At 34.7% G+C, this 62107-nt stretch overlaps 6 protein-coding genes across 10 annotated transcripts; 4 read left to right on the forward strand and 2 right to left on the reverse strand.

Annotated features, from left to right (window-relative positions):
- The first annotated feature begins 808 nt into the window (after nucleotides 1–808).
- On the forward strand, nucleotides 809–33189 carry LOC129902614 (ubiquitin C-terminal hydrolase 13-like). Of its 3 annotated transcripts, none has more exons than XM_055977946.1 (32): nucleotides 809–957; nucleotides 1279–1345; nucleotides 2709–2853; nucleotides 2944–3101; nucleotides 7306–7571; nucleotides 14306–14524; nucleotides 14600–14708; nucleotides 14800–14915; nucleotides 15132–15230; nucleotides 17843–17952; nucleotides 18933–19007; nucleotides 24026–24104; nucleotides 24203–24352; nucleotides 24801–24881; nucleotides 24980–25099; nucleotides 25566–25688; nucleotides 26216–26293; nucleotides 26388–26476; nucleotides 26559–26667; nucleotides 27652–27720; nucleotides 27793–27903; nucleotides 28977–29032; nucleotides 29203–29380; nucleotides 29457–29558; nucleotides 29681–29752; nucleotides 29857–29922; nucleotides 30153–30218; nucleotides 31224–31310; nucleotides 31418–31534; nucleotides 31752–31826; nucleotides 31962–32048; nucleotides 32673–33189. In XM_055977946.1, the coding sequence occupies exons 1-32, from the start codon at nucleotides 928–930 to the stop codon at nucleotides 32712–32714; spliced, it is 3351 nt and encodes a 1116-aa protein (XP_055833921.1). In that variant the 5' UTR covers nucleotides 809–927; the 3' UTR covers nucleotides 32715–33189. The 3 variants fall into 3 exon arrangements, with proteins under 3 accessions (XP_055833921.1, XP_055833922.1, XP_055833923.1); XM_055977947.1 differs by having other exon boundaries at nucleotides 24206–24352; XM_055977948.1 differs by having other exon boundaries at nucleotides 2718–2853.
- Nucleotides 33190–34512: 1323 nt separating this feature from the next.
- LOC129904364 (protein BUNDLE SHEATH DEFECTIVE 2, chloroplastic) lies at nucleotides 34513–37242 on the forward strand. Of its 2 annotated transcripts, none has more exons than XM_055979928.1 (4): nucleotides 34513–34872; nucleotides 35092–35170; nucleotides 36566–36649; nucleotides 37023–37242. In XM_055979928.1, exons 1-4 carry the CDS (start codon nucleotides 34570–34572, stop codon nucleotides 37073–37075), a joined length of 519 nt encoding a protein of 172 aa, XP_055835903.1. In that variant the 5' UTR covers nucleotides 34513–34569; the 3' UTR covers nucleotides 37076–37242. The 2 variants fall into 2 exon arrangements, with proteins under 2 accessions (XP_055835903.1, XP_055835904.1); XM_055979929.1 differs by having other exon boundaries at nucleotides 34515–34872; nucleotides 35092–35128.
- Nucleotides 37243–38414: 1172 nt separating this feature from the next.
- LOC129904511 (probable carboxylesterase 15) lies at nucleotides 38415–39840 on the forward strand. Its single transcript, XM_055980077.1, has 2 exons — nucleotides 38415–39076; nucleotides 39534–39840. The coding sequence occupies exons 1-2, from the start codon at nucleotides 38415–38417 to the stop codon at nucleotides 39838–39840; spliced, it is 969 nt and encodes a 322-aa protein (XP_055836052.1).
- A 1486-nt stretch (nucleotides 39841–41326) lies between these two features.
- Nucleotides 41327–51648, forward strand: LOC129902596 (kinesin-like protein KIN-12E). Its single transcript, XM_055977922.1, has 22 exons — nucleotides 41327–41848; nucleotides 42560–42715; nucleotides 42794–42877; nucleotides 43017–43136; nucleotides 43634–43747; nucleotides 44233–44325; nucleotides 44719–44808; nucleotides 44906–44976; nucleotides 45056–45130; nucleotides 45227–45314; nucleotides 45582–45640; nucleotides 45726–45789; nucleotides 46171–46236; nucleotides 46984–47142; nucleotides 47224–47328; nucleotides 47797–48032; nucleotides 48222–48291; nucleotides 48699–48755; nucleotides 48865–48927; nucleotides 49205–49261; nucleotides 49382–49461; nucleotides 49742–51648. Exons 1-22 carry the CDS (start codon nucleotides 41597–41599, stop codon nucleotides 51537–51539), a joined length of 3957 nt encoding a protein of 1318 aa, XP_055833897.1. The 5' UTR covers nucleotides 41327–41596; the 3' UTR covers nucleotides 51540–51648.
- On the reverse strand, nucleotides 50080–52632 carry LOC129902597 (putative calcium-binding protein CML19). Of its 2 annotated transcripts, XR_008770115.1 has the most exons (3): nucleotides 52017–52632; nucleotides 50692–50828; nucleotides 50080–50493 (listed from the first exon to the last, which is right to left on the reverse strand). XR_008770115.1 is itself a non-coding variant. In XM_055977923.1 (1 exon), exon 1 carries the CDS (start codon nucleotides 52519–52521, stop codon nucleotides 51910–51912), a length of 612 nt encoding a protein of 203 aa, XP_055833898.1. In that variant the 5' UTR covers nucleotides 52522–52632; the 3' UTR covers nucleotides 51792–51909. The 2 variants fall into 2 exon arrangements, 1 of the variants encoding a protein (XP_055833898.1); XM_055977923.1 differs by lacking the exons at nucleotides 50080–50493; nucleotides 50692–50828 and having other exon boundaries at nucleotides 51792–52632.
- Nucleotides 52633–57713: 5081 nt separating this feature from the next.
- On the reverse strand, nucleotides 57714–58617 carry LOC129903251 (putative calcium-binding protein CML19). Its single transcript, XM_055978760.1, has one exon. The coding sequence runs from the start codon at nucleotides 58481–58483 to the stop codon at nucleotides 57956–57958; it is 528 nt and encodes a 175-aa protein (XP_055834735.1). The 5' UTR covers nucleotides 58484–58617; the 3' UTR covers nucleotides 57714–57955.
- Between the last annotated feature and the right edge of the window lie 3490 nt (nucleotides 58618–62107).

The following is a 62107-nucleotide window of genomic DNA, read 5'->3' on the forward strand; positions in this document are numbered from 1 at the left end:
TATAATCTAAATAACTTATCGCACCTTCTATATACAATGAGTTATTTAGATTATAGTGTTAATTTCAATATCAATTTTAGGTAATATTTTTAATCGAACATGTGAGTAAATAAACATACATATTATCTGGCAAATAAAAATCATAAATACATTTCTTTTTTTTTGTTGATATTTTGGGAGATTTAAATGTGGCTTATGAGAGAATTTACGAATCATATTTCAAATATCGTATTATTATATGCTATTTTTTTTACTTCGATTGTCGTTTTATTTATTTGTATTACTAATTTTTCTATGTTATTTGTAATATGGTTCTTCACACTAACATATTTACTTATTAAATTTGTTTTGAAATGCTTTACTTGAGTCAAGGTTCGATATCATCCTGTTCAGACTACACTTATGAAATTACATTGAGTATGCGTTGTAATTTGGGAGATTTAAATGTATCTTACGAGAGAATTTACGAATCATATTTCAAATATCGTATTATTATATCCTGTTTCTTTTATTTCGGTTGTCATATTATTCATTTGTGTTACTATTTTTTCCATGTTATTTGTAATATGGTTCTTCACTAACGTATTTACTTATCAAATTTGCTTTGAAATGCTTTACTTGAGTCGATATTTAATATTATCCTGTTCAGACTACACTTATGAAATTACATTGAGTTGCATATATAATAAAAAAAATCAAATGTTCCCAAAAAATTAAAATAAAAAAGTATTTTAAAACAGAAAAAAATGGAAATAAAAAAGTAGAAAATGTCAACTACCAAAAATACCCTTCTCTTTTCCAAACAATATTTTCTTTAGCCAGCTTCTGGCGATTCCAATTTCCAATTGATCTCTCGATTTCACTTCCACTTTTCTTCTCAAAATTACACCAAAATTAACTCAAAATTCTCTTCAATTTCTTCATCAAATGACCATAATGACTCCTGCACCTACCGATGTAAGTCCCAATATTTCTTGCTTTCTGTATGATTTTCTAGTCAGTAAACACAGACATGTTCATTTGGTTGTTTTCAATTTTTATTTTTTTTTGGGAGTTTTAGTTTGTTTTATCTTTGTAAATCAGTTTAGTGCTTATTTCTGCTTGTGGGTTTTCGTTGATCTCCTTTTTTAGATTACGTATATTGTTTTAGACAGTATTCATACACATACACATGTTCTATTGGCGGATTCATTTTTTATTTTTCTGTTTTAAAATCAATTTGGTGGTGTTTCTGCTTCTGGGCTTTCGTTGATTTCGTTTTGACTTATGTTGGTGTAGCAAGAAGATGAGGAGATGCTTGTTCCGCGTTCAGATTTGGTATTTGAAGGACCTCAGCCCATGGAAGGTAAAATTTTGAAGTTTTAATTTCTGGGTTTGTTTTAGTTTTTTTTCGACTATGACATTGATAGGATTTTGGAGACATTGAAGTTGTGCATGTACTGGGATTTAATGGTTCTCTTAGGTAAAATGTTGGCGAATTGAGAAATGCAAGGGAAAAGGGAACAAGAATGAAGTAATTTGTCTATAATGTTTCTAAGCCATTGAGGTAATAAATTTTTTTGGTAACCCTTGCACACACAAATTCTAGGGGATACCTGCCACCTAGCACTAGCAATAGGTGCCATGTAACTCTCTACCACAAGGCTATGATAGATGGAAAGAAATCACATACTGTTGTTGTCTCCTATTGGGATTGGAATATGAGACATCATAGTTCTCAATTCACTTCATTGGCCACTAGGCCACACCGTGGATCAATTGAGGGAATAGTTTTAGTAGGAAATTTTGTTTCCACCTTGTATTCTTTTATGGTTATTGAAGCACCCTAGGTGAATCCCACATCGACAAAATACGAGAGAGATGTTGGTTATATAAGGAAGCAAGTCTTAAACTCTACACACGCGTTTTAAACCTGTGTGGGCCTAGGTTAAGCGGACAATATCACTAGTGAGATGGGCTATGACAAATATGGTATCAGAGCCACGTATGCAACCTTGAACGATGGTGAGGCAAACCTCAACAAGGAAGCTGAGTCCCTAAAGGGAGCTGCATGAAACACCATATGAGAATCCCACATTGACAAAACATGTGAGAGATGCTGGGTATATAAGTAAGCAAGTCTTAGACCCTAATGATGCGTTTTAAACCCGTGCGGGCCTAGGCCCAAAGTGGACAATATCATTATTCGGCTGAGATGTGAGTTATATATTGTTGGTAATGGTGAAATCTTGTCTTCAAATAGTTTTTTCCTCGTATCTGTTTTGTTTGCCGGTTGTTGTATCTAAATATGTTGGAATATATGATTTCAGTTCTTATTCTACGACCACTGTGTTTTCTGATGACGTGTTTGATGAATGACATATGGGAAAATTAAAGATTCTTTACCCTTTGCAGTATTTGTTTGAAGTTAAACCAGAGTCATTTTGTTGTTTCCAGGGTATAACTTTTCTGTTACATCTCTAGTCTCCTTGATTATCTATCTTCTGAAGTGGTGAGGAAAATGCTCTTGTAGCATATGGACTGTTGTTCCATGGATATGTTATTGTAGATATAGGGACCGGGAAAGGATTACAGACTGCAGCTTAACCACAGCCTGCTAAATTTTATGACATTCAGCCATCAGTTGATTGTTCACTATATCTTATGCTAATTTCTTGAGAATGGGCTTTCATGTTTTTTCTAATAGTTCCTCCTTAATTGCTTGTTAGCACAAGCAGAAACCGGCAATGATGTGGAAAAGCAGCCACCAGAGGATCCTCAAACTTCAAGGTTTACTTGGAAGATAGATAACTTCTCTAGGTTGAATGTAAAGAAACTATACTCTGACCCTTTTGTTGTCGGTGGCTATAAATGGTATTGTTAATCTCTCCATGCTACTTGCAAGTTTAAAGCTACTTCCATAATCCCATGATGACCTCTTTTCTGCTGTTTTTGATTTGCCAGGCGGATTTTAATTTTTCCCAAGGGGAACAATGTTGATTACCTGTCCATGTATCTGGATGTTGCTGATTCGCCTAGTTTACCTTACGGGTGGAGTAGATATGCCCAGTTCAGCTTGTCAATTGTTAACCAAATTCATAACAAGTACTCCATCAGAAAAGGTACTTCAGTAAGAATCCAAAATTCTGATGATCTCTAGCTGATAATAGAAAACCAGTTTCAGTTGTTTACTTTATGGTGTGCTTGCGCCAATGATCTTGTATTCTTTACTATGACCTTGGCTGTTGGTTACCCTTGTATGCCATAAAAGAGGTGATATTTATGCTCTTCAAAACAGTGTCAGCTAAAATAATGTGGTTTTCGGCGTTTTGGCTATACTTTGTTGAGGTGGCAAACATCAAATTGTCTTTCTACTACCGATTCATTTTAATGACAAGTGTGAATACATTTCGCCATGTATTTGGTGCAACCTGATCAGCTTAATGCAATTTCCCCCTAAAAACGGAATTGCAATAAAAAACTTGTTTTCCTAGTTGTGGTCAGTAGCTGCAAGAGTGGGGCCTGTTGGTTGAGGATCACTTGACTAATATTTGCAATGATTTACCTCTCAGTTAATGTCCCAATACCTTCATCTTGTGTTTTTTACTTCTAAATTGCTTGTTCTGGTAAGAAAGTAAAAAATGCACAAATAGAGGAGTTTGAAACCCCCTTCTTTTTACTTCTCCTTGATGGTTTTTCAGATCTAAGCTTTTGCGGAACAATAAGGAGCTGAGTTCTAGTTGCAGTCGAGTATTGTCAATTCTTACATAGTTACTTGGTTGGTTTCTACCAGTTCACCAAAGTAGATAGAATATTTGATTTTACCCTAAAGCTGTACTTGAAGAAACCCCTAGTTCCTTCTCAAAAAAACTTAAAGAAACCCCTAGTTAAGCTGATGGCTGAATGTCCATCTTGTCCCGAGTTAGGTTGGATGTTAGTCTTTGTAGAATTATAAGGTACTTCTATTCCATCCATCCTCTCTAATTACTTGTCACATCCTGGAATTCTTCTTGTAAATAGGAAGTTATAAGTCCTATTCCTTAAAAATTTAAATGTCAAGTTTTATTAATTTTATGTACTCTTGCCTGCCAGTTACTTTTTTCACTTTCTGCTGCTTTGTGGATTGCTGCCATTTTTGCCTGCTGTGTGTAATTCTGTTGTGTAGAGCAGTGTACCCGATTTGATTCCTCCTCCTTCAGAGGTTAAAAGAAGCTCTCTGTTATTAGGAAGAGAAGAAGACAACAAGTGGTGGTGTAACTAATTCTTAAACAGGAATGATGTCTATTGGCTCTTCGTAAAGAACCTAAGAAATGAGAAGTTAAGAAAACATAATGAAGCAAAAAACCAAATACATAGCCAAGCTCGTTCTGTTACTCTCTTAGCATTCTGTCTCCGTAGTCAAAAGCATGTCAGTGCAACCATAAGTTTTTCCTTTGCATTTGTGTGCAAGTTAATACCAAAATAAATAAACCGGCCCTTGTTTCAATAGGACATATTTGGTCGAATTTCTTGAAGTGATGCTGTTTGAGATAATACAACAGCTACACCTCAGTCCCAATCAAGTTAGGGTCGGCTATATGAGTCCTCACTAACCATGTTTCTCCATTTAAGCTAACTCATATCATCATCGTACTAAATAAAATTAAAAGTGAAACATAAGTTAAATATATATAAAGAAAATAATAATAATAATAGTAAAATTTCATTATATTTTTACTAGCATATAAATCTATGATAGGTCAAAATTCTCCAGGAAAAATAAAAGGTTTAAAATCAATGTACTAACAAGACTAAAACCTATTCCCAACTAGTAGATAACACGTATATGGATTTTTTTCTTCCATTGCGCCCTATCTTTAACCAAGTCCACATTGATTAAAAGAAATTGTAGGTCTTTTGAGACAATTTCTTGCCATGTAACTTTTGGTCTACCTAATATCTCTTTAATACTTTCACTGACCATAGTTTCATACTTATGAACTGGTGCATTTGTAGGTCGATGCAGGAGTCAGGACATGACCAAACCATCTCAAACGACCTTTTCTCATTTTATCCTCAATGTGTGCTACTTGTACCTTCTGGTGAATGTGGTAATTTTTAGTCTTATCTAATCTCATATGACCACACATCAATCTTAGCATTCACATCTCTGCGGCTTTCATCTTGTGAATATGTTGGACTTTAGCAGCCCAACATTCACTATGATATAACATTACAACATACCAGTGTAATCCCATAACTGGAGTCTGGGGCAAGAATATCAACTAAGTCTGGCCCATGTAGGTCTCAAATTTGCGACCTTCACGTTATTAGCACGACGCTCTAACCAACAAAGCTAATGGGCCTTACCAAAATTTATTTTACTGAGCTAATTCTAGCCACTATGATTCAACATTTCCGGTGAAAAGTTATTTTATGAAACTTAACTTTTACTTTGGTAGAAATCCTTCTATAGTATAACACTTTGATAACACTTCTTCATTTCAATCATCTACTTTAATTCTGTGAATATCATTTTCATCTATCATTCCATTCTCTTGCAACTACGTGCCTAGATATCTAAATTATTCACATTTTGGACTACAATTCGGTCTAGTCTCACCTCAACTTTGCTTTTCTCATGTTGACTAAACTCGCTGTGCATGTTTTCAGTTTTACTTCTACGTCTCCTATAACCCTCTCTAAAGTGCTTCTCCATAGTTTCAGATTTTGTTGACACCCTTGCGGGTTTAGTCAATTAACACATTAACATCAACATATATCATGTAGCATGGGACCTCATCTTGTATTGTATTGCTATTTCAAGATAGGTATTATTAAAACTATGGGACTAAGGTCCTTTGACAGTCATGTAACTCACATATTTGATTATTTCTAAAGGGAAAAATTAGCAGATAGAGTACGGAGGGAGTGACACCCATATGCAATTAAATGCACAGAGACGCCCAAGGAAACATACTAAGCCAACTTTGGACTTGTAATCTCCTCTTACAAGAACTAAACCATGCATCAGGTTTTTAAATATTTTAATTTGATATGAAACAACTGTGATTTTCTTTTCTGATAAGAAAATGATATTATTTATGAGGAATGTCTAGGCTGTGAGTCCTAAACTTTTTTTTGGAGGGATGGAGGCTATTATGGAAGGTCCAATCGAATAGCTTGAGGTCTGTTGTGTTAGCAAATAGCAACTTGTTTGTGGCTGAGGAGTAGTTGTTGTGGACTATCCTATCCCCCCCCCCCCACAAAAAAAAAGAACAACAAAACACCACCACCACCAAACTTGATAAGTAAATTTGTTTCCTGTTATTTTCCTTACCTTTTATTTCTGCTTCTAAAAGAGAGACTAAGTGAGAACTGCGTTGCAACCAAAGATCTTTTTGGTGGCAAAAATGTATGTTTTGGTGAAAAGGTTATGAGTTAGACAAGATTTATGTGGTTACCGAACTTCTTGTGCTTGGAATTGGTTGTAGCTTTAAAGACTCTCCCATGAATGAATAAGAAATCTTTCTTACCCCTCGTTTTTAGCATGGTAGATATATATGCCATTCTCCCCATTTAAGTTAAAAAGAAACTGTGCTGTCACAGAATGACATGTTGAATCAATTGGATACCGAATTTAGCATCTGTTTTAATGTCTTTGTTGTCGATGTTTAAGTTCTGTATTGTAGAATTTAGAGCGGAAAAGGGTCACATCTCTCATGCAAAGTCTATATGTCTTTAAGTTTATATTACTGGTGTAGAAGCAGCACTGAAAAATGCTGAGAATATATCTTGGAGCTGTTACACTCCTTTCAGGCATAGAAGCCTACCAGGAATGTTTGCCTGTACAAGTACCTCATCACTGGGGATGGTATTCTTTGTTTATGTCTTGATTCCATTTTCTACCTATTGAAGCTAGTCGATTGATTCCTCAATCAAGTCCTAACTTGAAGTATATACAGAGATGAACAAAAATTGTTTGGGTACGAGGCAAGATCATTCTTCCCTGTTACAGAGTTTTTCTGCTCTAATATCAGAAATAAGGTCAACTTGTAGAATTGACTCATGCAAAGCTTCTTCTCTAAAGTTGGAGTCCAATCACTCTTGGTGAGAAAAAATAAGTTTCAAAGGCACGATGCCTGTCTTTGCAGGCAGTATAAGATGGTTTATAATGTAAGTATAGGCAGATGATCAAATATTGACATAATTCTTTTTTGGCTAGTTCCAGTTTGTGTGATGTATTAATGTCAGGCTGTTTGAGCTAAGCCCACAACTATTTGAAACAGTCATAGTTTCATTTATGGTCTAGTAGGTTTATATAAATGTTACTCTCATGCTTTACAGAGACGCAACACCAATTCAATGCCAGAGAAAGTGATTGGGGTTTCACATCCTTTATGCCACTTGGTGAACTATATGATCCAAACAAAGGTTATCTTGTTGATGATACGTGTGTTGTTGATGCTGAGGTAGCTGTCCGAAAAATTGTTGACTATTGGTCATATGACTCAAAAAAAGAAACTGGCTTTGTTGGGCTGAAGAACCAAGGAGCTACCTGTTATATGAACTCGCTTCTCCAAACTCTCTACCATATTCCTTACTTCAGGAAGGTTAGCTACCTTTTTCCATTCTAGTAGTTTTGGAACACGTGTGTTGCACGTGTATGTCATGTTAATTTGTATAAACATTTAAAATGGTATTTCATTGTACATATATGTACCTTTTGTTTGGTTCTAAATTATGAGTGTATATATAACTTCTTGGTGCTTTAGGTGCATGATTTAAACTATTGGCCAAATATTTCAATTCAAATATCAGAATTAAGAGAATGAAAAGATCTCATCCGCTCAATTAGAAATATTAGAATAATAAGTGAGGCTTGTTCAAGTGGTTGAGCATTTCCACCATCAGTCGATAGGTATTGAGAGTTCAAATCACGCTGGAAGGTAAGTGGGACACTATTGATCTTCCTAGGAGAAAAAAAAATTAAAATAATGACTACACGTATGAAATTGTAATCCTTGCCAATTGTAGTTTGGCAATGGAACAACACGTCATATGTGTCCCTCAAAACATTTTTTTTGTCTATAATATTAATTACTAAGAGTTTTATTTTAACTATATTTAATGTAGCAATATTTAGTTTTGCAATTAAGAAAATAAATGAAAGAAAAACTTATGTTGAATTTTTTTAAGAACGCTCAGTATTCGATGATAATGATTCATGACAATACGTTTTAAAACAAAATTAGAAAAGAAAGGGAGATAGTTGTACGTAATAGATAAAATAAATATGATAATATATTAACAAATATGAGCAAAAATTTTATATTCTTGTTCATATTACATATTACATAGAATTAGATAAAAATGCTATTTTTGACCCTTACAAAGTGATATTAAAATATAATAAACATACTTAATTTTTTGTTTTATTTACAATAGATAAAATAAGAATATAAAATTCTAAAATGAATTTAATACCTTTTTTTTTTTTTTTTGGTCTCCAACCAACTTTATCCCTCAAAGAGTTTGGGAAGGACAAATGATATCAAATGACTTTGAAGTGGACTCTATATATGTGTGAAAATTTTACATTACATATTCATTTAAAAAATATATAGGAAAATGAAAAGCCAAAGACCAAAAAACGTAAAATAAATTAGAGCAATAGACTTTAATGAATTAAAAGTTTGTTGGTCATGGACACTTAAGCTTAGAAGGGAAAAAGACTTGAATTGTGATTAATCGACATGTTCACCAAAGGCTTCAACCATAATTTACCATTTAATATAGGATCTTAATTTAAATTAAGAACACATTAAATTTAGTTCTTATTTAATGAATAGAAATAATTTACTTTACTAACTTCTCATATTCTTAATATAATAATTAAGAGCTGCTATTATCAATTCTAAAGTATGTTCCCTTATGTATGAGTTTTTTATGTTCATTATTTCACATTAGTACATTGTATTTAATTTATGTGGTCATAAATTTTATATGAGTAGTGGAAAAGACTTAATTTAATATATAACATTATATGATCAACACTGTCTTAAAACCTTTCACCTTTAGTATTTAGTATAATAGGATATGATTATTTTTTAATATTTTATTAATTAGATGTTTTATGATATTTGTATTTAGTATAGACGTAAAATGGTAATCCAACTTTACAATTTTTTTAGGTAACTAACGTGTTTTACCTGTGAAAACATTATAAAATAGCTGCCCAACTCAGACAGCTTAGTCTATCAAGAAACCACAGTCCACCTCTAACTCAAAGCCTAACAACAACACCTAATATCAATCATTTACGTAACCATGCTTGTATAAGGGGCCTAACTCTCGGGATAGCTCTAACATTGTAAATATAAGCTACTCTTTTTACAATCTGAGCAGGCTTCATAGCTTTCTGTTCAAACACCCTCTGATTTCTTTCATTCCAAAGTGCATAGACTGTCTCGACATGAACCATTTTGAAGACCTGTGCCTGAGTAGATTTCCCTTTCGAATTGTCAATCTCCCACTGAAGGTGATCATCCCAATTAGTATTCTGAGGACTCTGTCTCTGCATCCAATGTAACACCTTTACCCAAACCTGCCTAGTAAAATCACACATCACAACCATATGATCCCTAGTCTCTTCTTCCTGATGGCATAGCACACGTGGGATTGATTTCCATTCCCCATTTCCGAAGCCTGTCTTTTGTAGCAACTTAGCATGTAGTTGAATCCACATTATAAACACAGCTTTAGGCCTTGCAGCATTACTAAACATAGTAGACTTCCAAGTATTTCTGTCTAAGTATTCTTTTGACAGGGATAGTTGACCCATTATCCAGTGCCCATAATTTCCTAGCCTCCATAATCTTCCTTAGCATCCAACATGCTTGTTGTGGTATCAGCATAGTGGAAGGATTCTGAGTCTTGAAATAATAAGCATGAATCCATCTTATCCAAAGGCTATCTTGCTTGTGGGTAAGATTCCAATAATGTTTAATGTTAGAATAGGAATGGATATATACAATCCTACTTAGAATAGGAATAAGAATAGAAATAGTATCCTAGTTGGTAAAGGATTGTATTGTAGTGTCTATAAATAGGGTCTCCGTGTAATAATGTAGATACACTATTCAATAATATTTTTCTCCTATATTTCTCACATTTAGCAATAGCTGCTTTGTTCCACAAAAGCAAATTAGTAATGTTAAACCCACCCACAGACCTGGGAGAGCATACTGTATCCCAAGCAATCAAAGCCTTCTTGTTGTCAGTATTAGTACCCGCCCAGACATAGCTTCTGCAATAAGCTTCAATTGTTTGGACTACCTTACTAGGCAAAGGGAACATATACGACCAATAAGACTGTATCCCAAATAGCACTGTTTGAACCAATTGGACTCTACCAGCATATGATAGCTTCTTTGCTGTCCAAGAAGTGATCCATTTGACTATCGTTTCAATAAGAGGTTGCCGCTGCAGAAGTTTGAGTTTTTTTGTAGATAAGGGGATTCCTAGATATTTGAAAGGTAAATCCCCTCCTACAAACCCAAGATGCTGAAGAATCAGGTCTTGATCATGCTGTGATACACCACCAAAATAGACACAACTTTTATTTAAATTTGCTTTCAACCCGGAAGCCGAAGAAAACTGCTCAAAAATTCTATGTAAGGCACCAATAGATTGCAGATCCCCTTTTGCAAACAAGAGCTAGTCATCTGCATAGCAAAGATGAGTCAACTGCACCTTAGCACACTTGGGATGATATCTATAGCCCTTATCAAGCTGTAATTCTTTTAAGCCCCTACTAAGACATTCCATTGCAATCGCAAAGATATAAGGGGACCTAGGGTCCCCTTGTCTCAACCCTCTAGCTGCAGCAAAAGGAGATGTGTACTCCCCATTTATGCCAATACTATAGCTCACTGTTTGAACGCATTCCATGATCCAGCCAATTACTTTCTTAGGAAATTTCAGCTACTCCAGCACCTGCCTCAAATCTACCCATTCCACACTATCATAGGCCTTTTGGAGATCAATTTTCAGCATGCATTTGGGAGAGACATGTTTTATAGTATATGCTTGTACCAGCTCATGTGCTAGAATGACATTATCAGAGATCTTTCTCCCAGATATAAACCCAGCCTGTGCTTCACAAATAATGCTGGCTATAACCTTTTGTATCCTCCTGGTCAACACCTTAGAAATTACTTTGTAAAGCACTGTACAACAGGCAATAGGCCTGAAGTCCTTTTCTGTAGTTGGACTTGCAGTCTTAGGCAGTAAAGTTACAGCAGTACAATTAATAGGATTGAACAGTTTACCAGTATGAAAGAATTCCTAAACAGCAGTAATCAGGTATGATTTGATCACTGGTTATGCAGCCTTATAAAAGGTTGCATTATATCCATCAACCCCAGGGGATTTATCAGAGCCAATCTGATTGAGGCCTTCTAGAATTTCAGAATCTGTAATATCGAAAGAACAGGACCATGTTGCATAATCATGCCATTTACAGTAGGAAGACACTCCGCAGCTGCATCCATTAGACCCTTATAAAATTGAACAATTTCTAGCTTAATAGCCTCAGGCTCCTTCAAATTTGTTCCATCAAGAGAAGTGAGATTTTGTATTTGCTTTCTTTGTTGTTTCTCCTTCATAACAGCAGAGAAGTACTTTGTATTAGCATCACCCAGAGAAATCCAAGTCACCCTAGCCTTCTGTTTCATCACTCTCTCTTCTATCATAGACCACTTTTCTAGATTGAGCAATACCTCTTTCTCCTTCATAATTAGGTAATCAGAGTGGACTGTTCTCATCTCAGTCTGAATCAGCTCCAGCTCAGTTCTACAAGTTATGACTTTCTGCCCAATATGCTTGAATTCATCATTATTCAGCTGTGCTTGAAATCAGACTTGAGTTTCTTCAGATTATACCACAAATGTTTCATACTATCTCCTTTTGTTCTACTGGTCCAATATCTGGTTACTACAGGGAGAAACTCAACATGATCTTTCCATACATTAAAAAATCTGAAGGGTGATTTAGGAGGTTTAGGACCTTGTGACACTTGTAAAATCATGGTAGAGTAATCAGACACACTTGGTAAACCATATTCAGTGGATATGTGTTTCCAATTCCGCATCCATGCATTATTCCCAAGTATTCCATCAATCCGACTATAGATTCTACTCCCAACATCTAGTTTGTTTGTCCAAGTGTAGAAATCACCTCTCCATGGTAATTCAGTAAGCCCAGCTGTGGCAATGCACTCTGAAAAATCTTGAATTTCTGCACTAGAAATAGGATTCCCACAGTCTGTCCTGAGGAGTAAGTACAGCATTAAAGTCACCTCCAATTACCCAAGGCATAGAAGTACCTTGTGATAAACATTTAATCTCCTCCCATAGACTTCTTCTCTGCTCAATAGCATTAAATCCATAGACCACTGTTAAAGCATATTCCATAGTATCTATTCTACTTCTGACCTGACGTTGAATAAACTGAGTTCCTGCCTTGATAAGTTGGATCTCCACATCTCTATCATTCCAAATCACCCACACCCTTCCATTATTTGCATAGGCATAGTTATGAAAACTCAACCAACCAGGGGAATGTTGCAGAACCTTGCCCACATTATGTTCTTTAACCTTAGTTTCCACCAATCCTGCAATCTGAATATGTTTTGAAGATACTAGCTTCTTCATCTCCTTCTGCTTGTATCATTTATTGATGCCCCTGACATTCCATATTAACACCTTCATTAAGAGATGGCCCACCTCTATCAGTGGGTAGCATGGTATGATCTTCCATTTGCACTGAACCCAAAATACCAAAACCATTTCTAGTAGGAGTAGGATTTAACAGAGGAAACTCTTGCAAACTAAACCCGACATCTTCATGTTGTTCCTTTGCTTTCCCTTTTCTGCTAGACGAATCGTGTTGTAGAATACCATCATGTTGAACCAGCTGCTGCTCCTTATTGGTAGGCGAGACTTCAATATGCTTAGCCTCATCTACTATCAAAGGGCATTTGGACATCCACCTTTGAAACACCTTGCGAGGCTTTCTTCTCCTCTTAGGTTTCTCAAATTCAGCTGGGACAGGATCCTGAGTAGGGTGTGGATTGGGGGCTTTGGGAGGGGGGCAAGTATGCCCAATTTTAAAACATGGATCACAATATTGAGGTTTCTAGTCAAATTGAACCTCCTGCATACATGTTCTTCCCTTTGGATCCAAAATAGTAATTTCTTCGGGTAGAGCTTTAGTGACATTAAGTTCTATTAGAACCCTGGCAAATGAGATTCTGGTTTGTTTAGCAGTGCATTCATCCGCAAAGATAGGTTTCCCAATTGCACTGGCTATTCGACTCAGAGAATCCTTCCATCAACAATCCATGGGAAGGTTAGGAAAGTAGTCCACAGTGAAATATCAGTAAGAAATTCAGCATTAAAGTCAAACTCGTCCGTACACTGTTTGAGGATGATGGGTCTGTTATTGATGGTATGGGGTCCTGAGCACAGAACCTGGTGCATATCATCCATTGATTGAAACCACACTACATAGTACCCATCCTCATGCACATAGAGCTAAGGTTCTGCAACATCCCAAGTTCGAGCAATGTATCGCTGCATGTAGTTATAACCTGGAGCTTCACCTATCACATAAGCTATTAATATACATCTCCATTTTTCAGTCTCCTTATCCATCACAATCTTATCCAATTGGACAACAGTTTCCCCATTCCGGATAATAGGAGGAATGTAATGTAGTGGCATACCATGAGATGCACTACGATTCTTCTGAAATAGCTCTACCCAAGGGTTCTCAATTCTCATGGGCCGGTCCCCCTGATTCATACTCACTCCCTTCTTCTAACGCATCATAGAGGTGTTGTTGCAGCTGAATCCCATTTTCCGGTGTAACCCTGCCCTTTTCTCCTAACGGAGCACTCAATTTAGGGGTACCAGTGACCAAGCTACGCTCACCAACATCCGTAGGTTAAGCCATCACATTGCTGCGCAAACTCTCCCCCTGCGCCTTAGGCTTATTGCTCATAACTCGAGGATCCACCACACCAGAAATCCCAGACTGAATATCCTCCACGTCTTTGAATTTCAGCGGCGTTGCTAGGTCATTCCTTGCCACATCACGCGAAACCCCCATCCAAGCATTTAACGTGGGTTGAACAGTGTCTTCTCCAATCTGCTTAGCCCCAATTCCAGCTATCCGTGTTCCAACTTTACAATTTGGAGCTTCCTACTTTTAATAATATATGATTATGGGGCTGATTATTAAATTTGTACTACTTGATTATGAAGTTTGATTTTAAACTCAGGCTGTATACCACATGCCTACAACTGAAAATGATATGCCCTCCGCTAGTATCCCTCTAGCGTTGCAAAGCTTATTCTATAAGCTCCAGTACAGTGACAACAGTGTAGCAACAAAGGAGTTGACAAAATCATTTGGATGGGAAACATATGATTCCTTCTTGCAGCATGATGTGCAAGAACTCAATCGTGTTCTCTGTGAAAAGCTTGAAGAAAAAATGAAGGTAAATCAAACTTCAGTTGGTTATCGGTGCTTCAGTAATTTCTTATTGACATGATTGCTCTTTTTCTGCTGTTAGGGAACTGTTGTGGAAGGCACTATACAGCAGTTATTTGAAGGGCACCATATGAACTATATTGAGTGCATCAATGTGGACTACAAATCTACAAGAAAGGAGTCATTTTATGGTTTAGTAGATCAGACAAGCTCCTGATGTTGTCTTCTATAGCCATTTAAGTTTTGCACCTTATGGTGGTCTGTATATATTGTGTGTGGCAGATCTGCAGCTTGATGTCAAAGGCTGTGCTGATGTTTATGCTTCTTTTGATAAATATGTTGAAGTTGAACGTCTTGAGGGTGATAACAAGTACCACGCAGAACAATATGGTTTGCAGGTAAGATAGCACACTAGTCTTGTAGTTCCAAGTACTCCTTTAGTTACTCTGGGTAAAGTTCGCAAAAGTTTCTATAAAATTAAGCTTCATGGCTGCAACTACATTTGGCAACATTGTCTCATATTTCTTTTTATCTTCTCCAGTTGGTTGATCTATTGTGGGTTAGGCTATTTTTCCTAGATTCACTTATCTAATGTTAATATTTGGTTGTTTCAGGATGCTAAGAAGGGTGTCTTATTCATTGATTTCCCCCCTGTCCTGCAGCTTCAGTTAAAGCGCTTTGAATATGATTTTTCGCGAGACACTATGGTAAAGGTCAGTTGTAACAAGGTCCAGCAAATTCCAGTTTTTTAATGGTCCACAATATCTAATTTTCATGCTGAAGACTGTTCTTCAGCTCTAATGCCCTGCAATTGGAAGCATGGAGTGTACATAGTTTTAGAATTCAAACATAAGGTTACAACAACAGAAGATGACTGTCAAATCACAAAATCAGCCCAAAATAATGGGAAAGCATATTAGGACTTATCAGAGCTTGAAATTCAGTTGGAAGATAACAAAATTAAAACAAAATTTGATTGGTCAGTCTGAGGGATTGATCTTCTAATGAAGCAAGTTAGGATTTTGCTCATCTAAAAAAAGCAAGCCGGTAGCAAGACATCTTTAGTCATATCGCAAAGCAGTCATTAGTAAAAGTTCCGTAGATAATGGTATAGATTTCTGTAAGCATAATGAAATAGATTTGATTTAATCATTCATTACCATTTATATGATGACTCTGAGATGACAATGATGGTTCCATTCAGATCTTTCTTAATTCATCTTCAAGAAGTTTTGATATATAAAACCAGTTCTTGTTCTTGACATCAGTAGGTTAAATACCTTTGCATTACTTAATCACGGATCCATGGCATGTTTTATGAGATCTTGAGAAAAGGAGTACTCATTGATTGACAGTACTTTCATCTTGATGTTCATTTACTTAGTGATGCTTGAAGAGTGTACCCCTGAGGTGCTTATAAGTCATCAAAGGTTGTATTCTTCTGTTTATCCTCTCAAGAGATAAACCAGCTTATCGTCATCAAAAGAGATAAAGCAGCTTATTTTTTGTGCTGTGAAGTGTTAGTAATGCTTTTATTTAATACAATTTCTGCAGTATTCAGTTGTTACTCTCAATGGTTTTCACATTTAGGGGTAAATGGTTGCTAAGGTTAGAAAGATAGAAGCAATTGAGTTGGGGGTTCTTAAAGAGATGTAGGAAACAGGTATGGTATCAGTTCAGGTACATAACCTGCTCTTTGCAGTCTCTGTTCGGAAAGGGAACCAAAAAAGGATGGAAGGATTATCCTGCTGCTTATTTGCAGGCTCAAGTTGGAAAAAGAAACGAGAACAGGAAGGACTATTGGGCTGCAGCATTGATTGTGGGAAGTAAGAGTTGAGAAGAAGCTTTTTTACAACCGAAGGGAAAATAACCGGTGAACATTAAGCTTGTGTCCGGACATGCAATATGAAGTCATGATTTCAAATCAGTGTTTGGACATGCGATTTGGGATCATGATCTCAAATCCCAAATTCTCCAAAAAACATGATTTGGGATTCCAAATCATGATTTCATTTTTTTAAAATGTAACACTTGACCCATAAGTTTATATTTGTAAAACAAAGACCCGTCATTTTAATTTTAGAAAAAAGGACTCATGCTTAGGTGAAGAGATTGTCCATACCATGTGAAATGATTATATTAAAAAATAACTAGTTACTACTATTGTTGACTAGTGGATTTGTATAAAATTATGTGTATATGGAAGTTTGTAATCGCAAACATTTATTTATAAAAGGAACATGGAGATATGCGATTTATTAATGCGGCGCCTTAGGATAGTTTAATATCCTTTTTATGAACTATGGTTTGGCAGGTTTGCTCCTATAATAAGATTGTATAAGAATTGGTGATTTTTTTTTATAGTTTTCACAACTTGTGGGGTTTTCATATTTATGAGAAAAAATACAACTTAAAAAATTCAAATTGCATGTTTGAACATAACTTCAACTTAAAATCAATCTGATTTCAAGTCATGATATCAAATCATGATTCCATACCACAGTTCCAAACGGGCCCTAAGTTAAGCAGAAAAAGAAAAGCAAATTATTGTGGTGCTGTTTTTGCATATCAAACATGCTTTAGAAATTCATATAACACAAACCTCATTATATTGGGACTTCCTAGTTCATTTAAATTTTTGTTCAAAGTTCATTCCCTTATAAAACTATATCTAAAGCTTTCTATTTGTTGAACCTGTTAATAAAAATTTGAACTCTGATCATTATCACTTAATCAGCTGGCGTCAATCCCAGGGTAGTTAAGTCACCTGTGCATCGTTAATCGTGGAAAAACAATTTTTATTGTGGTTTGACAGCTAGTTGCTTGTAGTTGCCTCTAGACAATTAGTAGAAATTTGATGTTGTGTTTTTCCAAACTTAACTATGACCCTGTCATTTAAAGCCTAATGTAGGTGCATAACTATATGTAGTCCTTTAGAATATTTCTTCCTTTTTTCTGGAATACCTTTTGGTTATTTTTTTTTTCAAAAGAATTTTAATGATATTTTGATTGTTTTCTGCAAATGTTATTCAATATTCCATGCATTTCTTGATCAATATGGTGGTCCTCATGTTAAAGTCGTGTGTAACTATTGGTGATGCATGTAAGAGGAATTTTCTAAATACAATCATCTTTTCTTCCAAGTTAACCCTTTCTAGTGCTAACTGCACAATGGCCTTGCACATAAGGTGTATACTTCTAGGCCCTCTGTTAGACAAAGTACCATCATTAGGATGAGAGTTGAAGAAAAAAGTAGCAAAAGTTTTTGTCGGATTGCCAATATTCATCAATTGATACGATTTTATTGTTTGGTGATGCAATGTAGATAAATGACAGATATGAGTTCCCTCTGCAACTCGATCTAGATAGAGAGAATGGTAAATACTTGTCACCTGAGGCAGATGGAAGTGTCAGAAACCTTTACACACTTCACAGGTATCAGATGCTCAAGAAAGTCTTCATTATATCTTATTATGCTAAAATGTAAATGTTATATTCCAGTTCAAGGCATATAATTTAGATGTATACCTATTTCCCACTTGGTTTGGTGAAACTCCTAATTCTGTAAGTCCCCGAGAAAAAGAGAGGCTGTATACTTATATTTGTCTGGGAGTCTACATGACTTGCAGATAGCTTCTAAATTTGGGATTACTTGTCTTCAACAAGTCGTGAGTTGTAACATCACTTGATGGGGTGGGGCATTTAGAATTTTATTTGTATTTTTTAAGTTCTCTTCCTTTAATTTTTTTTTCTTATGTCACCCTTTTCAGTGGTAATGGGTTAGCATCTTGCTTGAATTTTTGTTTCAGCCATTTGATTTAAATAAACAAGTACATGGATGTCCTGTGTAAGTGTGCATGCCTTCATCCTTCTTGTATAGTTGTGAATGACCTTACTCAAAGTTAACTGTCTCTTCAAGGATTGCAAAGGATTTTACACTGTGTTTATATTGTTTTTACTTCAGCAGTATTTCCAAATTTAGTTAGAGTTCTACAGCTGTGAACGACTGCCTAAAATACAAGGTTCTCCCGCTCTAATCTAACTATTTCCCCAATTTCACTTGGAAATGAGAATGTCTATTTTGTGTGTGTGTTCCTACATTGAAGTTTTGGCTTGGAGTCCTATTTATTGTTAAGTAGGAAATAATAAAGGGCGATGCTATGAGAACTGGATATGCTCTTTATGGATGAGCAAGTAATTCCTGATTATGAAGTTCAACACAACCATGCTTGGCCTAGTCTATTAAAAGTTTAAAACAGACTTCTGCATGCCTAAATCATATCTCAGATTGTCCACTACTTTAGTGTCTTATGTATATTTTAAGACATGAATTCACATAATTTTTTTTAGCTCGATCATTCATTTTTCTGGCCTCTTGATCTTTTTCTTTTTCGGCAACTTTTTTCCATCTGCAGTGTATTAGTCCACAGCGGTGGTGTGCATGGCGGGCACTATTATGCTTTCATAAGGCCAACTCTTTCAGATCAATGGTGAACATTATATATCTGAATTTGTATCTGTGCTCCTGAACTTTTTGTATGACAGAATCATGCATTCAACAGTTGTATCCTTTTTTCTTTTTCTAACAAGGACAGTTGTATTCTTTTTTCATAAAGATATCTTCTTATTAATGTTATGTTGCTTTGCCCTTTTGGTGGCGGATAAAAGTAATAGTAGACTAGTAGTTGACAATCTGCTCACAATGTTTTTGAGATTCTTCTTTGTAATAGCCACCCATAAATCTTCACATTACTCTTCTTCTGCTTAGTTTCTCAATAAGGCAATACTTTAATTGAACAACAACAACATCCTTGTGTAATCTCACAGGTGGGGTCCGGGGAGGGTAGCATGTACGCAGACCTAATCCACTGCCTTGGGGAGGTAGAGAGGTTGTCTCCTAAAGACCCTCAGCTCAAGTAACACATCTTAAAGTAGTTTTTTTAAAAAAGAAACAAAATAATGCAATAACTGAAGCAAAGAAACAATAGGCAGTAACAGAAATCGAAGGGTAAAAAACTACGAGACCAGAATTACTGCTACCGGTATGCAAGGAGAAACATGTACAGTGCACCAAGACTATTCCGCAGTAAAGCGAGACAACACTCAATTACCTACTAACCTTCTACCCTAATCCTCAACCTCCCCATCCTCCTATTTTAGAACGTGTCCTTGATAAGCTGAAAATGCACCATGTCCTCTGTCTAATCACCTCTCCCCAATAGTTCTTCAACCTACCTCTACCTTCCCTTAAACCCACCACTGCCAACCTCTCACACCTCCTCACCGGGGCATTTGAGCATCTCCTCTTTACATGTTCGAACCATCTCAGCCTCACCTCTGTCATCTTATCTACCACGGAGGCCACTTCCATCTTGTCTTGGATATCGTCAATTGTAATCTCATCTCTCCTAGTATGCTCATACATCCACCTCAACATCCTCGCCTCCACAACTCTCTTCTTTTGATAATGAGAATTCTTAACTAGCCAACACTCTGCCCCATAGAACTTAGTCGGCCTAACCATCTGTAGAACTTGCCTTTAAGTTTCGTTGATACATTCTTATCGCACAAGACTCCGGAAGCTCTCCTCCATTTCATATGCCCCGCACCAATACTTTGTGTGATATTATTGTTGATTTCTCCCTTTCCTTGGATTAACGACCCAAGATACTTGAAACTTCTTTTCTTATGGATGACCTGTGTATCAAACCTCAGTTCTACGCCAACCTTATGCGTTACAAGGTATATAATAATTTTATTGAATATGTAAAAAATGTATGATTTTCTTTCCCGATGAAATAAGAAGAATATCATTAACAAAAAGCATCAAAAAGATGCAAACATTACAAAGAGATTAACAGCTCCCAGGATGGCAGGGAAAAAGCTATCACAACTATCAACATAGATCTATGGAGCTGACAAATTCTAGGAATGATTCAACAGTAATTACAGAGGAGTGGTTGACCCAACTAAAAAGACTAATCAAACATCTATCTTAAGAGAGGAAATGGGAGTTGGGATGCCATCAAAACACCTTTTGTTCCTCTTTATCCATAAGCACCACAAAATACAAGCAGGAACCAAAGACCAAATCTTTTTGATGGACTTCTCAACTTTCCAGGAACTCCAACACACAAAAGCCTCTCTCAAAGTGCCTGGCATGGCCCAAGTTAGTCCAAAGAGAGAAAAGAACATGTTCCAAAGGTCTGTGGCAACAATGCAATGAAGAAACAAGTGATTGATAGATTCTGGGTTGCACAAGCACATGCAGCATCTGTTGGCTATATGGAGCTTCCTCCTCATAAGATTATCCTGAGTTAAACAAGAACCATTTAGACTGACCCAGCTGAAACAGATGACTTGTGGAGACGTCTTAGTTCTCCAGATTAGTTTCCAGGGCCACAGATCAATAAGTGTCTTCCTTGAGCTTAGATGTAGGTAGCCTTCTTTGACCGAATAGGAGCCATCCCTGTTACTTCCCCCAAGTGAGTCTATCCCTGCTTTGGCTGTGGACTGAACTGGTCTGGATGGTGGCCATGAGGGCCATATATTCTTCCAATTCCCAGTCATTTAGGTTTCTCCTCAGAGTCACATTCCAAACATTATCTTCCCAACACTGAGGGATGGTTGAGTCTAGATTGGAGGCAATCTGAAATATTCTTGGAAATACGTTCATTAGAGGGATGTTTCCCAGCCAAGTGTCTTTCCAAAACTGGATGTGCTCCCCACTTTCCACCTTGAGAGTAGCATTGCTATAGGAGACCTTACACAACTTCCTTATAGCTGTGCCATAAGGGATTGTGACTTCATTAGAGCACCAGTGACGAGTGCTACCAAATTTTGCTTGGATCACTTCCTTCCATAGACCAGTTGTCTCCTGATTGTACCTCCAGTGCCACTTCATTAGCATACACTTGTTATGTAATGCCAGGTCTTTAATCCCTAAGCCTCCAAACTGCTTTGGCATGGTGAGTTTGGCCCATTTCACAAGGTGGAATTTGTGGTCCTTACTGTCACCTTCCCAGAGGAAGTCTCTCCTAATCTTGTCAAGATGTTTTTGCACCTTAGCTGGCATAGGGAAAAGGGACATAAAAAAGGTGGGAATACTATCCAAGACACTATTGATGAGTGTTACCCTTCCCCCTAGTGAGAGATATTGTTGCTGCCAGGAAGCCAATCTTCTTTCAAACTTTTCCACAATACCACTCCAAGCCCCAACTGATTTGTAACTAGCACCCAGTGGTAACCCCAAATAGGTAGTGGGAAAAGATCCAATTGAGCAGCACATGATGTCTGCCAAATTCTCCAAGTCAGGAACCTCATTAACAGGGTAGATAATACTTTTAGACATGTTAATGTGGAGTCCTGACATGGCTTCAAAAAGCATAAGAGTGAGGTTAGGGTATTGCACTTGGGATTTCTCAGCTTCACAGATGATCAGTGTGTCATCAGCAAACAAGAGATGTGATTTAGAGACTCTTAGACTAGAACCATTGCACACCATAAATCCTTCTAGCCAATGTAATTGTTTGGCCTTTTCTCACATCCTACTTAAACCCCCTCGATAGCCAGGATAAATAAGTAGGGTGATAGGGGATCACCTTGCCTAATGCCTCTCATGGGGAGAGAAAAAGCCCACAAGACTTCTATTTACCAGTACAGAATACTGTGGAGAAGCTGTATTTGATCCATCTAATCCACGTTTCTCCAAACCCTATCTGCCTTAGGATTGAGATAAGGAATGATCAGTTTAGCTTATCAAAAGCTTTCTCTATATCAACCTTAAAAAGAAGACCAGAGGTACCACTTTTCTGCTTCCAGTCCAAAACTTCATTGGCAATAAGAGTTGCATCAGAGATTTGCCTTCCTTGAATAAAGGCATTCTGAAAACCAGAGACAAGACCTCCAATCACCTTCTTAAGCCTTTCAGCAAGCACTTTAGCCAAGATCTTGTAAACGCTACCAATAAGGCTAATAGGCCTAAAATCTTTAAGTTCTATTGCACCTTTCTTTTTAGGGACAAGTGCAATAAAAGAAGCATTGAAGGATTATACCATGTGACAATTACACAAACAGTTAATTGTCTACAAAAGGCATCCAATCTTCAATAGAAGTAGAAACTTCATAGGTGCACCAAAAATTTACTAAAAATAAGAGGTTATCCCTCAAATGTACACAACTAGGATGTATCCCTTCAAACACTCACCTACTCCTTTCTTTCCAAATGAACCACATGAGAGCCGAAGGACCCATGCCTTGTGTCTTCTCCTCCTCCTCATGAAAGCCGTTTACTCTTCTTTTGTTTCCTCGCCTGATAATAATTTTGGCCTTTGAATTATAGTACATCCAGTTGTATTTAGCAACTTATTAGTGCTTTCTCCTACTGTGCTATAAACCTGGGGATGCAACTTAGTGCTTATTTGGAGGCATCCTAAGCTGTTCTCTGGAGGAGAAATATTCAAAAAATCCAGGAAATCCCCAGGGCTGATGGTTATTGACACCTCTATTTGCTGTAATGATAAGAGACCGAAAAACTAGAGAGTCTTCGAACAAGAATCCACACTTAATTAAGGAAGTTACTTATTGAGTTTAGCTTGGGGCCTTTTACAGTTTATCATCCTTTAGTCTGTATATAGCCAAAACTGTCTTTGTTGTATATGATTTTAAGATTACTCATATAAACTGGTTGCCAACCTATTAGATCAGCACCTGCTAGCACTAACTTGTAGGCAGGATTTCGTTAGAACTTGGAGGTAACTTTTCAGAGGAGTCTGTATTTTGGAGTAAATGTAGTGATTGGTTTTCCTAAAAGAACACAAAAGTGGCAAGGTTGGCACCTGTTGGAGAGGAAACTGCAATTAAAACACACTTCAGTGGGAAAAAAAGAAAGGAACAGATGAAAAAAAGGTCTATATGGACCAGGAAATTAAAATCATTGCAATTAAGCAAAATGTGTGTAAAATAAAAAAATGGTGTTAGTTAAATCAAAAACTGTTTTAAATTTATGATTCTAGTGCAAAGGCACAAATTTTAGTTTCAAATTCAGACAAGTGACTAACTACTTTTTAATTTTAATTTTCTGATCTCAGTGACTACTTGTTGGAGATCCCTTCGACCTCACGGGAGTTATTCCTGTTGGTATAATTTGTTTGTAATGCTTAAATTATTGGTAAAGTTGTTTAAAGTTGTGGTGCATGAGATACTCCTTGTGAGGTAATTTTTGTGTTCAAACGGACCTAATAAAGTTGCTTATAGTTGTGGTGCATGAAATACTCTTTGTGAGGTAATATCTGTGTTTGGCATGGCATATTCTACTAATGGCCTCTTGACTTTTTAGTCCCGAATTCTGTAGGATGAGTATTTTATGATTCAATAGTTGGCTAATCGTATACTTTTAGGTTCCTGGATTTTTGAGACTCTAAAGTTTTGTGCTTTGGATTGAAATATATACCATGTTTCAACATCTCTTTTTCTTCCACATAACTCAAAAGTATCCTGATTTTTCCAGGTATAAATTTGACGATGAACGTGTGACTAAAGAAGATGTGAAAAGAGCTCTAGAAGAGCAGTATGGAGGAGAAGAAGAGGTGATTCTTGATTTGATCTTACTAATTGATATCTTTTCTTTGGATTGCAGATTTGCTGAATTGTTTTTCATTTATCGCCTCTTTTTAATTTTACGTAGCAGTTGCCACAGACAAATCCTGGATTCAATAATGCTCCTTTCAAATTTACAAAGTACTCAAATGCTTACATGCTGGTCTATATTCGGGAAAGTGACAAGGAGAAAATAATGTGTAATGTGGATGAGACGGACATTGCTGAGCACGTCAGGGTAAGATGCTGACTGCCATATGAATTGTTTTACTTTATGTTGTTTCATTTGTTCACTTACGGGTCGTTTGGTAGCTGGTTTGGAAATGAATTATGCAAGCATTAAATTCTGCACAAGTAATACCACGTTTGGTAGTTAGTTAGGAGGTGAGTTATACACGTATAAAATTAATACAGTGTTTAGTTTGCAATTTAGAAATTCACATAACTAATACATGTATAAGCTATGAAGGAATCTATGTATTATTTTATGTAGGATAGAAGATGGAATAAGTAATACACGAATAATTAATACAAGAAGTAGTAAACCTTGCATAACTAATCCTTTGCATAAACTAATACATAGATTCCCTTGTAACTAATTCATATTACTAATACCTGCATAACTCTAACCAGCTACCAAACGTCTCCTTTGTTTGATGCTGACTAGACTAATGAACATGTTGTAGGCAAGGTTAAAGAGAGAACAAGAAGAGAAAGAGCAGAAGAAGAAGGAGAAAGCAGAGGCACACCTTTACACAATTATAAGGGTATTTTATTTAAATATTCCACCTTTTTCTGTGATTACTGGGACGAAAGAGTGGTGTTTAAGTTGAGAACTTCTGTGCCTAATACATCACCTTTTTAGGTTGCTCGTGATGAAGACCTCAGACAGCAGATTGGGAAGGACATACATTTTGATTTAGTGGATCATGACAAAGTTAGGAGTTTTCGCATTCAGAAGCAGACACTTTTTAGCATTTTTAAGGTAACATGATAGTCTTTTTAGCTGTATCTCTATTTTTGTTCTAGGTGTTGTCAGGTTGTATTTTGATTTATCAGGAGTAGTGAATTAAAAGTGAGCTTTTATAAACACTATAGAGGTCGGCGTAGGCGTGGAGAGAAAGTTAGCTTTCATAAACCTATGCTTTGCTTAGCCTAGCCATCTGAGTCTTTGTTTTGACTTTTTGACTTATGGCTGCCCAAAGTAAGTTAGTAACATTAATTCTGTGTTTTTGTGTCCATTATTGACGCAACATTAGGTTAGGGATCTATATTTTTGTGATTCATTTTCTTAGACTTTAAACTAGTTGAATTCTGTCTTGACTTGTGAATATAGAAGAATTATTTGAAATCTGTCTCGACTCTTGAGGCTTTTAAACTTTTTACATGGAATCAAGCTTAGGTGTAGTGGTTACAACGTCTCTGCTGACTAATTATATTGCTGCATGCAGGTGGAGGTTGCCAAAGAATTTGGTGTACCGGTGCAATTTCAACGTTTTTGGCTATGGGCAAAGCGCCAGAATCATACATATCGTCCAAATCGTCCATTAACACATCTCGAAGAAGCTCAAACTGTAAATACTTCTATTTAAATTATTAGGCAGATCTAGTAAAGTGTGCTTTTGCCAGGATGTTTATTCACTAAAACCGGATGCTCCATACATTAGGCTCGTCATCTAGGGTTTGTGGAGACTTAGAGTTGTATAACCTAGTCCAACAAATCTAGGGTGAATACTAAACTTACCTGTATACATCAACAACAACAACTACGTGTCAGTCCCAAATAAGTTGAGGTCGTCTATATGACTCCTCATTTCGCCATTTAAACTTAACCTGAACCCTTTTTCTAAAAATAAAAAAACAAAGATAAAAGGTTCTGTCTCCTTAGCAATCTCTCTGTTGTGCCAAGACTTGCTGTCTTCATGGGATGCTGATGTTTATTTATAATTTGCAAAGACGATATAACTTCGAAAGGTGTGACATCTGTGTTAAGGTGACTTAAATCAGGACATATCACTGATCCCTACAAACCCCTGTCAAAAGTCATGCTGACAGATTTCTGTGTTTGCTCAATGACCTGATAAGTTCTACACAAATTTAGGTTGGGCAGTTGAGGGAAGTGTCGAATAAGGTTCAAAATGCAGAGCTAAAATTGTTCTTGGAAGTGGAGCTTGGACTGGTAAAATATTCTTCATAAATTTTTTCGGTGAAATGCTAATTTAAAGTTTTCTTTTTTATCAAGCATTATTTAATAGTGTGTGTATAATTACAAGGACTTGAGACACATCCCTCTACCTGACAAGACTAAAGATGATATTATGCTATTCTTCAAGATTTATGATCCTGAGAAAGAAGAGCTGAGGTAATATTAATTATCTTCTTTATTGTTCGTTTAAATTAAACATTTATTTTTGTTGATTGATGATTTGTCTCTTGTACCGAAGGTATGCTGGAAGACTCTTTGTAAAGGGAACGAGTAATCCAACTGAAATCTTGAACAAACTAAATGAAATGGCTGGCTATGCCCCTGATCAAGAGATTGAACTATATGAGGTGTGTTCCTAGAACATCTCTGTTTATTATTGATGGTCATTGGGTGAGTATCATCACTTTTTTGGAAATTATCCGTTAGATAGGTATCCATGCCACTCCAGAACTTGCAGCTGCTCTTCCAGTTGTTTCCCTTCCAGCCTTCTTATGCTGGTCATCATCCAATAGTATCTGGATTTTCTTCCTTTAGCACCTACGCTTGCACTTTCTTGTGCCTAGGCCCAAGATTAAGTAAAGGGTAAAAGTCTTGGTATTCTTCTTCACGGAACTGGCTTTTCTCCTTCGGGCTCTTATTATGTGCTCCCCCCTCTTCCTCCTCATTGGTTTATTGTTGTCGAAGTGGTGGCTTTTAAGAGTTGTTATTTTACTCTTTTTTTGGTCTTTTTAGATCAAATCCTTGGTTTAGATTCGTTTGCAGTTCACAAGAAACAGAAGATCCAATTCCTCTGTAGCTAAACAACAATAGGAATGTAGAACAGCGTTACATGTGCAGACCCAGAAACTTAAGGCTTAAAATTGAAGTGCAGAATAAGACCAAATTGGTAATTTTTGTTACAAAAATTCAGACGGTAGATATTGTTAGGGATTGTAGTGATAGGACTTCCAATTTAGAGGAAGAGCTTAAAACAAAATGACTACTATGTGGTCAAACTTGTAGGTTCCTCTAGAAGCTTGTGTTCCTGATTGGTTCCTTTACAATCTTAAATCTTACCTTCCATTTTCTAATTTGTACGTGGGGCCTGGGCCAAACACATGTCTAGGACCTTATTTCCTGATGGGATCCTATACAATCTCAACATGTCATAGAATTTGTATGATCTTAATTCTTTTCTACCATTTCTAGTTTGCTTTTGGATCAGAATCGCTTTCCATAATTTGGCGACCTAACAATGCCAAGAGTAATTCTCACTATCTTGAAGGAGACTATGTTTGATCATTTCTCTAGTTCATTTGTGCTAAATCTCACTTTTGCTTAATTTTGTTCAGGAAATAAAATTTGAACCGATTGTCTTGTGTGAACTCATCGACAAGAAATTTTCTTTCCGAACGAGCCAGGTATACCTAAACCACCATTAAGTGTGCAGTGGCAGGAGATTTCATATTTGTCTGATACTCATTTCTGTGCAGCTTGAGGATGGTGATATAGTATGCTATCAGAAATCCTTTTCTCCTGAAAGTCGCCAGAAGTTACGGTATCCAGATGTTCCTTCTTTCCTGGAATATGTTCAAAATCGCCAGGTAATCTATGTATAGATTTATCAGCGAGTTTTTCTCTTCCATTTTGTCCTGTTAGTTATGTTTTCAACATTGCTGGTAATGGATCACGGATATTGCTGCTTCTTTTTTTGCCTTAGATAAATGGGATATTGATTAGTGGCCCTAGTCGCTCAGATTACTTGTATCAACTTAATAGTAGAGAAAGATATATTTTGGGAGAACTTGCTGACTTCTCCGTAAATTGCTAAAGAAGTTTTTGATAGGCCTAGCTACTGAACTTTAATATCTTATAAGATTACATTGTTTGAGCTGGTTTCTTTTGTTTAGAAGTTTTGTAGCAACTCACAGTCTCAAATTTCCATGAAACATTTTAATTTGTGTTACAAAAGAAATTATGAAATGATTGCTTAGAATGGTCACTGACAATGCTAACGCGGGATACTTTGTGTACCAGGTTGCCCTTTAAGAAAAAAAGAAGTAGTTTACTGAAATTTGATGATAAAGAAAAAGGGGGTGTCTCGTATGATGTTTCCTACCACTAGAAGCAGAACACTGATGCCCACCATGTCTATATCTCATAATTTTGATGATAAAAAAATGTAAACCTTACTTGAGTAGAGAAAATAGGCAGTTCCTGACATCTATTTTATGTATTTTGAAGTAAGTCATATGTAACTTTAGTTTTCCCTAATGGGTTAGTTTCAATTCGATTGCCGAAGTACTATCTTTTTTGGTTCAGTATTAGAGCCGGAGGCCATAGCTGCCTTTCTTAGTTCCTTGCATTCAGTGTAACTTAACTATTTTTTTGATGTACTATTTACCAAACATTCCCTTTTGCTGGTGTACATCAATAATACACTTATATTACTTATCTAAAAAAAGTTTTAACTTTGGTTCCCTGGTAACAAAGTCGAGTTGTGTTTATATCGAACATAAATTTGTATGTGAGATGGCTTAGCATAAATAGATCTTACTTCCAAAAGCCACTTTGTGATGTCCTTATCCTGTTCCATATTCAATGAAATATGACACTGAAATTTGTCTTTGGCTTTACTATTCTTTGTTGATTTGATCTATTATAACATGTCTTACAGGTTGTTCACTTCCGATCCTTAGAAAAGTTGAAGGAGGATGATTTCTGTTTAGAGCTGTATGTTCTAAAACTTTGCATATGCGAATAATTTCATCTTACTCTTTTTTTTTTCTTCTTTTTATTATATATATATATATATATATATATATATTATAAAGGTAGAGTAGTTGATTTGCCACAATGTTTTATCACTATTGCTTTCTCAAACAATTTCTTATTATGAAAAGGTCAAAGATTAATACATATGATGAAGTTGTGGAAAGAGTAGCTCAGCGACTTGGCTTGGATGATCCATCTAAAATAAGGCTCACACCCCATAATTGTTACTCTCAGCAACCTAAACCCCAGCCAATTAAGTACAGAGGAGTAGACACCCTTGGAGATATGCTGGTCCACTACAATCAGGTGAGTGTTAACATTGACTGATAATAATGAGCATTAGTTCCTGAAAGTCTTAACTATTTTAACTAATCGTTGACAGACATCTGATATTTTGTACTATGAAGTACTGGACATTCCTTTGCCAGAATTACAAGGTTTAAAAACCTTAAAAGTAGCTTTTCATCATGCTACCAAAGATGAAGTAAGCATGCTGTCTGATTTTCATTGATTTACTCATTTACCTTTGTCTAACAGAGAGCATGATTTTTCCTTCTGAATTTTTGCTTTTATAATTCCTCAAATTTCTCCTCCTTTGCTATGTAGGTGGTCACTTACACCATCGGACTACCAAAACAATCTATTGTGGGTGATGTAATTAATGATCTAAAGACAAAGGTAAAATGGTAAACTTAGTCTGGTATTCCTAGTTTCAACTTGTCTCTGAATTGAAAACTTACTCTTCTCCTATTTTGATGCTACTCTACTGTGCTGCTTAACAGGTTGAGTTGTCAAATCCAGATGCAGAATTAAGATTGCTAGAGGTCTTCTACCACAAAATTTATAAGGTATTGGTTTCAATCCTTCGACATTTGCTTCATTTATACTTCTTAACTAGGTCTTCTTATTTTGTCACCAGAAATATTTGCCTCTGGAGAAGTCCTAGTCGTTATGACATAAGCTCAGAAACTGTTGAAGTCTACAAATAATATAAATAGTTTTCTGATATATTTGCTTATCGACATCTTCTTTGGCTCCATTATATTTACCTCTTGTTTTAATGATTGCTTTCATGCAGATATTTCCAACAAGTGAGAAGATAGAGAACATAAATGACCAGTACTGGACATTGCGGGCCGAAGAGGTTCTCTCTCTTGCACTCCCTTTTCTAATTCTCCACTTCTGTCCCTACTATATCTGCATGTACCTTTATACAGTGGCCATTATGGTTGGTATGGTAGTGAGTTTTCCTGTGGTCAAAAGCTTGAACAAATATTGGTAGTTTTCCTGTGGGTCAAAAGCTTTTATCCTTCTCTTCCTCACCCCCTTCTCTCAAACTAATTACCACATATAGATGCAGCTAACTTTGACTTACAAGCTTCCCTTTGTAAAAGATTGAAATCGTGTAGGGCTTTTACAAGCTACTCCTGTCATCATTAGTTTTATGATATAGATCCATGCATCTAAAGAATAGTGGTGCCGAAAAGCAGACGAGCATAAGGTCTTACTTTTTTTTGATACTTTCATCTGAATTAGTGCTGCAAAGAAAGAAAATGGAACTTGAGTTAACCCCCCAAAATAGCACATTTGTTGCCAGAGGCGAATTTAAGGCTAAATATGGGGCACGTGAACCTGTGGTCTCACTGTAAAATTAGGTATTTTATGTATATATTTCGTAAAATTGGTATAATATTATCTGTTAGTACCCATGCTACAAAAAACTAAATGGTGCACTTGGTTGAATGTTGAGTTATATACCTAGAGGTATAGGTATCAATTCCCACTTAATACATTTTCTTCTTCTTCTTTTTTAAGTTGTGCACCCATGTTCTACAGATCCTAGATTCGCCACTGTTTGTTGAGGATTACCCAAAGGCTATTTAAGGAGAGAACAGCCCATTCCTTCAAATCAAAGTGCGACACTTAACATCCCCACACTTCTAGGGTACATGTGGAGTGTGGACACTATATCATAGGAGCCCAATAATAGCTAATGCTAAATTCCAGGTGTTGAATATTATTGGCATGTTACTCCTTAATAGACGATAAATATGAAGCGGCAACTCAATTCCCTTTCTAGGGCCAAAAACACTATTTGACAATGTTAAATTGCAGTTTATTAATCTGGATCTTCTCTTCTTCCCTGCAGATTCCTGAAGAAGAGAAAAATCTAGGCCTGAATGATCGTTTGATTCATGTGTATCACTTCACTAAAGAGACTGCACAGAACCAAATGGTGAGATTCCCCCCCCCCCCCCCCACATCCCGACCCATAGGGAAAAGGTGAACAAGAAAAAAGGAATTTTGTCTCATACAGCATTGTTTTCTTGACATTTGAAACAGCAAATTCAGAATTTTGGGGAACCTTTTCTCTTGGTTATCTATGAGGGTGAGACTTTAGCTCAAGTGAAGGTGCGAATACAGAAGAAATTGCAGGTCCCAGATGTAGAATTTGCTAAGGTAATTTGCAACTTGACATTGCTTGATCTTCCCATGAATGACTATTGTATTCAAACCAATTTACTATAATCGCTTCCGTTTTAAACACATATTGGTTAGTACTTGGTTTCCTTTATCTTTTTTTTTTGGGGGGGGGGGGGGAGATCGGGAATGGTTTTGATTAGTATATATGTAGTTGATGCTTGGTTTCTTAGTTTCATTTGTTTATAACTTTCAGTGGAAATTTGCATTCCTCTCACTTGGCCGCCCCGAGTACCTTGAGGACTCAGATATCTTGTCCAACCGTTTCCAGGTACTAAACACCAACTTCCTTCACTGCTAAAAGAAATCTGCCAAAGTGAAGGAGGGATAAACCGTCATCTACTCTCATATTCTCACTAAATGAATCTGTAATTATGCATATTTGGATCTTTTTGTTAACATGCAGCGAAAGGATGTTTATGGTGCTTGGGAGCAGTATCTCGGTTTGGAACATCCTGACAATGCCCCTAAAAGGATTCATGCAGCATATCAGGTAATCTGTGTTCGGTTCTTACATGTGGGCATACTCTGTAATTGGTAAAAGAACAAAAACTTAACAGCTTAAATACGTAAAGTTAGTTCTTGAGAGATATTTGATTCGTGGACTCTTGAGGTTTCTTTATCATGTACTTGGCGGGTTATGAGACCAGGAGTTCTCTTTCTGTGCAGCCTATGTTCCATAGTTGTCAACTTGTCATTGCTCATCTAGCACTTCAGAGAATTTCCGTCTGTTGAGGATGAAGGCAAACTTTCAATTACTTAAGATTTATCTGATTTATTGTAGAATACCTCAGCTTCTGTTGGTGCTTCACCTGGGAACATAACCTAGTTACATTAGTAGAATCTCTGGAAGGAATTGGAGAGATCAGATTTCTAGTATTGAATGCAAAAAATGGCTTAACAACCTTATAAAAAGTTGATTTTCCGACTGAATGCATGTATAAATTGCAGTGTTTTACTTCAATGCATTTCTGCTATCGTTTCTGTGTTTCTCCATGAGATGAACTTTGGTTACTGTGAAGTCTCTTGCTATACCTATCCTTTGCTGAGTATTCAAATAAATGAGACTGGACTTCCTTATTTCTTAATATATCTACTCTTTTCTTTCATGTCGCAGAATCGCCCGCCGTATGAGAAGCCTGTTAAAATTTACAACTAGTAACGCTGCTGAAAATGAAGATCGTGGGTTGGTTCAATGCTATGAATGACCATTGCATTTGCCGCTGAAGTTAGAAGCCAGTTTGAGTCTGTACAGGGTTTTTCGATTTTTGTTACTGAAGCATCTTGTATTCTGATATGGATGTGAAGTTTGATCCTAATGCAGCATCCATATCTTAGTACTTGAACTGAACTGCTGCACAAATAATCTATCGATAACTCTCTCTCTGTTCAAGTGTAAGTGTAAGTGAGCCATACGTTGGCGAAGAATTTTGAACAAATGATTGAATATATAAGATATTGTGCTTGATTCAGTTTTGACTTTTATCTGAGGAGAAAGAGTACTACTCAGCTTTCTGCCATTTTTGAGGCCTTTGCCTCTGAATTTGTAACCAGAAGAAAGTTTGGTAATTTCTTGCTATTGTAATTAACCAGTAATGAAGAGTGACAAGTTGTTTGTCACAAGTACTTGTTAATTATTTTTTTTTATATGTTTCATGTTGTTGTCCATTGATAAGGCGTTGTGCAGCAATAAAGCTGGTTTCTGGAGTTGTAGTTGAATGGAAAATGATGGGTAAAATACCATTTTGCTCAAGTTATAAAATTCTCATATGGTGCATGGAACACTGCTTAGGGATCTGACTAATTTGGATTTGTGTCGAAACGTCAGTGTTAAAAGCTAATTATATTATTTTCTTACTCTTTTTCAAATTACAAAAATACCTTAAAATTTATGGATTTTGAATGCATCACTGGACTTCTGGATACATCAACAGACATTCAGATACATAGGGAAGGGGTGTATCCAAGAAGGAGTTAGTGAGAGCTGAGAGGGGAGTGATGTATTTGAGAAAAGATTTTTGAAATTTTTTAATAGTAGAAATTTTTAGAGATTATGGTAAAATAAGATGTGCATTTAGATAATTTTCCGGATTTATGTAAATTACACTTTAGTAAAATGTTTTTTTTATTAACTTACAAAATCTATACTTGTGAATTTTTGTTACATATTTTCTATTTTGATAGTTTCAATTAAACATAATAATTAGAGTTTTATTAAATGACAAAATCTGTACTTATGAATTTTTGTTACATATTTTCTATTTTGATAGTTTCGATTAAACATAATAATTAGAGTTTGGTAAATGTTTTCTCGTGTAAATTAGTTAGGATACATTGCTACAAATATGATGATTTGATAATCTGTCGAACACTTCACCTTAAATCTTTAGTTTATTTTCATTTGTCAATATCTGATATATTTTCTCTCAAAACCTTTTTATATTCAAGGATACAAATATATACTCCATAAAATTTTCAAAATTGGACATATATTATATTAAAGGGTGTGGTGGATTAGTAAGCTAGAGTGGAGCTAAGGTCATCCAAATGAGTTCATCTCAAGTCCCTTGCTGAAAAATTATAAGTATTATATATAGAAAATTAATATTATTTTTAATATATATATATAATAGATATTGAATTTTATATTTAAAAAATTGTGTTACTTCTTTATTTTTTGAACTTCAATAGGAGTAATTTAGTTGAAAATCAAATTATCTTGAAATTATAATTACGAGATAATCATAATTATCTACCTCAACATTTACATGAAATGGATAATATCATAATTGTGGTACATTTTTTTTGCTGTCCTAATATCCTCAATCAAATATAAGATAGATTTAATCTGAAATAATCCACTTAATAGTTAAAATGTGATTTTCTTAGTAAATTTGAATTAATCAAATCTCAAAATCAATACCAGAAATCAATCAAAAACCATAAAAAAATGATAAAAAGAAAGAGAGTGAGTGAACATAAAGGGTGCTATGAGCTCCACAAAATAACTTCCAATGGCAGCAACACTCTCTCATTCCTCACTCTATCCCTTCAATTCTCTCTCTTCTTCTTCAACAACAATCTTTTCATCTTTATGCCATTTTACATGCTGTCCTTCTTTTTCAACAAAGCTTGATTTCCCAGTCTTGTCAACATCATGTTTTTCCCAATTTCACCAATTCTTCCCATGCCCCACAAATCATCATCCCATTTTGCTCTTTGTTGGTTTTGATTCACCCCCTTTGGATACTCAAACTTTTCTTGCTACTATCAGTGTTTTAACTGCCATTGCTCTCTCCCTCTTTCTTGGCCTCAAGGTAAAAAAAAAAAGAACAAAAAATCCTCTTTTTTCTTGAAATTTTATCATTGGTTTCACAAAGTTCCTTTTTTTTAATTGTATTTTCTAAAGATTCTTGCTTTCAGTTTATGGTTCAATTTCTTTATCTTGGGTTTCATAAAGTTCCCTTTTTCATTGCTTTATCAAGCTGTTTTAAGGTTTTGTTTGAAGTTGGTTTTTTGTTACTTTATTTTTGCAGGGAGATCCAGTTCCTTGTGATAGGTGTGCTGGGAATGGTCAACCTTTTATCCCTTTTGGTTTAAATTGCTGTTATGTGTGTATGTGTATGCGTATTTGTATGTGTGTATATATAATAGAAATTACATTCCTCATCTAGATTGAATTAAGAATTTGTTATGGATCCCAACTTTGTAAGACATCTCAATTCATAAGCAATGCTAGTTAAAAACAATTTAAGTACTTGAAAGGTATCATAAAATCGTGTAAGGGTCGTTATGGTGGTCGAAACTAGATAAATGTTGACTGATAGATATGATAAAAAGCTTTACAAGATTGTCAATAAGCTATAGCTTCTTCCAGTAGCCATTTCGATGCTGCATCAATAACTAGTAAGATGCTGTTATATGCTATGCTAGGTTCTGCTTTATTCATTTATTCAGGCAACTATTTTCTGGGATTCTGATATATAACTCTAAATAAGCAGATCGGTAATTTTTTTATCTTCGTGATGGAGTGGCAGGGTATGTCTTGGTTAGTCACACATGCCTGGAAAAAGACATGTCCAGGAGGTGGTGTGAACTTTTTAATCTATAATGTATTTCAAATATTGATTTTGTTATAGGATGTTGTTGTGTGTGCTTCATCAGGAGAAATGCAACAATCTTGCAGTCAAATATACGATAGATTAAAATTGTAAATAAGAAAAGAGAAGTCTAATATTCCTGCAGTCTTCATTACTTCCCTTGGCTAATAACTTCTTGAAGGTATTGACGGAGAATTGTAAGGAGAATGATGGTAATTTCTCTGTAAGTAATTGTGGGAGAGTATACTGATATTTTATGTGATAGTTTTGAGTTAGTTGCTACCTAATGGTTTGAGATTAACCAGTTTACTGGGGCACGGAGTGGATTGCTGACCCTTGCTTGTGGCTCGGGGCTCTTTTTTCTTTGAACCAACTCTGCTTCTTACAGTTGGCGGTAGACCAGGGTGTATGGATTGAAGCAATCCCCGAGGGAGCAGTTTGAGCAGTTCAGTAAGATTTTAGTTTAGATGGCTGCAAAAAGTGTGCTGCTGATCACACACATTTCGTAATAAAGGGTGCGAAAGTGAGTCGGATCATAGTAAAGGGCTCTGATTTTTTTATATTTTTTTTGAGACCATGGCAACAGATTATCGTTGTTGTTATTGTTGTTTTCTTTTCTTTTTTCCCTTAACCCCCCACCCGTTCAAACCTCCACCTCTTTCTCTTTTTTCGTGGAGGAACATGGCAATGAGGGGAAAGTTTGGACATTATTTGGTGCAGCAAATTCTGTTTAAAGTTTTAACATCACAGATGAAACTAACAAAAAGGTCTAACAAGCACATAAGTGTAATTGTAAACTGATTTGCATATATTCTTCCTACAGACTTCATTGTGTTGCTGGTGGTGGTCTTCCCTTTTTGTTCCTTAAGTTGATGAAGATTCAAGTTATTTACTTTGTTTTGATGTGTAGGTGGAACAAAGTGCGTGTTTTGCAACGATGGTAAGATGAAGAAAGAAACAGGATTAGTTGACTGCAAAGTTTGCAAGGGTGCAGGTACTATTAAGCTGCAATTTCTTCGCGGCCAATTTAAAGTTATTGGAAAATTTGCAATGCTTATAGCATGTAACAGATTAGATGAACTCTTGAATTTGGTTTTAGATCATATGAATGACATGAAAGAACTTAATTAGATGATCCTTTCCCATCCGTCAAGTTTGTATGTACTCACGCTCCTGTTTATTATTTTATAGAACCTCGGGAATTATGTTCCGAGTGCCCCCTCACCCTCGGCTTTGCCCTTGGGTTTGTCAACCGACCTGGAATGTTCAGACGGGGGAGCCTCAACGATGATGTAGTCAAACTAATATTTGGTCTCGAATGGATCAAATGATCATTATAGTAAATGTTCCTTTTTTCCCTTTTGCAGGATTAATACTCTGCAAGAAATGTGCTGGTTCTGGATACTCAAAAAGGCTATGACATATACTGCTTGTACTCTTTTCCCCTCTAGTTATTGACTTGTGTTCTGAGGCTAATTCACACATACATGAAAATTTGAAGCTCACATATGAGGCTATTTCTTTTGTTTAAATATTTGGCATTCATATATTTTTCTTTTTAAAAAGAAGGGTTACTAGTACTTTTGATCCCTCGATTATTGGTAGATTATGATTTTAGTCCCTACAATATCTGCCTAAGCACATTGAACCTCTACTCAATTGAATTGTGCGCTTTGGATCCCTTTGCTTGTGAATATTCACAAAATTTGTCATAATTATTATAGTAGCTCATGTGTTATGCTAAGTTTGTATTTTTACTTCATATTTGACGGTTAACATAGTTGTAGAAATAGTTAAATACAACATATTTTTTGAACATGAAGGGATCAAAAACATACATTTTAATCAATTGGAAGTTAAATATTATGAGTTATATATCATAGGGATCAAAAGCAGAATTTATCAATAACTTGGGACCAAAAGTGTTATTATCCAAGTCCTTATTTTTTTTATTAAACTTTAACCTCCAACTTTGAGAGAACTTTCTAATGAGAAAATACATATCTTGATGATATTATGCCCTTATGCCAAAATGAGTTTTCCAATCTTTGATCCTACAACTTTACAATGTTTGATAACAATAATGCAACTTATGTGTGCGTTCGCAGCATGTTATGAGTTCAAAGACTGTCGTAGACAAAAAAAAGTTAAGTATTTAAGAGGAGAAGATAGAAAGACGGATTCATAATCATTTGAGTCTCCAAATCCCGCGCCACATTGGTTCTCGTGATTTTTTCAATTATAAAAATAAAATAAAAATGTTAGAGCAATAATATGAGAGCCTATTACAATCTATCCATTATTGTGCAAAAAATTCTACTTATGGGCAATCATAATTTCAAGAGAACCTCAAAGACTTCCAAGTAAAAGTATTGTTGATGAGCTTTGTCATCAAATAGCATGTTTTTTTTGGTGTATTTGATTATTATTATTTTTGGTGTTTTTTTTTTGTCAAATAGCATTTGTATGCACACAAACTTTATTAGTAATTGTTTTGCCAAAAGACTTTTTTTTTCTTCCATCATCATTTATTCTATGCCAAACCTAATCCATATGTGACAAACAAATACAAACTTAGCAATAGTAGTTGATTTTTAAATTTTTTTTGTCCTGCTTATCATCATCAAATGTAGCAAGAAAACAAAAAAAAACACCCTCTATTAACTCTTCCTTTGTAATTTTCTCCTATCCTCCTCTATTTTAACACACACACACTAAGGCACATTCTCATACACTAACAATAACACATATTGAGAGTGATGGAAGATAATAAGTATGAAGTTGAAGAATGTAGAGGTGTACTTAGGGTATATAGTGATGGAACTATAGTAAGATCAACTAAGCCAAGTTTTGAAGTTACTATACATGATGATGGCTCAATTCTTTGGAAAGATGTTGTATTTCAAGCCATGCATAACCTTCAACTCCGTCTCTACAAGCCGGCTTACCCTATCTCGACGGCTAAGCTACCCGTCTTCTACTACATTCATGGGGGCGGTTTTTGTATTGGCTCTCGTACGTGGCCCAACTGTCAGAACTATTGTTTCAAGCTCGCTACCGAGCTCCAGGCCGTGGTTATATCCCCCGACTATCGATTGGCTCCTGAGAACCGGCTCCCAGCCGCCATCGAAGATGGTTATATGGCTGTGAAATGGCTCCAGGATCAAGCCGTGTCCGACGAGCCGGACACATGGCTTACGGATGTTGCCGACTTTAGCCGAGTGTTTATTTCGGGTGACTCGGCTGGTGGCAATATCGCGCATAATTTGGCTGTTCGGCTTAAAGCCGGCTCAGCCGAGCTGGATCCGGTTCGAGTTAGGGGTTATGTATATTTGCTTCCTTTCTTTGGAGGGACTGTAAGGACAAAATTTGAAGCTGAGGGACCTAAAGAAGCTTTCTTAAACATTGAGCTCATTGACAGGTTCTTTAAAATTTCACATTTTTTTCTTATTAATTTTTGTTTCATAATCAAATATCTTCAATTTTCTTTGTTAAGAATCATACTTGAAATGGTATATTCATATATATATATTCAACCTATATATTTTGAAAAAAAAATTGTGAAAAAATGAATATCGTACTTGATCAAAATTTGTGGACAATTAAACACAACAAGTTCTGTCGATCCGATATGATCTGTTGAACAATTTTAACGAAATTGGAAAATGAAGATTGTACTGAAGTTATATCATGTTCGTCATAATTGCTCATGATTTAAAATTATTCGGGGAATGTATACGCCGAGGCTATTTTTGGAAGGATCAAAATTAAAGACCAAACATGAAATGAACCTGAATCCATGTCTACAAATCACCCTGAAATAGTTACACGTAAATGGGCTATTTTCTTAATATATGTGCTATTTTTGTCAATTACAGGTTTTGGAGGCTATCAATACCAATTGGATCAACAACTGACCATCCACTTGTGAACCCTTTTGGGGCCAATAGCCCAAATTTGGAAAAAATTGAACTTGACCCAATTCTTGTGCTTGTTGGAGGATGTGATCTTCTTAAAGATAGAGCCAAAGATTATGCAAATAAATTGAAGAATTATGGAAAAAAGATTGAATATGTGGAATTTGAAGGACAACAACATGGTTTCTTCACTATTAATCCTAATTCAGAACCTTCCAAGAAGTTGATGCTCATAATCAAGAAGTTCATTCAAGACAATTCTTCTTAAAAAAACAAAATTTGCTAATAAAGCTTTTTCTTAATTATATATTATTGTTGTTAAAATGTAATTCTTATTTTTTTTTCTTCAGATTCTACCTACGGATTTACACCGGGTATGTTGATGTTATTGTAATTCTTATTCATTTTTGTTTGTTTGTTTGCTTTGTAGTATTTCATAAGAACAATATAGAGAAAAATAAAAAGTATATTAAGAAAAATTCTGGAATATGTGTTTTAAGTTCATATAAAAATGATGGAAGTTTAGAATAAAGACTGAAATTTAGGTGTATGTCTTTAAGTAGCTTAAAGTATGATTGCTTTCAAATTGTCTAAAGATAAGGTTTTAAAAGCTAAACTTCACGCTCCAATATCTAAGCTTTAAACATCACGTGTCATAAATTAATATTTTCGATAAATTGATCTTAAGCGGATAAACTTGCAAAAAACAATTAGACACTATGATATAACTTAAATGGAGGGGTCATAGAATCAACTACCTGTCCAATTTCCTCTCATTAACCTATTCAAAGGGAACATAAGTGAAAAATGGATTTAGTTAAGATAATTTGTAACGATTATAATCAAATCTATGCAGCTCTTACAAAAATTTGATTCCATGGGTTGTTTTTAATTAATTTGACAAATTATCAAGCATAACCAATAATTTCTTTTTTGCTATATTATGATTCCACGACAACAAATACAAATACAAAAAAAGAAAAAAGAAGAAGAAGAACAAGGGCAGGCAATTTACATCAATTTTGCGTTTTTTTTTTTAAAAAAGTTTAATAAATAAAAGTCACATTATCTACTTGATAATTAATTTTATTCTGATTATTCGAATTGATGATTCATTTTATTATAAAATTGACCAACTAACAAGTTAAGTTTGATACTACAAACTTAAATTTAAAGACCCAAATATTCAAAGTTAGGCTCTTAAATTGAGTACTATAAAAAAAAACTTCAAACACACATTTGTGAATTACCTCCGCATCTTCTCTTTTCTCATCACAAACTATTATTATCTCCTCTCTTCTCAATTTTAGATTTAACTATAATAAAGACATATAATTAATTAATTTTATTTCCATAATTTATTACACAAGTGAATCCGAACAATTTCATCTTAAATAAAAATGATGAATGTAGAAACTTGTGCTGAACTTCTATTCTTGCTACAATTTCTAATTGCAGCGATTAGCAGTTACAATGTATTGATGGAGCCGTCCCAAAAATTGGAGGAAGCATAATTGATATGGAGCTCACTTCTGATGCCAAGGCATAGATTTATTCTCTGGCTAGCTAATCAGGAGAGATATATCATGTATACATATGATTATAAAAATATTTTTTTATTAGTTAAGTCGAAAATCGAATCAAATAAATATCTTATTAATTTAATATGTTTTTTTTTAAAAAAAATAAATCGAACCAATAAGCACCAGGTTGGTTTAAATGCGGCTAAATTAGCAAAATTTCATAAAGTGCGGCTATAATTTAAATGGTGACCATCTCGCCCTCTTGAATTTGGCTCCATATAACCATTCAAAAATTTCAAATTCTTCTCAAACGGTCTCTTCCTTCTTCTTCTCTCTCTACATTTGAAATCCAATCCCCTACCCCCACCCCACCCCTACCCACCCCACCATCCCAACTCTCCATATCTCTTCCTTCTTCCCCTAAGAGCTAATTCAAATTTCCATTTTTTTGGCCCTAAAATCTCCTCAGTTCACTGAATCTGAAACCCTAATTGTAAGAAAATGCCGTTATTTTCCGAGCCTCCAAGCGTTGTTAAGTCCAGATTCGGGTCACTAGACCAATCTGCAGCAACTCCGATGGATACGGCGGCGGTGACGATGTCGTCGGTGAAGAGTACACCTAATCTCAGACTGTTCAAATCAGCTGCTAAGGATAACAGGATTGAGTTATCTGAGAACAAGGATGTGGTGGAATCTAACCGGAGTTTCGAGTTTCGTGAAGATCCTTCATTCTGGAAGGATCATAATGTTCAGGTAATCGCTTTCTTCTTTGTGAAACTCATTTCTAAAAAAAGTATATACTAGTTCATGTTTGAGACTTCAAAAGAAATGTAGAGTCTAAAAATATAAAACAAAATTAACTGGAGTTTCGAGTTCTGTGAATAACATCCATTCTGGAAGGAGCACAATGTTCAAGTAATCAATTTGGGTTTTCTGTAGTTATTCACTTATTTCTAAATATATATCAGGTTTCGAATCTATTTAAGAAATTAGGACTCTTTAACATACAAAAAATATATACTAGCACATGTTTAAGACTTCAAAAGGACATGTTGGAGTATTACTGGATTTTCGAAGGAGCACAATAGTCAGGCAATCACTCTGGTTTTCCTGTATTTTTTGCTCCTTTCTAAAAAGTTTTTCATTTTTTAGAATCTATATAAGAAATTTGGACTCTTGACATATGAAAAATGTGTACTACACGTTTAAGATTTCAAAAGAAATGTTTAGAGAGTTTCAAATTAAGAACTGCATAGATTTGATATGGTCCAGAAATTCAGAGTCAAATAAAAGTTTATTGTTTTGGTGTTTGATAAAACCAAATAAGTTGAAAATTCTGTTCAGTGAGTTACTTACCATCTCCCTGGTAGAATATATGGTAGTTTTTGGTTTTATCTTACTAAATCAGGATAGAACTTAAATTACTCATGAGGTTGGTTTCTTCTGTTTGGCTGATTTATGCAGGTTATTATAAGAATACGCCCCTTGAATAACTCTGAGATATCTTTACAAGGGCATGGTAAATGTGTAAGACAAGAAAGCTCTCAGACGATCACTTGGATAGGGCACCCAGAATCACGTTTTACATTTGATATGGTTGCTGATGAGAATGTTACTCAGGTTTGCTTTTCTTGGCTATTGTCTTTCATTTGTCATGTATCTTTGGTGTGGTCTGTTTTCATTTCTTTAGGTTAACAGGAGATGCTCTTTAAAGCTGCTGGAGTACCAATGGTGGAAAATTGCATGGGAGGCTACAATAGTTGTGTGTTTGCCTATGGCCAAGTATGTTGCTCAGTTACATGGCTTAAGATCTCAAATATCTGCTTTCAGCAGTACTGTCCAATTTTCATGTCGGAATGTAAAAAAGATTTTTGAACTTTATACTGGGTTATATTTAGAAACTCTATGTCTCTCTTTGTAGACTGGAAGTGGAAAAACACACACCATGCTTGGAGATATTGAAGGAGGCACCCGAAGACATAGTGTAAATTGTGGGATGACACCTAGGGTGTTTGAGTACTTGTTTTCAAGAATTCAAAAGGTACAGATATTGCATTAGTAATAAATGATTATGATTTTTTATTTTTTTAAAATTTTATAAACTACTTGACATTGTGGACCAGAACACAGATGACATAGTTTGAAACTAAGCAGGTTTGTTTTGATATAATATTGAGAGGAAACCTTGATCTTATCTGAATGAATCAAATTGTTGCCTATGTACTTTTCATATGGAAATTATTTAAATGTCTTATTGATCTGCTTCAATGTCACAGTGTTGGGTATAAGTATTGGATATGGCTATTTGTGGAACAAATATAAGTCCATCTTCTAGCTGTCTGTTTTTTTTTTTTGGCAATAAAGTCCCTATATGTATATGTTGGTTTGTGTAATATAGATGTACTTTTGATAACTTATTGCCTTCAATTTTAATGTAATATTTTCTTGATTGGAATAAAAGAGTGATCAAACTTTAACTTCTAAGGTTGAGCTTATGTTTCAATTTCAAGTTTGATGATTTCTTTCTTTTGGTCTCAGGAAAGAGAGGCACGCCGGGAGGAAAATATAAAGTTCACTTGTAGATGCTCTTTCTTAGAAATATATAACGAACAGATTCTCGACCTTCTGGATCCTTCCTCGGTGAACTTGCAGGTAATGGTCACGAATGCTAACATTTTGTCTAATTTGTTCATTGACCGAAGTCTTGTCCAAATAAACATGAGTTTTATTTCGCCTCTGGGAGTTATATATTGTTTTCTATTGTTCAGCATACTTCTTCCGGATATTGTTCATCATTTTTAACAAAGTTAAAGAGTGTCCTATCTTTTCTTGAGGACCTTGGAATTAGTGAGCACAAGGATTAGTCCAATTGCTCACTATCCTGTTCCAGTATTGTCCAACTAGGTAATCAACAATGATGCATTTGATCAAATGAGGACTAATGTGTGCTTAAGGAATGTGTTCTGACTTGCAACATCAAAGTAGTATAATATTTACATTCGTCATTTCGAAATGCAGCTAACATATTGCTTGAACTAAAGTGAATGTGTGCAAATTGCTTTATCTAAGATGAATATTTGCAAATTGCATTACTCAAATGGAAGAAGACAACTGAAGATTTTGCTTGTCCTCTACAGATAAGAGAAGATACTAAAAAGGGAATTCATGTAGAAGATCTCACTGAAGTAGAAGTTACGAGTGCTCGGGATGTGATGCAACAACTTCTTCAGGTATATTCTGCTTCTTTTTTCCTTGCCTTTTCCTTTAATTTATCGATGATGAAATAAATATATAAATGATATGGTAAAAAAAAGTGCATACGGAACGCTCTAGTTTGGAACCTTGTAATTTTTGGATTGAAGCATTCAACACTAACTTCCTTGTAACCAGAACTGCATATAAATGTAGCCAAACTTGACCCAAGCTATCGCAGTGTCGACCAGATTGTCTTTTGATACCAGCATAAATACGACACAACGTTATACTACCCTTACAATTATTAATTTTAAATGGAAGATCATGAAGAAAATGAGAGCGAAGTTAAAATAATTGCTCACAAAATTAAATGCACAGATTTCTTGTTAGTTATGGTTGTGATGCTCATTATGTTCTTTGCATAACAGGGTGCTGCAAACAGAAAGGTAGCTGCCACCAACATGAATCGTGCTAGTAGCCGTTCACACAGTGTATTTACATGTGTGATAGAGAGCAAAGTAAGTTCTACCTCTTAACTTCGGCCATCAGATTTTGTCTTTTCGTACCTTACCCCCTCCATACTGGTACATAAATTTACACATAACTTGTTTGCAGTGGGAATCTCAAGGAGTAACGCACCACAGATTTGCTCGTTTTAACCTTGTTGATTTGGCAGGCTCTGAAAGGTAAAGGAGAGTAATTATGCTAAAATGAGAAGATATCTTATGCTGAATTTTTCTTCTAACTGCAATTGTTAAATCACAGGCAGAAAAGCTCAGGAGCTGAAGGTGAACGTTTGAAGGAAGCTACTAACATCAACAAATCTCTTTCAACGTTGGGGTAGTTATTATGATTCGTCCTTATTCCTTTCATAGTTCTTCTGTTCTAGTCTTGTTTTTCTACTAGTACAATACTCATCTGATTCTTTATGTTCAGATTAGTGATCATGAACCTGGTTAGCATATCTAATGGGAAATCACACCATGTTCCCTACAGAGATTCAAAGCTCACATTTCTACTCCAGGTGAATATCGGTGTATCTTAGCTTTCAAAGGAGAATCGTTTTCTCTGTTAGTTAATCTGAAGGCATCCAGAATCTCTTGTGAAACGCACTAGTAATAGTCATATTTTGAATATGTTTTGTAATGAGGAGCTCTAATATAGTCTTATTACTGTTATACACTTGGATATTTTATTTTCTGGTTTTGACCTGTTGCTCTGCACTGATTACTAATTACGGCATTATGAAGATGGTCTTTGGATTTGACATTATATTTCTTCCTTCTTTCAGGATTCGTTGGGAGGGAATGCAAAAACATGTATAATTGCAAATATTAGTCCTTCCAGCTGGTATGCAATTTTTACTGGTCACCACTAGGATTTCAATTTAATGGCCTTAAGATCAAACCCCTTACACATGATTGGACTCTTGCAGTTGTTCATTGGAGACTCTAAGCACATTGAAGTTTGCTCAACGTGCCAAATTCATCAAAAATCATGTATGCTACTCTTGGACACTAGTGGATTTCTTATGGTCATTCAACTAGCAAATCACATGATCATCTACTAAGCTGCTTTCAAAGTCCTTTTTCTGTGAAATCAACTAAGAGTATATCACCTTTTCAATTGGGTATTTAAATATTCAGGCAACTATTAGCAACAAAATATTTGAAAGATAAATACTAGTAATCTGGATATGCCACTTTATCTGACATGTATATTATGCGTTTATTTTCTCACTTCTCTGTGCATAGAAGTTTTCAAAAATCTTATTTTTGTACAATATTTATAAAGATGTGTTTTCAGTTCTTACTTTCCTATATTCCTAATAAAATGTTGAACAGTTTTCCTTATGCCCTGATGATCATTTACTTTCCCAGGCTTTCGTAAATGAAGATGCTTCTGGAGACGTTCTTGCAATGAGGATACAGATTCAAAATCTGAAGGTATTTTTTTGCTTGAAATCCATCCACATCTTCTCTATGTGTATTATTTTCTGTTTCTTCATTTTCTTTGTATTTTGCTATTTTGCTGTCATATTTTCCTGCTACCATGCTTCAAGTTCTTTTCTTGTCTATTGAACCGAGGGTTTATCGGAAACAAACTCTCTACCCCACAAAGGTAGGGGTAAGATCTGCGTACATTCTACCCTACCCAGACCCCACTTGTGGGATTACACTCCACATCGGTTAGAAAAGACAGAAAAAAACCCTGCAAAAAGAGAGAACATATTAGCAAGAGAATTTTATATACCTCTGTATTTTTGTACAAATCCTGAGAGAAGTTTGATGGACAAATGACAAACAGGGAGAAGTTTAATTGATTGACAAATGACAGCAAGTGACAAAAATATAAATATGATCTTGTGCACGTCTCACACATCCTTTGAAATGTGCTCATGTGTGAAATGCTAGTTGTTTATGCCACTATGAAGGGTTTTAGTGATATAATGAGATTTACATCACATAGGCAGAACCCTTGAACAACCTTTGTAAACTTCTGCCTTTTATCCAACATGCACCTTAGAAGTTAAAATAAGTTCACATTTATTGCTCCGATTCCCTGCTTCAAAATTCAGATCTTAGTTTCTTATACTGGTGAAAATTTTGGAAAAGTGTTTTCGATTACTTGTGCTCTTAATGACCGTAATTCTAAATGTTGGATGCGCCTAATTACTTTTCTTTACCTCTCAGAAAGAAGTAGCTCGTCTTCGGAGTATGGCTGATGGAGGAGTTGAAAACCATGAAAATGATGCTTGGACAGTTGCTTTTCCAGGATCGCCTACATCTGTTAAATGGGAAGGGCTTCATGGATTATCTAGTCCACTTACACCAGATAAACGGATGTCAAAGGTAGGTTTATCTTAAGTTGGCAATGAGGAGATCCATCTGCTCCATGATTGGATCTGATAGTAAAGTTTCTTGTAATTTCAGAAGAAAGACTACGAAGTTGCCCTTGTTGGGGCTTTTAGGAGGGAAAAGGATAAAGACATTGCACTACAAGCATTAACTGCTGAAAATCAGGCAGCAATGCAGCTGGTATGTTCTATGGAGGTTTTCAATTGAGTTACTCGACTTGGCATTTTTATATATACATAGGTGTCGGTAAGTCTTACGAATGAGGTCAGAGGGTTCCAGTAAATATAATCCAGAATTCTGGAAACCATCACTAATAAGAGTTGATCGACAAATCTGTCCTGCCCGGGTAAGTCTTACAATGAGGCCATAGAGTTCCAGTAAACATAATTCAGAATTCTGGAAACCATAAACACAAATAGGAGTTGGTCGACAAATCTGTCCTACCCAGTGAATAGGGATTTTCCAAGTGAAATTGGTTTTCTGGAATCCCTTTCTTGCACCCAATTAAGCTTTGAGGATCTTCCGATGTCAATGTTCCGCTGTGCTAAATTGATTAGGATGTAACCTTCAAAAGTAGATGGAAATAAAATAGACAACATGATTTGAATTTTATATATAGACTAATTTGCAATGTTGTGTCTAATCCAGACCAAACAAAGGGAAGATGAGATACAAGGTTTAAAGATGAGACTAAGGTTTCGAGAAGCTGCTATAAAAAGGCTCGAATCAGTTGCTTCAGGAAAGATATCTGCTGAGATTCACTTGCTAAAGGAGAAAGAGGAGCAATTGAAGGAAATAGAGGTCCTACGGAATCAGGTTGATCGTAACCAAGAAGTTACAAGATTTGCTATGGAGAATCTACGGCTAAAAGAAGAGATCAGAAGGCATGTTATTTCTGTTCTCTTTTAGTTATCATAGAGTGCACATTGTCATGGTTCCTTTCGTTGTCTGAATCTTGGAGATAAATTCTAGTTTTGATTGTACACTGAGAAGCAAAATATTTCTAGTTATATTAGGCAGGTCCATGTCTTGCTACTTCACTAGTTTGATAATCTTATTTGTTGCTAATGTAGATTGAAGTCATTTTATGAGGAAGGTGAGCGAGAAAGAATGAATGAACAGATCATGATGCTACAAAATAAGGTTAGAGTTGACTTCTACCTCTTCCTTGTTGTCTTGATTTTTCTTTTTACTCTCTTAGAGAATTCAATTAGGCAATCTATTTTTTCAAATCTGAGAATAGACATGATTTCCCAAGTCTTTTTATTCTATTTTTTTGTTATTCACAACTGATCCCTTAGTCATACAACACCAAATTTTATTTCCGAAAAAAGCACACTGCAGACTGTTGTTTAATCAATAACTCCTGTCAATAAAGTAAAATCTCCATCTTTTCCTCCTTGATTCTGCTTCAATGAATGCATTTTAAAGGCCTTAGCAATTTCTTTTCGTAGGAGTTCTTTTATTCTTGATCAGCATGTCTGGGATCTTTCTGTAAAATACCAAAGTTGTTAGCAATGTTGTGCCTAATGGTTCTCTTCGATATGCAGCTTCTAGAAGCACTTGATTGGAAACTTATGCATGAATCAGATCCTGCACCGGTTCAGGTTGTCCTCCAAACTCCATTAGGATTTTAATGTAGAAACTCATTTTTATTGGTTTCCAGAAGGAGCTTGTCATTGTTAAACTGTAGTTTATTGTCTATTTGTGTTGCAGAAAGGAAGTTCTGAGCTTGGTATGCATATTGAGAATGACCTGAATCTACTAACGTCATCTCAGGTTTGACATGATCTTAGAGTAGTTGTTGTAACATTTACATCTGCTCAATTACACTTGCCTATCTAATTGAAACTTTGATTTGTATACTTTTTATCTTCAAAAATTCATCAAATGATAGAAAAGTGAGTTTATCTTTTTAATGCTATTTTTGAATTTATTTCCTCATGTTTCTACTTGCAAGTGAATCAAAGTTTTGGATCTGATGTTAGAGATCATTCTGCTTTTTTTAATCATATTAAAATATTTGCTTTTCTTTACAATTTCTGCCACACTATAGCCGGCTTCACCATGGCGTACATCAATCAATGAGGAGAATGAGTTCCTCCGAGTTCAGGTAATATATCTTTTCAGTTTTCACCCTGACAACGAGCTTAAAATAGTACAAATGAGTTTAGTGGTTATTTTATAGGTTATTCACTATATACCTGCTAACAAGACAATTTTCATCTTTCAGGCAATTCAAAACCAAGCAGAACTGGATGCACTCCATAGACAACGTATTTTTTGTGTTGATGAGAAAGAGAAATTGGAAAGGTCAGTGTTTTTCATCTTCCTCTGTCATCTCTTTGTTCTACCTGCTTTAGTATCTCACGGTCGTAGTTGTTGGATCCCCTTCAAAATACATAAGCTGCTTTCATAAACCTGTTGATATTGAGAATTCAAACCTACTATCTGCTCAACAACCAAGCTACGGATTAAATAATGAATTCAGTTACTTTAATCTGGTTACTTCTGGGTCCAACAAGATTGTTCAAGTATTCAGAGATTAACTTCCCAAATTTTAATCTTGAATCTCTTTGCACTGTCCGTACAGGCAATTAAATGACTTGGAAAAAGAGCTAGAATTTGAGAGATCATCTAAAGCAGTTCTGATGGAAGAGCCGTCTTCAGTTGCAAATGATCAGCCGTCCACTATTGCTGTCAGTGATCAGACAGAGCTAACAACTATTGTTGATGCTATAGCAGCAGCCAGCCAAAGAGAAGCAGAAGCTCATGAAACTGCAATTTCCTTGTCTAAGGAAAATGATGAATTGAGGATGAAGCTCAAAGTCCTAATTGAGGACAATAACAAACTGATAGAACTGTACGAGCAAGCAGTAGCAGAAAAGAACAATGGGACTGATAGAGGTCAGAACTGCCAACAAGAAAAGATTGAAGATGACAACCAACATTTTTTTGAACATGCTTTACAAAATCATGATTTAGATGAAATTGTTTCGTCAGGGGAGACAGTAACTTTACAGAAAAGCAATATTACTGCTGATTCAGATGAACTACCTAGCTACAAGACTACAGAAATTATAGAGAATAAACCATTAAAACCAGGTAAAGAACATACTTCTGAAGTATTGGGCAAAAGCAATTACATGATGGTGGAAACCATTTATCCTGAATCAACGGCAGAAGCTGTACCACATGAACTTCCCGAGGATCCTTGTGCCTCCTATCTGAAGCAGGATGTTGTAATGGAAGACAAATCATCAGATGTTTTGCATAATCCTGTATCAGAGGACTTAAGTTTGTTGAGAATGAAGCTTGAAGGTGCGCATGAAAAGCTTCTAAAATCTGCCAACACCATAAGTATGTTTGGTTCATTAGAGAGGGCAATCATTGAGGTTGATGAGCTTGAAGAAGAAATTGAAGGACTCGAAAAGAGCATTGAAGTGAAAAAACAAGGATACACATCCTTCAAGCTTCAGTCTTCACAAATGCTTGGAAAGAAAGTGTTGCTTGATAATAAGCTATCAGCACTAAGATACTCACTATCAAGCTTTTCTTCATCAGTTGGTTACTTCGAACAACGGGAAGCTCAAGCAAGAGGAAGGTTGAATGCTTCATCTACTTGTCTCAACCAAAAGAAAGCAAAGTTGGCTCATCTTCAAGCATCTAAGGTTGAACTCCTGGAAGCACAGATGCAGGCTAAACAGTCAGAATCAGAATTAAGAAACATCCTAGCAGAATCGAAATCAAGATTGGAAGAGGAGAATCAAAGGCTGGAAAGTGACAGAGTTCTCTTTGCCATAGATAACATTGAGAAACCCGATATCCAATTGCCAGAAAGGAGTTGGCAGTTGAGTGGCAAAGCTACTGAGTTACTTAAGTCTGAGGAAGAAAAAACAAAGATACAATATCAAATAAAGCAGATTAGGGAAAATTTGGGGATAAAGAAGAAGGAAATTGAAGACTTGAACGAAAAAAGGCTGAATTCAGAGAAAGATATTGAGGTTACTGAAAAGGAGGTAGAGAATGTTTTGCAGTCTGTAAAGGAGATGGGCAACAAGCTTCAAAGGGTCATCCAGGAGAAGGAGATGATCTTGGAAATGAAAGAGAACGGGAAGCAAGAGTTTGATAACATGATTCTTGAGTACCACGAGAGTATGTTTGAAGCATCGTTGAAGGAGGAAGAGTTGAAGATTTTGGACGACGACTTGCAGTTGGAAATTAGTAAAATAGAAGATTTACAAAGAGCAAAGGCTCTTGCTACAAGCAGAAAAACTCAGTTGCTGAATGCATTATCGTGCAAATCATGCTCTTTCTCCGACAAGGTAGAGGAGGATCTACATGACATACGAAGGTCAGTGCTAGAACTGAACTCGTTGCTTGGGAATTGATAGTTTGGCTGACAGTTAATTTGCCTGTTTAACTGTCAACTATAAAACATCTTCTCTCAGTTACATTGCTGCCTTAATGTATTGTCAATATAAATTTCTCCTTACGCAACTGGTGTTATGTATTACAAAGCATATTATGATTGTGAATAAGTCGTGAAAAAATACAATCAAATTTTTGGAGGGGGATTCTGGAAAGAAATATCTTTTTCCTTTTGTATTGAAACTTGAAAGTATATCTCTGACTTTTAACAATTTGAATAAAAATACTTTTGGCTTTCAATTATGAATTTATAGAATGAATTGGGAAAAACACTAATCAGAATCATTTGAAGTCAAGTATCATATTATATTATGTACACAAATATCTCTTCTAAGTTGTCATCATAACTTTGAACTCATCAAAGCTGAGTACTCCATCTCCATTGAGATCAAATCTTTGAATCATAGCTTTGCAGTTATCAATGGAGGTTGACTCACCAAGTCGATTTAACATCCTCTTCAAGCTCTTAGGTGTTATATATCCTTCCATTTCATACATTCCAAATGCTCCAATTAACTCACTCTCTTTATTCCTCTCTTCCTCCATTCCTTCCATTAGCTTCGTGAAATCCTCCAATCCTAACAACCCGTCCCCATCGGAATCTGATAGCCTCACTGCCATCTCTGCCTCCTCTACCGTCAGTTCACCTCCTACCGCCTTCATGCACCTCCTTAGCTCTGCTGGTGATACCTTTCCATCTCCGTTCTCGTCAAAGTAGGTAAATACCCTCTCTAACTCTCCCTTGTTACTACTACAACTATTGTCACTCACAGGAAAACAGTTAGTAGTAGTATTAGTAGTAGTAGCTGTTGTCATTATTGTCGTTGTCATTGTCTTCTTCTTCTCCTCTTCCTTCCTTCTGAGATGAAACATATTCCGTAATCTTGAGAAAAAAGACTCTTTTTCAGCTGTGGAAACAGAAACTGATGATCTCATACACATGCTAGCTAACAAATAAGTTTAAATTACTTTTCTTTTATTCAAGAAAGTATGAGACGTAAGTGTGAAAATGTATTGAACTTGAAATCAACAAAGAAAACTTGGGAAATTTTAAGTTTTGAATGAATAATATGGGAATGAAGGAAGAAGAATGGAATATTTATAGTTTGTGGGCTCAAATAATGAGTGGGAAAATCCGTGGGCTTACCACGTATTGAAACAACTTGTAAGACCATTTGTTTCTAGTAGAAAATAGTAAAAAACAAAAACAGGTTTTTAGAAGTTTGAAAAGTAAACAGGCAACACGCTATAATTTTTATTTTATTTTATTTTAAAAGAAAGATGACAATGAAGTGAGGTAGAAGAACTATGGTTTGGTTTTGTAGGATAAAGTCTTATCTTGAAGATTTCTGTATTAAAGACCACGTGTTTGACTTGTGTATGCGGTAGGCTAGTGGGGGTAGGGATTGAAATCTTATATTATATTGTCATCCAAGATGTCATGCCAAATTAACGCATATCCTTATTCCTTACCTTAAAAATAAGTGATTTTTACCTATTTTGTGGTGTTTAAGTAGCAAGGAGAAAATATTATTCACGAGCATTTAGATATATAATATAGACAAATATTATCGCCTAGGACCTAGATCCCGAACCCTTATCCCGACTCGAAATTCAGAAACAAACATCCGACCAAACCATGACCTAAACTTGAAACTTGACCCCTTGACCCTGACCTCAGCTTATGACTCGATCCCTTATTCAAGACTCAACCCCGACTAGTGATTTAATTCTCAACTCGAGACTGTTCCGACCTAGTATACATCCCTAATTAGAGACTTGAAACCAACTCGAAACTCGATTCGGACTCGAGACTTGATCCTCGACATAGACCCCGAACTTGATCCCTGAAACAAAACCAAAACCAAGACCCAATCCTCAATCCTGACTCGAATCTCGAACGTTGGTCCGACCTTGAATCGAGGCTCGACCCGGACTTCCGACCATAACCTCTACTTAGAATCATGTCTTGACTCTGACCCGAGACTAGACCTCAGCCTGTGACCTAAACCTCGACCTCAGACCTGATCTTGACTATGTACTCGACTCCCCGACCCCAAATCAGGATGTGACCTCGACTTGTGAACCAATACCTAATAACGGATAAATAATCGGGACCAAATCCCCGACCACAACTTAGAACTCGAACCTTGGTCCAACCACGACTCGAGATTCGAACCCCAACCCCCATGCCCAACCTCGAATCAACACGTGATCCTCGACTTCAACGCTGATCTAGGACTCCACCTTGGCACAATGACTCGATCCTCGAATCGAGATATGACTCTTGACTCAGTATATAAAATATTTTGTAGTCATTCAAATGATATTTATACTCCAACAAATAATAATATTTTTTGGGAGAAAACCATTATTTGAACTTCCCAAAATAATGAGTTGCCCGATTGAATAGGTGAGATTAGGGGTGTACATGGATCGGATTGGTTCGAATTTTTTACAAACCAAACCAAATCATTTGTGTCGGGTTATTAAATCTATAAACCAAACCAAACCAATAAAAGTCGAGTTTTTCAATATCAATTTTTCTCAGGTTTTTCGAGTTGGTTCAGATTTTTTACAAACCAAACCAAACCATTTCTAGCCGAATAGGGTTTTCTAATTACATAACATGTTTTGGGCTTCCGGTGTTCATTTTCTTTTGGGCTTTTTTGTATATTATTTAGATGGGTTTCTTAAGTTCAAATCTAAATGTAAGAAATAAAACAAAAATTATGAAAAAATTTAAGAGAATATTTATAAATTATATTTTAATAAATATTTTTATGTATAACATAATTTAAAAGTAATATATCTATAATCAGGTCGGTTTGGGTTCGGTTTGATTTTTTTTAGTTAAAACCAAACCAACCCTATAATGGTTGGATTTTTTTTTCAAACACCAAACCAAATCAAACCAAACCACTAGTTGGGTTTTTTTCCGGTTTGGTTTGGTTTATCGGTTTGATGCGGTTTATCGGTTTGTCCTGTACAACCTAGGTGAGATAATTGAACTACAAATCAGTTAAATTAAAAACTTTGAAAATTGGATGATACAAGTTTGGGGAGTACTTCCCCTTGACTTTACCATTTTGAATCTAACTATAGAATGAAAAATCTCAATGATACACATTAATTAGGAATTATTATTTGAACTCAATAATCATTATTATGTACACAAGTATTTCTTCTAAGTTGTCATCATAACTTTGAACTCATTAAAGCTGAGAACAGAAACTTGTCGTTGTTCTTCTTAGACTCTCGTATTCCTTCTAAGGAGCCGCCTTTTTTTAGGGAAAGCCAATTCTATAATTTTAAGAAAAAGGATTTCTTTTCAGTCGTGGAAACATAAACTAACGCTATATACATGCATGCTAGTGAATAAGTACGTATACGTTTAGAGTACTTTTTTTTTCCCAAGAAAGTTTGAGATGTAAGTAGAAAATGAGTAAGTGATGATAAAGAGTTGAACTTAGAGCTAATGTTTTGTTTTGTGGGATAAAGTCTTATCTTGAAGATTATTAATGACTACGTGTTTGGTGTGTGTGTGGGGGGGGGGGGGGTAGGCTACTGAGGGTAGGGATTGGCATCTTGTATTGTATTGTATTGTCATCCTACATGTCATGCCAATTAGACCGTAACGATTGAATTCAAATATTGATTGCAGAGTATTTCTTCCTCAAACGAAAAGAAAGATGAAAATATCTATTATTTTAGAATGCTATAATTATAGGAAAAATTATTTATATACACTACTTTATTTATTATATTTTCAAATATTTCAAAAATCTCTTCTTTTACACCCAAAACTCATTTTTTTTGGATATATAATTGCTACTCTCTTTATCCGAATTAATGTATCTGGATACCACATGATGTATCCAGATGGACTATTTATCCGAATTAATTTTTTCGGATACATAATTGCTACTCTCTTTATCCAAATTAATGTATCTGGATACTACAGGATGTATCCGGATGCACTATTTTTCGAATTATTGTATATGGCTCAACTGATTTGTTTATTAATATATCTGAATTAATGTATCCGAATACCACAGGATGTATTCGAATACATAATTCTTTTTTTAGCTCAACTGATTTATTAATTAATGTATCCGGGTGATTGTTATGTATCCAAATAGGACAAATTTTAAGAAAATTTTATAAATTGATAAAAAAATAGAAATAAAATCTAATTTGATCTTTTACATAGGCAAACTAACATATATATTCGTATCTGATATGTGCAAATTCAATTAAAAGAAAGATTTCCACTTAGACTACCTTCTTCTTTTAATTGGAGGTCAACCTGAAACGTTGACATCTTCCAAGTTATAAGGATTGCGCGTTATTGGTGCCCCAATTTTAGAGAGCCTCAAATTTCTTGCGCATTAGGCCGCGCACCGACATACACAAGGCATGGCTTCGTTGCGAGTCGCATGTCTGCCATTTGCTTGGCAAACATCATAATAGACATGTGATAATTAATACGTATGTTTAAAAAAAAAAATCTATTTTTTTTAGTTTATTTTAAAATGAATGATTATTTTTTTTTGATAATATTTTAAGTTCAATTTTTCCACATGATATATTTAAGGTAATAACATTAAAGGTTATTTTGATAAATTTGACATAACTTTAATTTAAGATTATAAAATTGAATTATTTTTTAAAAAAAATTTCGTGCCAAGTTAAATTTGGTCATTCTTTTTTTGAACGGATAAAGTATTTTTTTATTTCCTTTTGGTTATTTTTTGTTGAAGTTATAACTTGTTTTCAAAAAAATGTTATATACTTTATAACGTATTTTCACGCCTTCATATTATGCTAACGATATTTTCAATATTCGTTAGAGCATTATGAAGAAGAAAAAATGCCATAAATATTCCCTTAATTATAGGAGCAGGTCTAAAGTGGTCCCTTAATTATACACTTACCGTATTTAATTCTTTAACTATTCAAAAACTTATCAGGTTTGGTACCTTATCGATTTTGGTCCCTTAACTATACACTTACCAATTTTAGTCATTTAAGTATTCAAAAACTTAGTAGGTTTGGTCTTTGTTCATTTTTTATACAAATAACTTAGATTGTATTAACGAAACTAATTTATTCGTGAAATTAAATTTTTAACCTATTTTATCAGTTATATCTCTCTCCCGCTATTTTTTTCTTCAAATTACTCTTATGAAAAGAATAATAACTTCAAAAATTTAAAATAAAATTAATAAGGAAAGAATAAATAAGTCCTAATTTTATTCAATGGATGATAAAATGAATCATATTATTGTTGCTGATAACTTAAATATGCTATGTTCCCTTCTTTAGCAGTTCATGATTCATAATCAGTGCGATTTTTTTTAATTTTATTTTTCATACAAGAAAAATAAGAGATTTGATCTTATTACTCAAATTTCTCTACGTAAAATAAAACAAACATAATAATAAATCGATCTTTTTCAAAAAAAATAATTAAAAAACTAATAAAAAGTTGCAAATCTACCATTTTATAAATTTCAACTTCTGAAAAATTAAACAAATTTCCTTCAATAAAGTCGTTGGAGTACAAACTTTGAAATCAAAACTTTAATTTTATTCTCGCTACAAAAAAATTATTTCTATTAAATATAAATAAATCTCTCCCCATGCCTAACGTGTAATAATTTTTTTATATTAGATTTTAGCATATTCAAGTCATTAGTAGGAATAGTATGCTTCATTTTATTCTCCGTTGAATAAAAAATATGATTTATATTTTCTTTTCTCGTGAAATTTATTTTGAATCGTTGAGGTTAAAGTTAATTTTTTTTAAAAAAAAAGTAGAGGGGAAAAAACAACCGAAAAAAATGGGTTAAGAATTCAATTTCACTGTGGCATATATTCCGTTAATATAATTAAACCAAAGTTATTTATATATAAAATGGACAAAGACCAAATCTGATAAGTTTTTAAATATTTAAAGGACTAAAATTGATAAGTATATAATTAAGAGATCAAACCTATAAGTTTTTGAATATTTAAAAGACTAAATTCAATAAACATATAGTTAAGAAAATATTTTAGACCTATTCTTATAGTTAAGGGATTATTTATGACATTTATCTTAGCAAAAACTTTCAGGAGCGCTACACATATTGTAATAAAGTATACATAACTTTTCAATAATCAAATGGGAGCTCATGGCCAAGGAATTAAATATATATGCGAATCCGCTTCGATAGAAAATTACATTATTTATATATGATTAAAATAATTTTTTAATTATGTATATAGTAGATATCGAACCTCTTTCAGCTAGTTTGTGTGTCTACTTCTTCAGATTTTGAAACATCTTAATAAAAATACTAGCTCCGCTACAATATACATAAAGATACTTCTAGTTTGTCATCATAATTTTGAACTCATCAAAGCTAAGAACTCCATCTCCATTGAGATCAAATCTCCTTATCATATCCTTGCATTTATCAATGGAAGTTGACTCACCAAGTCTACTCAACATACTCTTCAAACTCTTAGGAGTTATGTATCCTTCCATTTCATACATTCTAAATGCTCCAATTAATTCATTCTCTTTATTCCTCTCTTCTTCCATTAGCTTCCTAAAATCCTCCAATCCTAACAACCCGTCCCCATCGGAATCCGATAGCCTCACCATCATCTCCGCCTCCTCCACCGTCAGTTTGCCTCCTATCGCCTTCACGCACCTCCTTAACTCCGTTGGTGACACCTTTCCATCTCCATTCTCGTCAAAGTACGTAAATACCCTCCTTAACTCGTTGTTATTACCACTCATTGTTAGACTCTTGTTTTCCTTTTGAGGAGTCGCCTTTTTTAGGAAAAACCTATTGTGTAATCTTGAGAAAACGGACTTGTTTTCATTACTAGGTACAGAAATTGACTCCATACACAAGTTAAACGTTGATAAGTAGAAATAACGTAATAATTATTACGTTTCAATCAACTATATATAAGTAGAAGGTAAAAAGGGTTGAATTCGAAACAAAACAAAAGTTGGAAAATTTAACTTTTTTGGGATGAGTGCTCTTTAAAAAAAAAAACAATGGATATATACTATATAGGAAGAAGAATGTGATATTTATATGAAAATATAGGGAGTATTATATTGTTAATGATTGTTAATACCGTGGGCATACCATGTATGGAAACTTCTTGCTGATAATAATAATAACAAGACATTTTAGTTGTACGGCATTTTGTTTCTAGAACAAATAAATAAATAAACAAGTTTTTAAAAGTTTGAAAAGTAAACGGCCAACACGTTAGTTATAACTATTATAAAATTAAAGATAACGATTCTGAGACGGCAGAGCTCGTGGTTCGGTTCGATTTGATTTTATATATTATTAGTATAGTTTATTGATTTTTGATATTTAAATACGTTAAATCGATAATCAATCTAATGAGATATTTTTATCGATTTTCGATTATAGATTTTGATCTTTAACGGTTTGATTTTTGATTTAACTAATATGAAAATGTTCATAAAATAATTATGTGACTTCTCCAAGATAAGACAATAATGTAACTTTATAAAATACTCATAAAATAGAAACAGTAGTAACTAATATGAAAAGAAGTATACTAATACAACACAAATAAAGAACTAGGACAATAATGTAAATTAAAGACTAAAGAGCAAAGGTAGTAATTAACCAGTGAGGTACTGATATTAATATTTAATATTTATGTAGAGGTAAAGTAGTAAATTATTACTGTTTTAATGGGTTATCGAGCTACCCAATAGCCCAATATTAAAAAATTAATATCAAACTAATAACCCAATAAATTTTTTCATAAAAAAATTAAAAATCCGTTAACTCAATAACTTAAAAACAATAATTCAATAATATTTTTTTTGATTTGATTTGTCTATCGATTTGATTTTTTTTAACCCCTAAGTGGGCTATATAGTCTTATCTTGAAGGTAAACCTGACGTGTTTGGTGTGTGTTTGTAGCTAAGTAGGCAATTGTTGAAAAATTATTTTAATACTTTAGGGGTCATGTGTTTGTTTGTTGGGAGGATTTTTTTTAGTGGTATTTAAAATTTTATATGAAGAAAAATATTTTTCTTTGAAAAATACTTGTTTTATATTCATAAATAAATTTTATTTAGAAGCCTTAATATATATTCTAGGCAAAACACTAGGGTGGGGGGGTGGTAACATTGGCGGGATTTAGAGCACGATTGAGTTTTTGTTGTATATTAATTTGAAATCGTTAACAATAAATTTAGTTTTTATTGTATTAATTTAAAATTGTTGTAGAAACTCATAAACTTTCAAATTCTAAATCAGTTTTTAATCGAAGATAGGACGTTGTTGATGAATGGGAAGAAGACAATTGACGTGAAATTACATTTATGAATCTCCCTATTGTGTTTCTTGTTACATTTTAAATAATAATTTTTTTTGGAGTAGGTATGATTTGAACAAAGGTGTGTTCTTTTTTCTTCTTCTAAGAAACTTAAAAATAATTAATTTCATTGCATATTTTATTCTTGTTAGTTACCTTGTCACCTTTCTTTTTTGTCTAATTAAGGGGTGAAGTTAGATAGGAGAATTTTGACCTATAATTTATATTACAGAAAGTGTCAAAAATGTCTTTAATAACTAATATATTAGAAAGGGTTTTAAAATGTTCTCTTTTTATTTATTGAATTAAAAATGTCAATATATTAGACCTGACTCAAAAATATTTTCTAAGGCCAATTGTATGTCACTAATTCCTTTATCGTACTTTGACAGTTATTTAGTTTCCTTAATTTTGATTTGTAAAATTTATTTTGAAGAGTTCTTTGTTGTTTATTCTACCTAATAAAAGTAATTATTTTAAATAGATAATTTTTTTAACAAACGTGTGAATAATCCAAATGTAATCATATTTTACTCCATTAAGCTCCAATGTTATTGTAAATATCAAATAATAACAACAAAATCACTCAAGAATTAAGTATTGGTCAAAGAATATGCACCTTAAACCTGTATAATTTCAATATATTAATCAAATGGCACTTAATTGTCTCTTAAAAATTTCTCCAACTTGGATAAAAACGAGTTTAATTAATATTTTCCCTTTTTAATAGATAATTAATATATGATGTACGTAGCTTCATGTAAGGTTCATGGACAATTTGATGTTTAATTAAATTAAATTAATATGTTGTTAACCATACAGCATAACGCGTGTCTATCATGCTAATTATTGATTAACAAAAAAAACTGTTTTTTTGTTGTACTTTTATTACTCCTATGATTAGGAAACTCATGTGATTAGAATAACAATATTTAATCTGGTCCGGTCATATTTGATATCTGGTACCAGCTTTAGAATCAAAGTAATTTAAATTTTACTATATTCAAAATTGAGATATCTGATTAAGAATCAATCATAAAGGAATTCAGGATTTTTGGACTGTAGTGTTTAGGATTTGAACTTGAAATCGCAACGCAAATTTTGAACTCCTAAATCACTGGGCCAACCTCCAGTGTTGTGTTTAGGGGATTCAAAATATATATATATATATATATATATATATATATACACTAAATAAACCTTATATATACAATATAATATTTTTATCAAAGGCATTCAAGTGAACACCATTGCCTCTCCTAGATCCACCCCTGGCTAGTGCTATAGTTAGGCTGATGTTTTTATTTTTTTCAGTTAACTCGGATCGCGCATTGTATGATCCGTTTGGGGGTGACGCTCCCAACAGAATTTTTTTCATACACAAGACTCGAACTCGAGATATCTAATTAAGAATGAAGTAGTTCCATCACTCCATCATGTCGGTTAGGTTAGATGTTAATATCAGGTGAAAGCTCCCTTTTGATAATAATTGACAATAATTCAAATATCCCAACCCATAAATTCCAGTGGGCAAAAGCATTAATTAATTAAAAGTGTATATTTCCTCTCTTTTATCATGAACAAAATGACAAGCACATAAGTCCACACATCATAAATAGTTTTCCCCTTCATTTCAGTGGGCAAATGGAATTTAATTGTGGAATTATGACGATGTTTGAAATCATATATCAAGCTTATCTAAAATCATATACACATACCCTTTTCATAAATATCCAGTTGATTGTGCATTAGTTGATAAGATCTAGTCATTCTCAACTCGATAAACAAATCACGATTCATATTTTAATTTTCATACAAATATGTACTCTTTTTTTATTTTTATGTATAACTATTTTCTCAAAAAATTAATTTTATAATATTGATATTATTTTATAAAATAGTATGCTATATAACTCTACATGCACGTGTCACACACATGACAAAATGCTAGGTTTGGAAAAAATATATATTTTGATTTAAACTGAGAAATGCACTGCAATATCCATGTCTATCATGTACATGAATATACGTACGGTAATGTTTATCTATTACCAAAAATAAGTCATTTATGAATATTATTAGGAGTAGAAATAAAATTGTATGGAAAGAAGAAAAAAGGCATAGAGAGAATAATGTGTGCAATTGCATCCTATA

Source organism: Solanum dulcamara, chromosome 9 (genome assembly GCF_947179165.1).
Source record: "Solanum dulcamara chromosome 9, daSolDulc1.2, whole genome shotgun sequence".
In the NCBI taxonomy this organism is placed as follows: Eukaryota; Viridiplantae; Streptophyta; class Magnoliopsida; order Solanales; family Solanaceae; genus Solanum; species Solanum dulcamara.

Coding starts and splice junctions, on each gene's coding strand:
- LOC129902614 (XM_055977946.1), top strand. CDS start 928: ATGACCATAATGACTCCTGCACCTACCGAT. Junction 29,923..30,152: donor TCTACCACAAAATTTATAAG/GTATTGGTTTCA, acceptor GCTTTCATGCAG/ATATTTCCAACAAGTGAGAA. Junction 32,049..32,672: donor GGATTCATGCAGCATATCAG/GTAATCTGTGTT, acceptor TTCATGTCGCAG/AATCGCCCGCCGTATGAGAA.
- LOC129904364 (XM_055979928.1), top strand. CDS start 34,570: ATGGCAGCAACACTCTCTCATTCCTCACTCTATCCCTTCAATTCTCTC. Junction 34,873..35,091: donor CCCTCTTTCTTGGCCTCAAG/GTAAAAAAAAAA, acceptor TTATTTTTGCAG/GGAGATCCAGTTCCTTGTGA. Junction 36,650..37,022: donor CAAAGTTTGCAAGGGTGCAG/GTACTATTAAGC, acceptor TCCCTTTTGCAG/GATTAATACTCTGCAAGAAA.
- LOC129904511 (XM_055980077.1), top strand. CDS start 38,415: ATGGAAGATAATAAGTATGAAGTTGAAGAATGTAGAGGTGTACTTAGG. Junction 39,077..39,533: donor AACATTGAGCTCATTGACAG/GTTCTTTAAAAT, acceptor TGTCAATTACAG/GTTTTGGAGGCTATCAATAC.
- LOC129902596 (XM_055977922.1), top strand. CDS start 41,597: ATGCCGTTATTTTCCGAGCCTCCAAGCGTTGTTAAGTCCAGATTCGGG. Junction 45,131..45,226: donor AAATCTCTTTCAACGTTGGG/GTAGTTATTATG, acceptor CTTTATGTTCAG/ATTAGTGATCATGAACCTGG. Junction 47,329..47,796: donor ATCAGGCAGCAATGCAGCTG/GTATGTTCTATG, acceptor TGTCTAATCCAG/ACCAAACAAAGGGAAGATGA.
- LOC129902597 (XM_055977923.1), bottom strand. CDS start 52,521: ATGTGTATGAGATCATCAGTTTCTGTTTCCACAGCTGAAAAAGAGTCT.
- LOC129903251 (XM_055978760.1), bottom strand. CDS start 58,483: ATGGAGTCAATTTCTGTACCTAGTAATGAAAACAAGTCCGTTTTCTCA.